Genomic DNA, 72,089 nt, shown 5'->3' on the forward strand with positions numbered 1-72,089 from the left:
GATAGCTAGCTAACAGAATGTCACAAAGTATTATCTAACTGGGGATAGCTAGCTAACAGAATGTCACAAAGCATTATCTAACTGGGGATAGCTAGCTAACAGAATGTCACAAAGTATTATCTAACTGGGGATAGCTAGCTAACAGAATGTCACAAAGCATTATCTAACTGGGGATAGCTAGCTAACAGAATGTCACAAAGCATTATCTAACTGGGGTTAGCTAGCTAACAGAATGTCACAAAGCATTATCTAATTGGGGATAGCTAGCTAACAGAATGTCACAAAGCATTATCTAACTGGGGATAGCTAGCTGACAGAATGTCACAAAGCATTATCTAACTGGGGATAGCTAGCTAACAGAATGTCACAAAGCATTATCTAACTGGGGATAGCTAGCTAACAGAATGTCACAAAGCATTATCTAACTGGGGATAGCTAGCTAACAGAATGTCACAAAGCATTATCTAACTGGGGATAGCTAGCTAACAGAATGTCACAAAGCATTATCTAACTGGGGTTAGCTAGCTAACAGAATGTCACAAAGCATTATCTAATTGGGGATAGCTAGCTAACAGAATGTCACAAAGCATTATCTAACTGGGGATAGCTAGCTGACAGAATGTCACAAAGCATTATCTAACTGGGGATAGCTAGCTAACAGAATGTCACAAAGCATTATCTAACTGGGGATAGCTAGCTAACAGAATGTCACAAAGCATTATCTAACTGGGGATAGCTAGCTAACAGAATGTCACAAAGCATTATCTAACTGGGGATAGCTAGCTAACAGAATGTCACAAAGCATTATCTAACTGGGGATAGCTAGCTAACAGAATGTCACAAAGCATTATCTAACTGGGGATAGCTAGCTAACAGAATGTCACAAAGCATTATCTAACTGGGGATAGCTAGCTAAAAGAATGTCAATTTAATTGCAATAGAAAGTTAGTCAAAATAGACAAGATCAACCATGGAGAGGTAAATATGTGTCTCTTTATGGATATTAAAGCATTATACTTAAATGCAGTGGTTCCCCAGTAGATTATTAAGAAAAGCGCATCCTGTGATAAAACAATTAATGTTTGCCTTCATCCAGATTGCAACCTCTTTAATTGAAAATAAAACCTTGTTCAAATTATCTCCCTTTCTGAATCAAGCGATACAAAGCTGGTTACAATTTCACTTTCAGGCTCCAGAAAAGACAGAACAAATATTACAACAAACATTATGAATAAACTCAAATATATGAATTGATCAAAATAAAAATAAAATGTATGGATATATATTTTTTAATTGCATTATTTTTTATTCATGATATTTGGAGTTATATCATACATGCAGCTATCGAAACTATATGGTTATGTTTGCTCAATACAACATTACAACCAATTGATTGCAGAATTACCACAGAATTGGAGAATATAAGTGGAAGGGGGAGAAGGTTTTTGTCTGTCCTATATTTAAAGATCAAAATTGGCATAAATAAAACACATGAACTGTTCCATTTCAGGACAGAAATGCTGACAGCTGCACCACACAGGTTACACAAAAGCAGGGAAGACGTCGTCGATGTTCTGATCTCATGGCACTTGGCTTATGAACTGATATGCAACAACAACTATACAAAATTCTTGCTACCAACAAAATGTTATATCAAATCACTGAATTATCTATTTTTGGTACTGCCCCCTTGTAGCTGGTTTCTGGTCACATGTTCAGGAGGGGCTAAAAAGTCATAACATTGGTTTAAAATGAACCCTACAAATAGCACCATAGGCAATGAATCAATAATATAATAATACTTTTAGCAAAAAATATTCATTTTTAAATAACAATCTGTTGATAATATGGATTTGAAAGGTTCACAATCTATGTAAGACATCACAGCAGTTGAAAAACATATGGAACAAGAACATGGAGAGATTGTGGCCTATGGAGATAGGGGGGATGGGCTGAGAGAAACTGAGCAGTGGAACAAGAACATGGAGAGATTGTGGCCTATGGAGATAGGGGGGATGGGCTGAGAGAAACTGAGCAGTGGATTTAATCTGTAATAGTTATTCACCTGTAGTAGATGTGATTGAAAATAATATATATATCACCAGACATGTGTGAATCCAAAATATTTCTCAATGTTTCTCAAAAGTACTGTTGCTTGCTAATTCATTTCATGCTTCGTGATACACATGTTTTTTTTATGCTGTTTTAGTCCACATGACATGTCGCCCTGTCACTGACAGTAGAACCTGATGAACAACATGGGGGGAAACAATATCATTAGCCATGCTTTTTGTCCTACCAGATCTGTCCTTCCACTCTTGTTTGAAGTAGTTGTTCGGTTTTTCAGGTCCCAGGCTCCCATGACTTTTATCAGGGGCGCAACTATAGTTTTAGAAGTGGAGGGGATATTTATTTTTATTTTACCTTTATTTAACCAGGCAAGTTAAACACCACTGCATAAAACGGAGATAAATGTATACATTTTCCTGTTTCATAAATATATTGTTCAAAACAAGCCATTCAGTTACTTACTACTCTGCCCCTCAGTGATTGCCTCCAGCAGCAGCTCCGCCTCTATGGGCATATAGGTCATGCAAATATTGCTTAAGTACTTAAGTAAAAAATACTTTAAAGTACTACTTAAGTCGTTTTTAGGGGTATCTATACTTCACTTTACTATTTATATTTTTGACAACTTTTGTTTTTACTTCACTACATTTCTAAGGATAATAATATACCTTTTACTCCATACATTTCCCTGACACCCAAAAATACTGCTTAGCAGGACAGGAAAATGGTTGCTCACTAAACACCAATGCTTTTTTTGTAAATGTTATTAATATCTGCTTTCCTTAATATAAGGAGTTTGAAATGATTTATACTTTTACTTTGATACTTAAGTATATTTTAGCAATTACATTTACTTTTAATACTTAACCTCTTGAAGCTAGGGGGCACTATTTTTATGTTTGGAAAAATAACATTCCCAAAGTAAACGGCCTATGTCTCAGAACCAGATGCCAGAACCAGATGCTAGAATATGCATATAATTGACAGATTAGGATAGAAAACACTCTAAAGTTTCCAAAACTGTCAAAATATTGTCTGTGAGTATAACAGAACTGATATTGCAGGCGAAACCCTGAGAAAAATCAAACCAGGAAGTGGCTTCTATTTTGAAAACTCCATGTTCCATAGCCTCCCATTGCTCTATTTAAAGGGATATCAACCAGATTCCTTTTCCTATCGCTTCCTCAAGGTGTCAACAGTCTTCAGACATAGTTTCAGGAGTGAAACTTAGAGTGAATTGTGTGCAAAAGAGAAAGGCGGCCATTGTTACTCCCGGTCCTAGTGAAAAGCCACCTGTCCCGGTTGATATATTATCGAATAGATATTTGAAAAACACCCTGAGGATTGATTATAAAAAACATCTGACATGTTTCTGTCGACATTATGGATATAATTTTGAATTTTTGTCTGCTTTGTCGTGACCGCTCTTTCCGGTGGATTCCTGGGCATAACGCACCAAACTAACGGAGGTATTTGGATATAAAAATATCTTTATGGAACAAAAGGAACATTTGTTGTGCAACTGGGAGTCTCGTGAGTGAAAACATCCGAAGATCATCAAAGGTAAACGATTAATTTGATTGCTTTTCTGATTTTCGTGACCAAGTTACCTGATGCTAAGTGTACTTATTGTTTTGTCGAGCGATCGATAAACTTACACAAACGCTTGTATTGCTTTCGCTGTAAAGCATAATTTCAAAATCTGAGACGACAGGTGGATTAACAAAAGGCTAAACTGTGTTTTGCAATATTGCACTTGTGATTCCATGAATATGAATATTGTCTAGTAATATTATTTGATTGTTGCGCTATGCTATTCAACGTTGCTGATGACAATTATCCCGTATCCGGTATGGGTGGGTATATTTTAAATACTTTTAGACTTTTACTCAATTAGTATTTTACTGGGTCATTTTCACTTTTAATTGAGTCATTTTCTATTTTGAGTCATTTTCTATCTAAAATGCTACATATCAAAACTTCTAGTAAGAATGGTACTTTTGACTCCCACAAGATTATTATTATTATTTTTTTGCTTGGCTCAAGGTTTTTTTCATAAAAGTAGCATGTCGAACAAAGTTGTTTTTATACGTAAATTGTGAGACTTTTTCCAGTATTGTATTTGTTTGTTTTTACCCCCCTAACACATTACACACACAAAAAAACATAGCTAATTTGTTATTTTCCTCCTGAATCATTACCACCTTGACTCCATATCTATTTACACAAATCAAGCTGTAAAATGTTGCCCTTCCTGGGTCATACAATACACTGTCCCGACTTAAACTCACAATGGTCATTGAGAGAAATGTCTTACAAAGACTAGAACAAGTACTACAAACACACATACTTATAGAGACACATTTTAGTCCACAAAAGCTCTACGCGTTTAACATTCAAACAGTGTTAGACAAGCCGGATCTTAGTGTTGCGCGTAAACAAGCAAATGTGCCATTTAAGATTCGGTAACCCCTAGGTCCTCCGGCAAGTGTTTAGAGCATGGTAGTAATGAGGGAGAAAGAAAGTAAATAAGCAGTGATACCCATACAAACACGGGAGGGGAAAGTATTCAGACTAGGTGCTGATTACTGCTGAGCTCGACCAACAGACCTTAATTCTGCCCTTAGTAATGTGAGATGCACCATAAACAGTGTGGGGAAAGACAGTGTCAAACACAGCAGGATCAGGCACACCTGGCCTGTCTATTGATATGCTCCTCAGCCTGTCACTTAGTACCTGGCTAACACACTCCGAGAGCTAAATGTCAATTAACTCATTCAGAAAATGATTTTGAGTGTCATAAGACTTCAGTTATTGTACGGTAGGAAAATTATATTACATTTAGTTTGTGTGCAAAGATAGCAGTCGTTTTCCAGATTTTTAAAACATTTTCATTGTTGGATATAAAAGACTGTAAAAACACCGTAAAAATCAGTTTCAAGTGATTTTAATATTTGTAAATCTGTTCCCAAGTATTCCCACGCATAAAAGAGAGACACGCGTGCTCATATACAAATGTAAGCAAGGTTTGAAATGATTATGTTTAAGTCTACAAATGATTTGTAATTATGTTCCAGCCCCTACCATCTGCTTGGCCCTCGGATGAATGTAGTTGATGATCCTTGAACTAGTAGATATCATGAAGTATCTCATACCGATTTTCTGGAATACATTTTTCCCAGGTCAAAAAGCTGAATTTAATCTTCGAGTTAAAATCTAAATCAAAACAGCACTGCTGTTTTTTTTGCACACAATAGCATTCTCAGTATGTTCTCACAAAACATCTGAAATTGTAGCGAGACGTACAGTAAATCTGGTGTTTGATAAACAACCACTGTGTGAACCAGAGACACATACAACAGTCACAGACATGTTTGATCTGGGAGTTATAGAGGTTAAACGAACAACGCCTCGGGATGCAGACCTAGAGCTCTCTATTCCCACGGGTGTGTCGAAAACCCACTCGGATCAGCATTTTTGGATGCAGTCTGACGCACGCAAGCACGCACACACACACACACACACACACTGCAAAGAAAAGTCCCACGCAGCTGTGGAAGGCCCACTACTACAGGCGGCTGGAGGAACTGGCTGATAGATCGGCATCAGGCGGGGGGCTATTCTTCACCACTGGTGTGTGCTGCCAACTGCAAGCAGAGGCCTTTGAGCGCGGTAGAGTGTGAAGTGCTTGTCACTGAGCCCTGAGAGTGCTTCCTCTGTTGATAACAACACCTCAGGTGTTACTCTCTGCGGGGGGGATTTTTACCAACACCTTCCTCCTCAGTCAAAACCTTTATTTACTTTTTTGGACTTTCTTTCTTTCTTCCTTTTTTGTGTTTTTCAGTGGGTGAGATTATGGGCGTGTGGCACTCCCATGATCAAAGTATTTTCAAATGCGTAGATTAAAGTGGGAGAACTATCCACTTATTCGAAACAATCACATTAATTATGTATTCGTTAAGCATATATATATATATATATATATATATATATATATATACTGTATATACGGTGCCTTGAGAAAGTATTTGGCCCCCTTGAACTTTGCGACCTTTTGCCACATTTCAGGCTTCAAACATAAAGATATAAAACTGTATTTTTTTGTGAAGAATCAACAACAAGTGGGACACAATCATGAAGTAGAACGACATTTATTGGATATTTCAAACTTTTTTAACAAATCAAAAACTGAAAAATTGGGCGTGCAAAATTATTCAGCCCCTTTACTTTCAGTGCAGCAAACTCTCTCCAGAAGTTCAGTGAGGATCTCTGACTGATCCAATGTTGACCTAAATGACTAATGATGATAAATACAATCCACCTGTATGTAATCAAGTCTCCGTATAAATGCACCTGCACTGTGATAGTCTCAGAGGTCCGTTAAAAGCGCAGAGAGCATCATGAAGAACAAGGAACACACCAGGCAGGTCCGAGATACTGTTGTGAAGAAGTTTAAAGCCGGATTTGGATACAAAAAGATTTCCCAAGCTTTAAACATCCCAAGGAGCACTGTGCAAGTGATAATATTGAAATGGAAGGAGTATCAGACCACTGCAAATCTACCAAGACCTGGCCGTCCCTCTAAACTTTCAGCTCATACAAGGAGAAGACTGATCAGAGATGCAGCCAAGAGGCCCATGATCACTCTGGATGAACTGCAGAGATCTACAGCTGAGGTGGGAGACTCTGTCCATAGGACAACAATCAGTCGTATATTGCACAAATCTGGCCTTTATGGAAGAGTGGCAAGAAGAAAGCCATTTCTTAAAGATATCCATAAAAAGTGTTGTTTAAAGTTTGCCACAAGCCACCTGGGAGACACACCAAACATGTGGAAGAAGGTGCTCTGGTCAGATGAAACCAAAATGGAACTTTTTGGCAACAATGCAAAACGTTATGTTTGGCATAAAAGCAACACTGCTCATCACCCTGAAATGTCAAACATGGTGGTGGCAGCATCATGGTTTGGGCCTGCTTTTCTTCAGCAGGGACAGGGAAGATGGTTAAAATTGATGGGAAGATGGATGGAGCCAAATACAGGACCATTCTGGAAGAAAACCTGATGGTGTCTGCAAAAGACCTGAGACTGGGACGGAGATTTGTCTTCCAACAAGACAATGATCCAAAACATAAAGCAAAATCTACAATGGAATGGTTCAAAAATAAACATATCCAGGTGTTAGAATGGCCAAGTCAAAGTCCAGACCTGAATCCAATCGAGAATCTGTGGAAAGAACTGAAAACTGCTGTTCACAAATGCTCTCCATCCAACCTCACTGAGCTCGAGCTGTTTTGCAAGGAGGAATGGGAAAAAATGTCAGTCTCTCGATGTGCAAAACTGATAGAGACATACCCCAAGCGACTTACAGCTGTAATCGCAGTAAAAGGTGGCGCTACAAAGTATTAACTTAAGGGGGCTGAATAATTTTGCACGCCCAATTTTTCAGTTTTTGATTTGTTAAAAAAGTTTGAAATATCCAATAAATGTCGTTCCACTTCATGATTTTGTCCCACTTGTTGTTGATTCTACACAAAAAAATACAGTTTTATATCTTTATGTTTGAAGCCTGAAATGTGGCAAAAGGTCGCAAAGTTCAAGGGGGGCGAATAATTTCGCAAGGCACTGTATATATATATATATATATATATATATACACAGTGTACATATGTTTTTTTCAATGGCAGAGTTTCAAGACCAACCTTGGGGAAAGTCTCTTTTGGGAGACATTTGTTATTTGTTGAATATGATCTTTGTCTCGCTGGTTATCTATCCATCATCTCTGTGAATAACCTATGTTTCTGGGGTACTGCAAGTCAAATACTTCTTATGGAATATGCTATTGGCCTATAGGCCGTAAAATGCAGACACCTTCTCACTGCATGGCTTTTGTTGGGGAAACAAACATGGTCCATTCCACACTTGAAGATGTTGAATTATTATGAACCAAACACCAAACACTGTTTGGTGCTGTGCCTTGGCTTGAAAGTCAGGTCAGTGATCACCTTGCCCCGCTGGCTTTGTAGTGCTGTCGGGATCGTTCTATCTATATCCTCTCCACTGCAAGTGCAAAAATCACCTCTGTCAACACATCATTACTCTTACCGTGACAGTAAATAAATACTCCAACACATTTCATCTAGTCTCAATTATTTATGGTAATGCATGTTGTATTTTTATATTCTGAAACATAAGATGTAGGCCTAACCAATGAGATTCATCCAAAGGAATTACTTTGGATTACAATTGCAGACAGAAACAGACTCAAATTAGCAATATATATTTTTTGTCTGTTGTGAACCTATATGTAAGTTCATCTGATCCTTTGAGCATTTGAACAAAAGGTGGAGCTGAAAGTTGCTGAGGTTAACTTGTGTGTGTGGCCCTTAAAACCCCAGTCTCATGGAGGTGCCCAGGAAAAGTATGCCCCTATGAAACCCAATCCTCACATCTGCAGGATACCCCCCCCCCCACACACACACACACACCCCTTGACTGTAATGGTTAATGAATTCCAACGCAAAATCATATGATGTTGAACATTTCCTCGATTGAGGGATTACTCCTGTATCGAAAACAAAAGCAGATGAAATAAAATCAAATCAAATGTATTTATATAGCCCTTCGTACATCAGCTGATATCTCAAAGTGCTGTACAGAAACCCAGCCTAAAACCCCAAACAGCAAGCAATGCAGGTGTAGAAGCACGGTGGCTAGGAAAAACTCCCTAGAAAGGCCAAAACCTAGGAAGAAACCTAGAGAGGAACCAGGCTATGTGGGGTGGCCAGTCCTCTTCTGGCTGTGCCAGGTGGAGATTATAACAGAACATGGCCAAGATGTTCAAATGTTCATAAATGACCAGCATGGTCGTATAATAATAAGGCAGAACAGTTGAAACTGGAGCAGCAGCACGGTCAGGTGGACTGGGGACAGCAAGGAGTCATCATGTCAGGTAGTCCTGGGGCATGGTCCTAGGGCTCAGGTCCTCTGAGAGCTGAGAGAGAGAAAGAAAGAGAGAATTAGAGAGAGCATATGTGGGGTGGCCAGTCCTCTTCTGGCTGTGCCGGGTGGAGATTATAACAGAACATGGCCAAGATGTTCAAATGTTCATAAATGACCAGCATGGTCGAATAATAATAAGGCAGAACAGTTGAAACTGGAGCAGCAGCACGGCCAGCTGGACTGGGGACAGCAAGGAGTCATCATGTCAGGTAGTCCTGGGGCATGGTCCTAGGGCTCAGGTCAGTTGAAACTGGAGCAGCAGCACGGCCAGGTGGACTGGGGACAGCAAGGAGTCATCATGTCAGGTAGTCCTGGGGCATGGTCCTAGGGCTCAGGTCCTCCGAGAGAGAGAAAGAGAGAATTAGAGAACGCACACTTAGATTCACACAGGACACCGAATAGGACAGGAGAGGTACTCCAGATATAACAAACTGACCCTAGCCCCCCGACACATAAACTACTGCAGCATAAATACTGGAGGCTGAGACAGGAGGGGTCAGGAGACACTGTGGCCCCATCCGAGGACACCCCCGGACAGGGCCAAGTATGACCTTCAGGAGCCTGTCTTTAACACCGAACCTCATTAAATCAACATTAAATGCACCTCATGAAGTGTCTGTCCGTGACATATTACAAACTCAGAGCCACTGAGGCGTTTCCAATGGGGAGATACGCCAACTCTTCCAATATAGAAGGGAGACTTTATGTCCACTGCACCCGAGCTCAGAGTCTTATAATAAAGGAAGATACTACATCTACAACTAGTCAAATAAAGGATGGTACTTCAATCAGTGGAGTACTGGTAGTCAGCTGGTGCTTCCATTTTGACTGGTCTGTCTGAAGTGCCTTATATCTAGGTTTGATTTCCTGTGTTACTTTGGACACTAAGTGCCTCTCAGCCTGAGTTGCTTGCTAGCACTGTCTTAGCCTTGCTACTCTGTTATACTCTGAAGCATCTCCTGAATGGGATATATTATTATTATTATTATTATCGTTTAAAGAAACTCAATGGGAATTGTGGGGAAATTCTTTTCTATTTACATTTTGGGAATTATTACAGGCGGGTCAGCGCTTGCTTTGTTCATTACCACATTTTGTAACTGACTTTATTGTGTTAAATGTGGCTCCTGGATTGGAACATTTGACTGTGAATGTGTGTATCACAGAGCCCCCTTGTGGATGAAGAAACAAACAACTGGTATACATTTTCTCAGTAGAGGGAGATGAGGGAACAAAGTAACACTTATAGGCTTTTGCTTGTTATGAAAATATTATTTGAGTTGGATTAATCATATTTTTATACAAACAACACACATATCTCAGCTACCATTACACACTGTAATTAAGTTTCTAGGACATACCAGTTGTTTACAATTCAACCGAAAGCGGCTAGAGTGACATTTTCTTGGTACAATCCTAGATCTATGACCAGAGGCAACTCCATTCCGGCTAAGGGGGTTCAGAGGTGGTGAAACGGGACAGTTTGGGCAGGAGAGCATCTGGTGTGCCTCATGGCGCTCAGTAAACAATCCTCCTCGGTTCTGATTTGTCAGCTTTTTTCACACCTAGGACAAGAAAAATAAAGAATAGAATGAGTAAAAAGACAGGTGACAAGGGACATATCAAGCTGGTGTGGTGTGTGTGTGTGTGTGTGTGTGTGTGTGTGTGTGTGTGTGTGTGTGTGTGTGTGTGTGTGTGTGTGTGTGTATGTGTGTGTGTGTGTGTGTGTGTGTGTGTGTGTGTGTGTGTGTGTGTGTGTGTGTGTGTGTGTGTGTGTGGGGGGGGGGGGGGGGGGGGTACATGCATGCGTGTGTCTAATTACCTCACTGGAGGTCTTCATTCAAACTCAGTGTGCTCTTGGAAGAATGGGACAATGTAGGGGTTGAGAACAGCTGGCTTCCTATGGGTCACCTTGTCATGCACTTTGTCAGATATTCAGGGTTCATCATCTTGGGTTGATTGGAACCTACAGAATATATGCAATATAGTTATTAAATCAATGGAGGCATTGTACTTCAACCCTATCTAACTAATACAACACTGTTATGTGCTACACAATACATCAGATTATTTTAACAGACTCCCAATATTTTCCTTTCGTTCTGTGCCACCAAATGTTTGTAAAGTGATCAGGTTTAGCTAAAACACTAACATGGTTAGCGGGGAAAGGCTGTTGGCCGTGCCATCAGGGATCCTTGGAAAGTCTGTACCCAATTGAAGTTGACATTTTAAATGCTTAAGGTTAGGCAAGGGTTCTGGTTAAGGTTAGGGTATGTGATCATGATCTGATGAGGGGGAACGTAGGGGGTGTAATAATAGGTTATTTAAAATAATTTTGATTAGGTACCTAGCCGTGCAAAGTAGTTAATTACCTTATTTAGGAAGCTCATTGGATCCCATCCAGGTTGAGGTCAAAGTGACAATTTTTTTTCTCATAGACTCTATGCACAAATTTGTTTTATCCCTGTTAGTGAGCATTTCTCTTTTGCCAAGATAATCTATCCACCTGACAGGTGTGGCATATCAACAAGCTGATTAAACAGCATGATCATTACACAGGTAAAAGGCCTCTCTAAAATGCTCTGTTTGGTCACACAACACAATGCCTAAGATGTCTCAAGATTTGAGGGAGCGTGCAGTTGACATTCTGACTACAGAAATGTCAAACCAGAATTGCCACCTCCAACATCCTTTGAGAGAATTTGACAGTACGTCCAACCGGCCTCACAACTGCAGACCACGTGTATGGCGTTCTGTGGGCAAGTGGTTTGCTGATGTCAACGTTCTGAACAGAGTGCCCCATGGTGGCGGTGGGGTTATGGTATGGGTAGGAATAACCTACGGACAACAAACACAATTGCATTTTAATCAATGGCAATTTAAATGCAGATACGGTGACGAGATCCTGAGGCCCATTGTCGTGTCATTCATCTGCCGCCATCACCTCATGTTTCAGCATGATAATGCACGGCCCCATGACGCAAGGATCTGTACACAATTCCTGGAAGCTGAAAATGTTCCAGTTCTTCTATGGCCTACATACTCAGCAGACTTGTCACCCATTGAGCATGTTTGGGTTGCTCTGGATCAACGTGTATGACAGTGTGTTCCAGTTCCCGCCAATATCCAGCAACTTCTCACAGCCATTTTTATTTATTTTACCTTTATTTATCCAGCTAGGCAAGTTGAGAACAAGTTCTCATTTACAATTGCGACCTGGCCAAGATAAAGCAAAGCAGTTCGACAGATACAACGACACAGAGTTACACATGGAGTAAAACAAACATACAGTCAATAATACAGTATAAACAAGTCTATATACAATGTGCGCAAATGAGGTGAGAAGGGAGGTAAAGGCAAAAAAGGCCATGGTGGCAAAGTAAATACAATATAGCAAGTAAAACACTGGAATGGTAGTTTTGCAATGGAAGAATGTGCAAAGTAGAAATAAAAATAATGGGGTGCAAAGGAGCAAAATAAATAAATAAATAAAATACAGTAGGGAAAGAGGCAGTTGTTTGGGCTAAATTATAGGTGGGCTATGTACAGGTGCAGTAATCTGTGAGCTGCTCTGACAGTTGGTGCTTAAAGCTAGTGAGGGAGATAAGTGTTTCCAGTTTCAGAGATTTTTGTAGTTCGTTCCAGTCATTGGCAGCAGAGATAATATTAATAATAATAATAGGCTAGCTAGTAGCTACTAGCTTTGTTAAGTTTTGTCAGGTGCGAGCTGGATATTCAAAAATGGCTGGGCACTCCCAAGTGAAAAAAAATGGACCACAATGTCAAGTACAATGATGAGCTTACAGAGCAGCCTGATCACCAAGGTTCAGCATGTTACATCGAAGAAACGTCCAGCTTGTCCAGCTGAGAGGGACCTGAAGTACATTTCACCAGGAAGAAAATGGAATCAGAAACTTCTCATGAGGTTCAACACAGCATGGAGGAAGCTGCAACTCATCTAAATGGTAAGCTACAACATATATGACCCTGGCAGCCTTGCCAGAATGATGAATTAATTGGTTCTCTCTCATGTAAGCCTACTGGTTGTTTGGCAGATTTTTAAATGTAATGTATAGTTCAGGCCTTTACTTCAATACATATTTTAGATGTAATGTCATTGCTTTTTTTGCGGGTCTAATTGCCATTGATAGACATACAGCTGTGCGTTATTTGATGGGTATACAGTATAATGACCAATGTAGCCTATAGCTTGTGCTCTGAGGTGATGCTGAAAATGGCTGTGCATTTAACGTTACCCTTTCAAATCAAATACATTTTTATTTGTCACCAAATACAACAGGTATTACTGGAAATAGCTTTACTTACAAGCCCTTAAACAACAATGCAGTTAAGAAAATATAGTTAAGAAAATATTTACTAAATAAACTAAAGTAAAATCAAAAATAAATAAACAAATAAGTGACACAATAAAATAACAATAATGAGGCTATATGGGTAAATTGACTATGCATAGATAATAAACAGAGAGTAACAGCAATGTAAAAACAAAGGGGGGTGGGGGGGGATCATTGCAAATAGTCCAAGTGGCCATTTGGTTAATTATTCAACAGACTTATGGCTTGGGGGTAGAAGCTGTCAAGGAGCCTTTTGGACCTAGACTTGGCACTCTGTTACCGCTTGCCATGCGGTAGCAGAAAGAACAGTCTATGACTAGGGTGGCTGGAGTCTTCCTCTGACACCGCCTATTATATAGGTCCTGGATGTTAGGAATCTTGGCACCAGTGATGTAGTATGCCGAACTCACTACCCTCCGTAGCGCCTTGCAGTCGGAGGCCGAGCAGTTGCCTTACCAGGCGGTGATGCAACCGGTCAGGATGCTTTCGATTGTGCAGCTGTAGAACGTTTTGAGGATCTGGGGACCCATGCCAAATATTTTCAGTCTCCTGAGGGGGATAAGCCGTTGTTGTGCCCTCTACATGACTTTCTTGGTGTTTTTGTTGGTGATGTGGACACCAAGGAACTTGAAACTCTTGATCAATCAATAATCAATCACTCAAATATATTTACATCAGCCGATGTCACAAAGTGCTGTACAGAAAGCCAGCCTAAAACCCCAAACAGCAAGCAATGCAGATGTAGAAGCACGGTGTCTAGGAAAAACTCCCTAGAAAGGCCAGAACCTAGGAAGAAACCTAGAGAGGAACCAGGATCTGACTCATTCCACAAGATCACCGTAGATGTTCAACCCCTCTTTTTCTTGTGGTCCACAATTATCTCTTTTGTCTTGCTCAGTTTAGGGAGAGGTTGTTGTCCTGGCACCACACTGCCAGGTCTCCTATCTCCTCCCTATAGGCTGTCTCATCATTGTCGGTGATCAGGCCTACAACCGTTGTGTCGTCTGTAAACTTAATGATGGTGTTGGGGTTGTGCTTGACCACACAGGGAGTACAGAAAGGGACTAAGCACGGACCCCTAAAGGGCCCCCATGTTGAGAATCAGCATGGCAGATGTGTTGTTATCTACCCTTACCAGCTGGGTGCGGCCCGTCAGGATGTCCATGATCGAGTTGCAGAGGGAGGTGTTTATTTCCAGGGTCCTTACCTTAGTAATGAGTTTTGTGGGACACGGTGTTGAATGCTGAGCTGTTGTCAATTAACAGCATTCTCACATAGGTGTTAATTTTGTCGAGGTGGGAAAGGGCAGTGTGTAGTGCGATTGAGATTGCGTCATCTGTGGATTAGTTGAGGCGGTATGCAAATTGGAGTGGGCCTAGGGTTTCCAGGATGATCGTGTTGATATGAGCCATGACCAGCCTTTCAAAGCACTTAATGGCTACCGACATGAGTGCTATGAGCGGTAGGCATTTAGGCAGGTTACTTTCACTTTCTCGGGCACAGGGACTATGGAGGTCTGCTTGAAACATGTAGGTGTTACAGACTCAGAGGGAGAGAGAGAGAGAGAGAGAGAGAGAGGTTGCAAATGTCAGTGAAGTCCACGCATGCACTGGGTACACATCCAGGTAATCCGTCTGGCCCCGCCGCCTTGTAAATGTTGACCTGTTTAAAGGTCTTGCTCACATCGGCTACGGAGAGCGAGATCCCACAGTTGTCCGGAACAGCTGGTGCTCTAATGCATGCTTTAGTGTCGCTTGCCTCGAAGCAAGCATAAAAGGCATTTAGCACGTCTGGTAAGCTCGCGTCACTGGGCAGCTCGCGGCTGGGTTTCCCTTTGTAATCCGTAATGCAAGTTCTGCCACATCCAACGAGCATTAGAGCTGGTGTAGTAGGATTTAATCTTAGTCCTGCGTAAAAGCTTTGCCCGTTTGATGGTTCGTCTGAGGGCATAGCAGGATTTCTTATAAGCATCCAGATTAGTGTCCTGCTCCTTGAAAGAGGCAGCTCTAGACTTAGCTCAGCACAGATGTTGCCTGTAATCCATGGCTTCTGGTTGGGAAATGTACATAAGGTTATTGTGGGGACGACATCGCCGATGCACTTATTGGTGAAGCAGGTGACTGAGGTGATATACTTATCAATGCCATTGGATGAATCCTGGAACATATTTCACTCTGTGCTAGCAAAACAGTCCTGTAGCATAGCATCCGCGTCACCTGACCATTTTTGTATTGAGCGAGTTACTGGTACTTCCTGCTTTAGGTTTTGGTTGTAAGCAGGAATCAGGAGGATAGAATTATGGTCAGATTTGCCAATTGGAGGGTGAGGGAATACTTTGTATGCGTCTCCGTGTGTGGAGTAATGGTGGTCTAGACTTTTTTCCTCTGGTTGCACATGTGACAGGCTGGTAGAAATGAGTTAAAACATATTTAAGTATGCCTGCATTAAAGTCCCCGGCCACTAGGAGTGCTGCATCTGGATGAGCATTTTCGTGTTTGCTTATGTTCTTATACAGCTCGTTGAGTGTGGTCTTAGTGCCAGCATCGGTTTGTGGTGGTAAATAGACAGCTACGAAAAATATAGATGAAAACTCTCTTGGTAGATAGTGTGGTCTACAGCTTATCATGTGGTACTCTACCTGAGGAACAGCAATACCTCGAGACTACCGTAACAGCACCAGCTGTTATTGACAAATAGACACACACCCCACCCCTCATCTTACTGGATCTAACTGTTCTGTCCTGCCGATGCACAGAAAACCCATCCAAATGTATAATATCTGTGTTGTCGTTCAGCCACAATTCAGTGAAACATAAGATACTACAGTTTTGAGAGTCCCGTTGGTAGGATAGTTTAGAACGGAGCTCATCCAGTTTATTCTCCATAGATTGCACGTTAGCCAATAGAATGGATGGTAGAGGCGGGTTACCTATTTGCCGACAAACTCTCACAAGGCACCCTGATCTTTGCCCCCTGTATTTCCTTATTTTCTTCATGGGAATGACAAGGATTTGGGCCTGGTCTGGGAGCAGCATTATATCCTTCGCATCAGACTCATTAAAGAAAAAATCTTCACCAAGTTTGAGGTGAGTAATCACTGTTCTGAAGTCCAGAATCTCTTTTCGGTTATAAGAGACTACAGCATCAACATTGTCTACAAAATAAGTTACAAACAATGCGAAAAAATAGCACAGTTGGTTAGGAGCCCATAAAACTGCAGCCATTCCCTTTGGCGCCATTCTTTCATTTCGCTGACTGGGGCTATCCTTCTGTCCATTTTCCAGAATCGATGGTTCTGGTGTGTGATGTTTTAAAAACACATCTTGGGCTACTAGTCTTTGTGTCTCTTCAACATCACGTGTTTTCTTGTGTGCAAAATTACAGTTGTGTATATGGCTGCATTTCAGATTTTTTTTTACGAGAGTGCAAGGACAGAGTCAATTGTTGCTTATGTGATCTAAAAAATATAACGAAAGACTGAGTTTCAACAACTTAAGGAGTCACTGAAACGTGACAGAAGTGTGTGTGGAATCACAAATGACCAAGTGCGAAGCAGATTACTCTGAGAACCAGATCTCCTGCTAGCTAGAGCAATAGACATTTTCTGTGCTAGTGAAGTGCGCCAGAGCCAACTGAACATGCTTCATTATGAAGTCGAGGTACCCAATTCACAAGGTGCATAAGCAAAGGAAAACACAAAACTAGACAACGACCGTGCACAGCTAGTAAAAGAGAGGTTGCAGGTAGAATGGTCACGTTGTGGGTAAAAACATGAACCAAAAAAGTGTCCAGCGTACAGTGAGATATGCAAAGTATGAAACAGAAAAAAACAGAGAATTCACTGCATTGACAGGGAGATGACAGCAGGAAATGAGGACATGTTCATTGGGACAATTTAAGTGAAACACAATGTGTATCTCAGCTAGTGAACATCAATGAGAAAAAACATGAGAAAGAGCAATGGACAGAAACACTGAAAATAAACAACCACAAACTTACTGCTAATCTGGATACAGGAGCTGAGTGTAACATCTTGTCCTTGAGAGAATTGAAAACGCTGAAAGGAAAAGTTAGTGGCAGATTCCATGCAAAAATTCACCTGCAAGCTAGTGACATATTCCGGCCACCAGATAGAGCCAAAAGACAAGAAAACACTCCAATTTCAGTACAAAGAGAAAGTGTTTTAACAGGAATTTCAAGTGATTGAATAAGATGCACCTGCAATGCTTGGAAGATCAGCTTATCTATAAATGGTCTTAATACAGAGAATATTCAAGCTTGAACAAAGGACAGAGACTGACATTTACGGTGAATATAAAGATGTATACACAGGACCTGGATGTGTTCCTGGAGTTCATCACATACAAATAGACCCAGAAGTCACACCACTGGTTCACACATGCAGTACCTGTAGCACTAAAAGGAAAAACTGGGAATGGAACTGAACCCCGTGGAAAACATGGATGTTGTCGTCAAGGCAACCTGAGTTTACTGAATGAGTAAACAGCTTGGAGATTTTTTTATTTTTATTTTACCTTTATTTAACTAGGCAAGTCAGTTAAGAACAAATTCTTATTTTCAATGACGGCCTAGGAACAGTGGGTTAACTGCCTGTTCAGGGGCAGAACGACAGATGTGTACCTTGTCAGCTCGGGGGTTTGAACTTGCAACCTTCCGGTTACAAGTCCAATGGGGGGGGGGGGGGGGGGGTCTGATAGCGCTTCGTTGCAAAGCGATAGACATGGTGACGGTGAAAGGACTTCGCAGTGTTGTATTGCCAGGGAGAGAGGCATTGAAGGATACCCGGAGGAGGCGTTATATTGTACTAGAGTGCCAGTTATAACAGCTTATAGCATATACCCATTTCCTTGCCAAGTCATGTTTTTAAGAGTGGGAAACTGCAGGTGGCTTGTTCATTAGGCAACAAAATGGAAGTAAATGGACTGAAACAGGGAGGGACTATAAGAAATGCTTACTCGTTTTCTGTTGCAAAACATTAACAAAAAAACTGTTGCATTGCCTTACTAACACAACCCAGATTAATTAGAAGTTTCATATACAGACAATTCTATGAATTCTTCATTTGCAGAAACAAGTTCATCCCTGAGTCAGTGATCAGAAACATACATTTTCAGATATTACAAAGCCAATAATTTATTCATGAACATGGTAGGTCTCCCATAAGAACCACTTGACTCTCTCCTGTGACAACACCAAGGAAAACTGGAGTAACAGGAGGTCATTACCATTACCATCACTGGCACTCCCATCATTCATAGTTGGCTATTGTCTGTAAACACTGACAAATATTTAGGCTTTTTGTGAATTATCATATGTGGCACAACCTCATATGGTGCATTTTAAAGGGATGGTTCACTCCATTGTCTTGCGATTTAAAGGGATGGATGGTTGGTTCAAAGTTAATTTTCCTCAAAAGTGGTCTAAAGTCCTTATTCTATACTTGTTGTGTGTAGATTCCCACCAACAGCCCCTCCACCAGGCCCCCCAACAGCCCCTCGAGTCGATCCCCCCCAACAGACCCCCCCAGTAGATCCCACCAAAAGCCCCTCCACCATGCGCCCCAACAGCCCCTCGAATCGATCCCCCCCAACAGCCCCTCCAGTAGATCCCCCCCAAAAGCCCCTCCACCATGAGCCCCAACAGCCCCTCCAGTAGACCCACCAACAGTAAGTTATATGACAATTGTAACATAACACAGTATCCCTCACAAATCTAACTCAAAGAGACATGTGTATCTATTTGGATTCGGACATGACTGGACTCTTGACCTATGAAATGTCCCATTCTGTGAGCTTGTGTGGCCCAACACTTTGCGGCTGAACCGTTGTTGCTTCTGGACGTTTCCACTTCACAATAACAGCACTTATAGTTGACCGGGGCATATCAAGCAGGGCATAAACTTGACAAACTGACTTATTGGAAAGGTGATATCCTATAACGGCGCCACATAGAAAGTCTGTCTATGGATTTTATACACCTTTCCCCAGAGCTGTGCCTCGACACAATCCTGTCTCTGAGCTCTACGGACAATTCCTTCGACCTCATGGCTTGGTTTTTGCTCTGACATGCACTGTCAACTTTGGGACCATATATAGAAAGGTGTGTGCCTTTCCAAATCATGTCCAATCAATTGAATTTACCACAGGTGGACTCCAAACAAGTTGTACAAGCATCAAGGATGATCAATGGAAACAGGATGCACCTGAGCTAAATTTCGAGTCTCATAGTAAAGTGTCTGAATACTTACGTAAATAAGGTATTTACAGTGCCTTGCGAAAGTATTCGGCCCCCTTGAACTTTGCGACCTTTTGCCACATTTCAGGCTTCAAACATAAAGATATAAAACTGTATTTTTTTGTGAAGAATCAACAACAAGTGGGACACAATCATGAAGTGGAACGACATTTATTGGATATTTCAAGCTTTTTTAACAAATCAAAAACTGAAAAATTGGGCGTGCAAAATTATTCAGCCCCTTTACTTTCAGTGCAGCAAACTCTCTCCAGAAGTTCAGTGAGGATCTCTGAATGATCCAATGTTGACCTAAATGACTAATGATGATAAATACAATCCACCTGTGTGTAATCAAGTCTCCGTATAAATGCACCTGCACTGTGATAGTCTCAGAGGTCCGTTAAAAGCGCAGAGAGCATCATGAAGAACAAGGAACACACCAGGCAGGTCCGAGATATTGTTGTGAAGAAGTTTAAAACCAGATTTGGATACAAAAATATTTCCCAAGCTTTAAACATCCCAAGGAGCACTGTGCAAGCGATAATATTGAAATGGAAGGAGTATCAGACCACTGCAAATCTACCAAGACCTGGCCGTCCCTCTAAACTTTCTGCTCATACAAGGAGAAGACTGATCAGAGATGCAGCCAAGAGGTCCATGATCACTCTGGATGAACTGCAGAGATCTACAGCTGAGGTGGGAGACTCTGTCCATAGGACAACAATCAGTCGTATATTGCACAAATCTGGCCTTTATGGAAGAGTGGCAAGAAGAAAGCCATTTCTTAAAGATATCCATAAAAAGTGTTGTTTAAAGTTTGCCACAAGCCACCTGGGAGACACACCAAACATGTGGAAGAAGGTGCTCTGGTCAGATGAAACCAAAATGGAACTTTTTGGCAACAATGCAAAACGATATGTTTGGCGTAAAAGCAACACAGCTCATCACCCTGAACACACCATCCCCACTGTCAAACATGGTGGTGGCAGCATCATGGTTTGGGCCTGCTTTTCTTCAGCAGGGACAGGGAAGATGGTTCAAATTGATGGGAAGATGGATGGAGCCAAATACAGGACCATTCTGGAAGAAAACCTGATGGAGTCTGCAAAAGACCTGAGACTGGGACGGAGATTTGTCTTCCAACAAGACAATGATCCAAAACATAAAGCAAAATCTACAATGGAATGGTTCAAAAATAAACATATCCAGGTGTTAGAATGGCCAAGTCAAAGGTCCAGACCTGAATCCAATCGAGAATCTGTGGAAAGAACTGAAAACTGCTGTTCACAAATGCTCTCCATCCAACCTCACTGAGCTCGAGCTCTTTTGCAAGGAGGAATGGGAAACAATTTCAGTCTCTCGATGTGCAAAACTGAGAGACATACCCCAAGCGACTTACAGCTGTAATCGCAGAAAAAGGTGGCGCTACAAAGTATTAACTTAAGGGGGCTGAATCATTTTGCACGCCCAATTTTTCAGTTTTTGATTTGTTAAAAAAGTTTGAAATATCCAATAAATGTCGTTCCACTTCATGATTGTGTCCCACTTGTTGTTGATTCTTCACAAAAAAATACAGTTTTATATCTTTATGTTTGAAGCCTGAAATGTGGCAAAAGGTCGCAAAGTTCAAGGGGGCCGAATACTTTCGCAAGGCACTGAATGTTTTTGACTTTTAATGCATTAGCAAAAATGTGCTTTGTCATTATGGGGTAGTGTGTAAATTGAGGGATTAAAGACATAATTTAAATACATTTTAGAATAAGGCTGTAACGTAATAAAATGTGGAAAAAGTTCAGGGGTCTGAATACTTTCCGAATGCACTGTACATTAACATTCCTCTACATGACATTAAAGAGAGCCATTTTGATTGATGAAAGTGAGTGGATGTTCTGCCATGGATGTCTGTCTCAGTTACTTTGAGGCTGGAAAGAACACACTAGGGGCAAATTTCCCAGGATACTGATTAAGTCTAGTCCTGGACCAAAAAGCACTTGCAACAGAAATTCCCCAATGTGCATGTTTTTTAGTCCTGGACTAGAAAATTGTCCCTATAGAAGGGGTCCTGTAACTATGGTATAGTACATTCAGCACATGGATCGCTCAGATCTCTTTTTATTTTCAGATTATGATGGAAGGCAGACAGGCCCCAAATGAAAAGGACAGAGCTACTCAGCTCTGTGGAAAACATCTAACAACCAGACTAGAGGTCCACTTGCACAGCCAGTCCATGGTAGGGTAGACTTGGCACCCAAGTACGGAAGGGAAATCGCTAGTGCACCAAGAGAAGCTATAAACCCAACCTGCAGGTTTAGCCACAGTCTGATATGCACTAAGAAGGAAACTGTTTTGTAGCTCTGAACTTCACTGCCCTCCGTGCATGTACTTCTGAAAGGCCTCCAATGTATTATTCCAACAAAGTAACATGTACAGGGATGTCCAAGGAGAGACATTTCTGTACATGTTTTTATACTGGCATCATTTGGGTGATGTATATGAACAAGACATATGCCAGGAGGACAGATCCCTCTAACTTCACCAGAAGAGTACCGGGACCATCTATTGTAATTGCTGATTGACAGGCTGATGCGTTTGCTCTAAAACAGGGGTTCTTAAAAAAATTTTTTTAAATGTTTTTCAGCTCAAGACCCAAGAAATTGTCAATCCTCCCATGACTCAAATCATCCTCCAACGATCCAAATTAAGAAGAAATAAATGTGTAATTATAGATGTATTCTCATCATTTTACGACCCACCTCTCACATGCCCGGGGCCCATTTTGGGTCCGACCAATAATTGAAGAAACACTGCTGTAAAGTATCCCTCATAGACAATCACGTCCTGAAACCCATTGGATGCCAACATCTGGCATGCCTCATGCAATTAGTTTATGATAATATTAGATTTTTTTGTGAATTTTGTATTCTAGATTTTTATAATGTAATTGTTTCTATTATGTTTAAATTACTAAACTCAAAAGGACATTTTATTAGGAAATTCATCCTAAAACTGTAAATTGTAAAGGTTTATCGCTCATATATCCCGAGTAGTAATTTACTGAATCAGTGGCTAAAGCAGCATTGACTTCAGTTATATTATGTACGATGGCAGTCTACTTATATAAAAAGGTAAATAAACAAACACTGGCCATCTTATAAACCTTATACGCAACTTCACGGTTCATTTATCTCTTGTAACGTAATGACAAATCTGCATTACAATATGAACAAAAACACATGACAGTCCTTGTTATTTCATAAATCAGTGTTCAATTATACATTTTTCCAAAATAACATTCACATATCTGACTGATATTCTTGGTGAACGATATAAGACCGTAGAAAAGCACGAGAGGATAGTGATTTTGACATCTGTGTCTGTGAACGTCTTCTTCATTTCAGTGCATTATGACTCCTGGGGCTTCGCCAGCAGCATTCCAACACCCAGCTTCCCCACCATAAGTAGACTACACAAGGTAGAGACAAAAATAACATGTTAAGTAATCTCATACTGCATCATCCTCATACCCATTTCCTAGTCCTGAAACAACAACAAAAAAAGAAGGGAGTTGATTGGCTACCTTGCTGCTGCCATCATTCCAGCAGGCATCATCTTCCTGGAACCATAGAATCTCTTTCCCATCACACCTGCCAGGGCTCCTGATGTGACTGTGTGATACAGGGGGAATTGACTCAATGCAGTAGGTCCTACTGTAAAACTAATCATCATGAGTAGCTAGAAGTCAGTTAGTAGTGATCAAGAGAGGTCTGGGCGAGGAGACATATGTATACATACTTGGTCTAAATGTGACAGAAACTGTACTTTTAACAGAGAGATACATTCACAAAACAGTGAGGGACAACACCAAAGGTTTACTAACCTAGAGACACCCAAATATTTGTAGGATCTTGCGATATCTGGTAGGCACCAACCCCAGCTAAGCTGCCGAAGAGAAGACCTGCCGCCAAGGAGGGGACACTGCCTGGAGACACCAAAAGATGTACAGGGGAGAGTGGAAACCATGTTACCAGTTCATTGTCACAAGACTGGACATATGATGCAATGCATTAGACTCAAAAACAATTTACTCTATTCAATTGAGTTAACATGACGGCACAACAATAAACGTACGTGCTTTGACATAGCCCATCACTCCTCCGGATGCAATGAGTGCTGCATACCCATATCCAACCCAATCAGTCATTCTAGAACATGTAACGAAGGAAAGAGGGAGAATGTTAGGCTACTAATTGCCATTTGCCACACCCACTGCAAGAACAATTGGCAGTGGGCATGTGGCGACGATACACATGTAGCAAGTCATTAATTAACTCAAGATGTGCCTGTTAAATATGTTAGATAGCCATGTTTGTCGTTTTGCAAAAATGTAGCTCACTGCTAAACTGAGGTGTATTGATTACGCCGATTCTGTTGCAAGACGTTACCTCGCATTAGTGGAAACCCAGACTGTTCTCAGGGCAGACCTGGTTGTGGCTAGATACCATACATTACCAAAAGTATGTGGACACCTGCTTGTCGATAATCTCATGCCAAAATTAGATTAATATGTAGTTAGTCCCCCCTTTGCTGCTATAACAGCCTCCACCCCTTTGGGAAAGTTTTCCACTAGATTTTGGAACATTGCTGCGGGGACTTCCTTCCATTCAGCCACAAGAGCAGTAGCAAGGTCGGGCACTGATGTTGGGAGATTAGGCCTGGCTCGCAGTCGGCGTTCCAATTAATCTCGAATTCATCCCAAAATGCAAGATGGTGAAGCATGATTCATTACTCCAGAGTCCAATGGAGTTCACTCCAGCTGATGCTTGGTATTGCACATGGCGATCTTGTGTGCGGCTGCTCAGCTATGGAAACCCATTTCATGAAGTTCCTGACAAACAGTTATTGTGCTGACATTGCTTACAGAGGCAGTTTGGAACTCGTGGTGAGGACAGACGATTTTAACGTGCTACGCACTTCAGCACTCTGCTGTCCCGTACTGTGAGCTTGTTTGGTCTACCACTTCGCAGCTGAGCCGTTGTTTCTCCTTAACATTTCTACTACTTCACAATAAGAGTACTTACAATTGACCGGGGCAGCTCTAGTTGGGCAGAAAATTTACGAACTGACTTGATGGAAAGGTGGCATCCTATGACGGTGCCACATTGAAAGTCACTGAGCTCTTCAGTAAAGCCATTCTACTGACAGTGTTTGTCTATGAAGATTGCATGTGTAACAGTATAGCTTCCATCCCTTTCCTTGCCTCGAACCAGGGACCCTCTGCACACATCAACTGACACCCACGAAGCATCGTTACCCATCGCACCACAAAAGCCGCGGCCCTTGCAGAGCAAGGGGAACAACTACTTCAAGGTCTCAGAGCTGTCTGCAACGGTTGTGGCTGAAATACTCTAATCCACTAATTTGAAGTGGCGTCCACATACACTAAATATACAAAAGTATGTTTGAGTCGCGTCAGGGACAATTTTAGCTTATCCTAACCTTAACCTAATTATCTTACCCTTCATTCACCTAACCTGTTAGGAAAAGTAACTTCTGTTAGGCAGAACCAGCAGACCTGCCCCGAGAACAGTCTTGGTTTCCACTAATCCAGAAAATGTTTTGAAACAAAAACAAGAGCTTCTATTGGACAAATTCAGGTAGGTTTCCTCCCCATTTCGTTTGCTTCAGTTTGGTTCTTAAACGGTCAACGGTTTCCCTTGCAAGACATAATGGATACACCCCTGTTCACTTAGATACAATGTAGCTTGCCGTAAGACACCACCCTACCGTTATGCTTGTTTACCCTGAGCTGCACTGTGAACGGAACGCAATCATGGTTACATTAAGACACATTGGAGCTGGCACGAGAAATGCGTCAGAAAACGTTCCTCAATGCAGGGATGGGATATACCACTGTACTCAATTTGACCTTTATCCACAATGTTCCATCGAGATGATTGAAAAACGGAAAACGTCCCTTTTTGTCCTCATGCTTGCTAGCAGTAGCCACCTCCGCCGTTTTGTAATGGCAGTGTCAGCCAATCAGCTCCTTTGCTGTTCAACACCATGTTCCATAACTGCGGTGGCTAATGCTAGCTAACATGAGGACAAAGTGCAGTTTTCTTGGAAAACTTGGAAGTATTTAAAATGTCTATATGCAGCAGTGTGGATAAAATTACATTTTTGGAGTACAGTGGCATATCCCATCCGTACATTGAAGTACATTTTCCAACTCCTATCTCATGCAGGCTCCACGGTGTCTTAATGTAACCATGATTGCGTCCATGACCCCAGTACAGCTCAGGGTAAAAAGGCGTGACGGTAGGGTCACTATCTTCTGGTAACAGTGTAGCCTGTCCCAGCTAAATTCATCAGTGGAACACTGTAGTTAATTGCCCCAACGTTGCTACAATGTTTCCCTTTTTAAAATATATATTATATTTGATTTTCTTCAGTACATTGTAATGTATCGGTTGGGAAACATTTTAGACAGTAAATCAATCCCACAAAATTGCAAGTCAGAGCGCAACATAGCATACCTAGCAGTTTAAGACAACAGTGCCCATTGAGTCAATGGAGTTGCCCATGTGTGCGATCGGCATTAATTTATAAGGCAGATGGCTACATTGTCAAGTTTAGGAAACCTTTGGATGAATAGTAAAACACAAGCTTGTGTACAACCTTGCTCCTTTTGGCGTATCCTTCACGCTGCTTCGTAGTGCGTATCGTAGCAATGACGCGCTGCCAAAGACCCCACGGGAAGTGAAGTTTTTCTCCACATGGCAGACAGCATAAACTAATTTGTCTGGAACACTCTGGACCTCATATCCCATGTACCCCCAATTATAATGTTTTATGAAGTGACACTATCAAAATAATTGACAAAAGCTCTGTTCAAGTGTCTACAATAAATGTATAAAAACATCCAATTAAAGCACATATACAAGGGGAAACCTAATATTTTAAAGGCCTGTAATTAATCGATGAAATACAGTACATCGCGTATCCTATTTATTTAATTGTAATGAATTACTTTTCAGAATATTGGCCTAATGTAGACAGTCATATCCGCAGAAAATTATGCACTTAATAATGAGTTGAATTTGAGTGTTTGTGAGGTGTTTTAGACATATGTTCAGAATGGATCACTATGGTAACCACAAGGCCTACTGACAAAACAGAATATGACTAATATGGCCTACCTAAGTAAGTGGAATATTTAATAAATGCCCAGTTTCTCGTTTCCCAGTTGCGATGTAACTAAAGCATAACGTTGATCGTACCAGATGCATCATTATTTACCAGACAAATTTGTGAGTGTTTCTGAAACCAACAGGTAGAGAAAACCGTGTGCAGGTAGAGTAAATATTGTATTGGCACTGACCCTGGAACTGATCCTGTATATTACTTTGTTTTTGTTCTACATTACTTTTAAAAAATGGTAATACTGATATTGATTACTGTATTGTTTGGGGGCCAAAGTAGAAATACAAATACTGGGGTGCAAAGGAGCTAAATAAATACAGTAGGGGAAGAGGTAGTTGTTTGGGTTAAATTATAGATGGGCTATGTATCTGTGAGCTGGTGCTTAAAGCTAGTGAGGGAGATAAGTGTTTCCAGTTTCAGAGATTTTTGTAGTTCGTTCCAGTCATTGGGCTTTGGTGACAAAACGGATGGCACCGTGATAGACTGCATCCAATTTGTTGAGTAGGGTATTGGAGGCTATTTTGTAAATGACATTGCCGAAGTCGAGGATCGGAAGGATGGTCAGTTTTATGAGGGTATGTTTGGCTGCATGAGTGAAAGATGCTTTGTTGCAAAATAGGAAGCCAATTCTAGATTTAACTTTGGATTGGAGATGTTTGATGTGAGTCTAGAAGGAGAGTTTACAGTCTAACCAGACACCTAGGTATTTGTAGTTATCCACATATTCTAAGTCAGAACCGTCCAGAGTAGTGATGCTGGACAGGCGGGCAGGTGCAGGCAGAGATCGGTTGAATTTAGTTCTACTTGTATTTAAGAGCAGTTGGAGGCCACGGAAGGAGAGTTGTATGGCATTGAAGCTCGTCTGGAGGGTTGTTAACAGTGTCCAAAGAAGGGCCAGAAGTATACAGAATGGTGTCGTCTGCGTAGAGGTGGATCAGAGACTCACCAGCAGCAAGAGCGACATCATTGATGTATACAGAGAAGAGAGTCAGCCCAAGAATTGAGCCCTGTGGCACCCCCATGGAGACTGCCAGAGGCCCATACAACAGGCCCTCCGATTTGAGACACTGAACTCCATCAGAGAAGTAGTTGGTGAACCAGGCAAGGCAATCATTGTTATAAAATTAAGCTTGACAAAATGTTACCAATACATATTTCAAATATCAGCCTACATTTCATCCTATTCATTACCCAAATGAAACATGTATCATCTATTGATAATGCCCATTAACACAAAACACTTATACATTGTTTTATAATGATATCTTGTGAGGTAAGGCAGGAAAGAAGCCTATAACGATGCACTGTTCACTGATGTGGGAAGGTTTTTAAAAGCTCTGGGAAACACTCCGACTACTAAAGATGCATCATAAGATGGCTCTAACGTTGATCTTAACGCTACCAAGGGTCTGGGAAACGGCGCCTTGGTGAATCGACTACAGTAGGCCCTACAGCCAAGTGGAAAATCGTTTTTGTTTTCATTGTACAGTAAATAGAATGCTTTTATATTGTATAATTTCTGCCAAAAGATGGCGCAAGAAGATCAATTAATGTATATACCTGCCGATGTCTGTGTTCAGATTGTATCTGTCTGGGATTCATAAATAGGAATACTAGGCCAAATCTGAGATTATTATCATTATGAAGGGTTTTAGGATGAGACGAAATGGTGCATAAAAAAATATATGTTTAAGTCGAGTATAGGGAATAATTAAAGCGTATTCTTGATATAAAGGTAATTTTGTTTTATAGTCTATTTCATTAAACTAAATGATCATTGCACTGAGCTGGTAGGCTTTGAGCGTATTGTTTCTTACTGGAATGCCCTTTGCACACAATACATTTGGTTTCAAATACCGTTGAATTGGAAACTCTGGCTTTCTGTAGTGCTCTTCTTTCTCTTAGCGCTTGATGGCGCAAGACCACAATTTATTAGTGTGGAGATCGTCATTTGAGAATAACGATTGTTTCATCACTCGAAACACATAGGGTAAGTACAAAATCTATAACTCCAGAGGATCATAACATTATGTGAGAGGACTCTTCATAGATTTTCTTGGTTACATTTGAAGCACATGAGGGAAGGAATATAACATTGGCTAATTTTGTGGAAATTGTTTTACACCTTATTTATAGTGCTTCAAACCATTTTGTTCTTATTTACGTAGCTATAAGGCATAGTTTCATCACGCCTTACTTGTACGATAATGAATAAAGTTATGCGCCAAGGTTTGGGTATATAAGAATTAAGCACGAAATATGAGTTAACCACATTCTATGACATGTCATGTTGTGAAGTAGATTATTTCTTTAGCATTGGACTGTTCATTACGTAAACATATGAAATACATCTAAATATCTGAAATGCAACAGCTACTGATGATGATAATGATAATACAGTTGTGTTGTTATTGGCAAGACGCATTACATGCGCATTACCCTTACTAAATGGTGAGATATATCAATGCCCCTAAAAGTGCAACCAGTCGTTTCAGTATCGTTGCCTATTAAGCATCTTGCACGGTTTTATGGTGCTTAACGGAAATTGTGCCGGGGGCTCGTGGTAGGGGTGCTAGCGGTTGAAACTAAGCCTTAGACAAACAGGTTGGATATTAACATGGAAACGTATCCTGTCCAGAACTCACACCACACACTTGCAGCGTTCCTGTGCACGTATTCTAGTCCACCTTGCTGCTCTGAAATATATTGTACATTGTTCTATTTAATCTGTACCTGTACTTCTATTCTTCTCAAATCGATTGTCTTTTAAGTAAAACTTTAATATTCCCTCAAACATGTATAGAATACAAGGTTGAAGACAGTTGCCAATGACAGACTATAACACAACAGTCAAATGAAGTGTGCAAGTTCAATAAAAAAAAAAATGTAATCTAAAATATTTGAGTGTTTGCGTTAAAAATTGTGTGACTGTCTATTTCAAACTGAGCTCGGTTTTCTTAAGGAAAAGTATGCTCAAAAGTAAAGGCCTGTTGTTTATGCTATATGCAGTATATGCTATACTGTTGTCACTGTTGAATTTGACATAGCACAATTGTTATTATTGTTTATTTATCATATGTATATCAACTAAATAACATACCATTGCTCAAGCCATATATCTTTCCATTCTGCAATTGACAGCCATATATCCTTCCATTCTGCAATTGACAGTGCAACACCGAGCACGCGTCGACTATACCCATGTTGCGGTCAACAACATAGAGTCGACACGTGCTCGGTTAGAAATGACAAGAAAATACGTTTATCACCTCAGCGCGCGCACGTGTTGTTATTTTTGTTGTTGTTTGTGTGCTTGATGAAGATGAGTTCCTCCCGAGGAGTTTACACAAGTAGGAAATAAACAGATGATAAATAAACCGTGACCCCAATGCACGTAAGGGAATCCGGTAGACTGTGTGTAAGTAATGATGTTACCGTAACCATCAGATTTTCATCCTGATACAGTTTCATTTTGAATGTGAATATATATTTTACAACCAACTGACAGAGTAAACTTATTGACATGTTGTCAATCAATAAGATTTACATTTAGTTTACTATTTATACATGTAAAAATTGTAAAACTCTAGCAAAGTTATAATGTTGACCTCGCTGAGTAGGCCTATCCACAACAGTTAGCCCATAAAAAAGTTGCTGTTGTACCCTTTTCTCTCATATGTTCAATGCAGTGAGACCCAAATGCAAATTCACATGAGACCATTACCTCTACTTCAGGTAGGATTACACACCCGGTCCATTGCGCGTGCGCCACCAGGTGGCCCACACGGTTTTTATGGCCAGGTGAGGTACTCTCGTTCAGCACAGGTAAAAACTCAAATTGTTTTAGGGACCGAAGGCTCAATGAGATTACACGACATGCAAGCTACCATATCAGGACAGATTGAAGAAAAAATCATGTCGATAATTGGCAAAATGGGAGATTGGCAGGTATGTGTTGTTTATTTAATAACAAAGGTGTTATTGAACGTGTGCATACTACAGGAGTTTAATTTGTCGAATTTATGGACACAATTGGGGAAATGCATTGGCCATAAGCGATTGCCTTGTAGAATTAGTAGCACTATCTTTAGCCTAAATATAAAAAAAGTTATATTCTATAGGTTTAAATTATTTTCACTTGTACAGTGTTAGTTTCCCTCAAACGTTAATAATGTTCCCATTTACCCCTGATTAACAATACCGTATTGGCTGTTGTGCTAACTTTGGGAAAGTCTGTTTAACATGATGCATAGTAAGTAGGCTATACCGCTCAAGCAGTTTAAGAAGATAGAAAACCGTTCCTTATAAAGAAGCAAAGAATGCCTATATGGAATGTGTGAACAGTAAACATATATTTGAAAGAACCGTGCTCAGACATTTTGTTTTGCTTTGCTTCGTTTTTTAAATTTTAAGTGTGAATACAAAATCAATTAAAATAGCACAGTCATACATAATATACTGCAACTTTTCATTTTATATGTTGATTCGTCTCTGCGATGGTAAATAACCAACACTTGAAATAACATATACTAAAATTATAGGTCGCCTAGGACTTGTGGTTCTTGTCATCTCAAAGTTCGAAACAAATCTATCCGATCTATGTATTACTGTGTATGTTGCATGTTGTCCTGGTGAAAGGGTTTTTAAATAATAATTCAATGTAGATTTTAAAACAGAACGTTCTAACGCGGTGAAAATGAGGTCGGTAACACAAGCCATGGTGAGATTTAGGTTTCACTCTCCGAAAGAACACCACCTCTAAAATCAACACCGCAGCACACATCCCACAATTTCTAAGGCACTTTTACCTAGACCATAGTTGTCATTGTGAGCTCGTTTCATGGGTCCTGTCTCTAATAACAACTGGTTATAAAGGTACCCCACCAAAAAATGGCAATCTAGAGTTGGCGACCTGGTTCTTGACCCGAAACCCCTGGTGCTCAACTTCGCCGACGACTGGACTGAGATCAAATACTTTAGACCCTCATTCACATTAAACAAGCTGTTTTGTTGTGTTAATTATTTACATTCCAAAAACGGCGCTCTTCCATGTCGTCAATGGAGTTGTATAGCTACTTTAGAGTGGTCCCCCTTTTACATGAAAGTGACAGAATAGCTTCTCATTGTCTAAATACATCTAAAACAACAGGTTACGAAAATCAGGTATTAAGAGAATAGTAGAGAGAGTATTTGGCATAGTGTGGCACGCTCTTCAGTGCAAGTTGAAGATACAGAGACCGATTATACCATAGGTTAGGCCATGTGTGTGTGAGCTGATGTAAGTTGTTTTCATGAAGTTGTTTCATACAAAATATTCTCATCAAACAACATCTGCTAAAACGGAATATACAAGAAAAGTAAAGCAAATGAATATAAGATATAACACGTATTATCCAATTATTAGTTTGATCATATCCGTCATAATGATGAACGTTCACACTTCTGCCTAGGTGCAGGTTTTGTTCTTGTCCTTTTGTCATATTTAATGCTTACGCTCAGTTCGTGCTGTATATTGTCATTGGATGTGGGAGAAGTAAATACATGTGTAGTCTCTCTCCAGTTTTACCTGTGTTGTCCATTGGTGTAGGGCAGATGGAATCAAGCGGCTGTTGATATGCTAATGAGGGAATGCGAATGTTAGTACAGTGGTGCGCGAGCCTTTTACTTCCACCATTAGAGGGAGATCTCAGAGCGCAGACAGCCAAGTTCACCTAAAATAGTTTCAGCTAGAGCACAATTCACTGTGTAGAACAAGGAGAGGCGCTCTCAGGACCCACCACAACCCATGAAAATGCTTTGGAAATTAACTGACAATATAAAATATGAAGATTACGAGGTAAGAGGCTCATATTTGATTTATTGACGTTTTCATGTCATTTAATGGCGTGCAGTTTTATTTTGTATTTCGTCAAAATCTGGAATTGTTTTGACATTTGTCAGGAAACATATTTAATTCAACTGAACGATATACAAATGCATACTGGTTTATTTCATATGTTCGATATGTTTCTATTTTGATATAGACACATTACAGTTTTTATTGTGTAAAAATATACATTTTGCAGTTTCAATATTTATAACGCAAATATTGTAATAAATATCATCATCATCATCATAATCATACATTTTCAAAGCAAGGAAGTAGATTAATACTTGTCAAACCTGATGCACAGGCAATAACAGAGACAAAAAGGTTTATATCATTTTTTACGAAATTGCGTTTAATAGGATTTATCAAAAATCATTGCTGAACAATGAGTAAAATGTAGGCCTATACATTTAATGTAAGATAATGTACTTAGGGAGACATACTCAACATGCATTTTCTAACTATCATCGAAAAAAGTTTGTTTATAATAATGTGTTTAAATATAGAATAAATTATGGGATGCCTATCCCTAATATTCTTATGAAAGAAGTCGGTGCATTTCAAGCCCTTAGCTCGTGCACAGGCTGAGTGGTTGTTATTATAGCACACACAGAAAGTTTACCAGTCATATCAGGCAGTTGTTTAGGAGCGGTGAATCCAGTTGAACATGTTTTTGCCCGGGTCTGGAGAAGGAACATAGTCTCGTCTAGAGCAGGGAAGAAACGCTGGGCTTGAATTTGTGATTATCTCAAATCCAGTTTAATTTACGAGTAACATACCTGTTTCTGTTAATAGAAATCAGTGTTAACTACACGGTGTTTTCATAAAGGGGACTCTTTCGCTGTTTTGTCGGTCGCGTGCAAATAGGTTAGTAGGGGAAAGTACATTTCATAAGCTTGTGAGGTGCGTATCCGTTTGAGAACTTTGTAATATATTTGTTCCAAGTTAAAGTTAGCTTGGAGGGCGTAGTTTGAAGTCGAATAACCGAGGATTCATTCATTTGAGATATTCGGGAAGGGCCATGGAACGCGAGGCGTCAGAATCTGAATTGGAAAACAAAGGCGAGCAGACAACCGCCCTCTGAACAGTACAAATGTGCCAGCCGAGATGCCCTCAGCGTTTGCTGGATTTTCACACGAATCGGAGGTGCACATTGTTTCTTTCCATGGGTCTTCCTCGCTCTCTCTCTGGTCACCCCTTCATTCTGTCTTTCTTTCACTTTTGTTTGCCCTCGAACCTTTTAAACCCCTCCCCTCCTCTCTCTGATTCGTCAGACGCAAGAGAATCTCCCTCTTTTTGTCTCCCGCTCTCTCTCCCCTCCTCACTCACTCCCTCTTTCTTTCCTCATCTCTGATTAGATATACTGATTCCTCATTCAATGGACGTCATTTAGTGCAGACTCTGCCTTGAGTTGGTTCCTTGCTTCACGCTCGATTTCCGACCATTCTACCCTTATTAAGAATTCGTGTAGCCTAATATTAATAGTCATGAATATCTGCTATTAGGAGTCCAAGGGAAGAAGCAGCTCTTTGCTAATAGAGCTCAAGCGAAGGAACAGCAGTGATAGAGCCAGACGGCGGAACAGGGATACTTTAAACATAAATCCGCAAGACAAAACACTGCATTTTAGAATCGAATGAAGGATAGTGGGAATTTAATCAAATTCTGATGGATTATCGTTATTCGCTGATGCTTATCTGAACATTGGGCTACGTGATCTTTCAATAGTGTTGTTGCTGGCTTTATTTTGTTTGCTCGTAAATTTTCGTTGATTTGTCAACGTTTTTATTCAGAAAAATACATTTTGAATCGCTCGAAAATCTTCGCAGATGTTAGTGCACAGCTTTTCCGCGATGGTAAGTTGGACTCCTTGGCAAAGACTGAGATAGGCCTATACTTCATGCTGCATTCAGACTCCGATTGTTGCATTTATTTAATAAAATTGTTTTGCTAAGATAGCATCCAGACAATTTAAGCCAAACAAATATCTCACATTTTACATCAGTATCGAAATATTACAACTGTAGGCCTATTCATTTATTTATTTTCCGAAAACGATCCAATACGAATGTATTATTGGCCTACAGTAATTATCACTGTTATTATTGGTATAATTAGTATTACTAGCCTTATTATTAGGATATTATTCATCCGTTCAACAGGGATCTGATTTAATTCAATATTGCCCATAGTTTATTTAATGTCAACCAACACATTTGGATACACACGCAATAGGCCTGATGGTAGGTAACAGTCCATAAAAGTCCCTGTGAAAACGGGTAAAATGGAGGGTTGGTGTATAGGTTTAATTTCTACGATTCCTTTTTCCTGCAGGATCGTCACGACGGTACCAGCAATGGGACAGCCAGACTACCTCAGCTGGGAGGCGTGGGCCAGTCTCCGTATAGTGCTCCTCCGCTCTCCCATACCCCAAACTCCGACTTCCAGCCACCGTACTTCCCCCCACCCTACCAGCCCATCTACTCCCAGTCTCAGGACCCCTACTCGCACGTCAACGACCCCTACTCTCTCAACTCCCTGCATGCTCAGCCGCAGCCACAGCACCCTGGCTGGCCGGGCCAGAGGCAGAGTCAGGAGAGCACTTTGCTGCACCAGCACCGCGGCCTGCCCCATCAGCTCTGTAGAGAGTACCGGAGAGAAGTGCTCCTGCCGTCGGGCCACGGACTCGATACGGGACTCTCAGATTCTATCCCAATCCATGGAATACATCACTCTTTAGAAGATGTTCAGGTAATTCAGCATTATTTGGTAATTATATTATTATTACTATTACATTATTACTTTCACATTATTGATATTATAATCATAATAATTGTTGTACGATTTATACATTATTATTACACGCGTAGTCTTCTATTAAAGTTTGCTGCTGTAAATTGGCAGCTCTGTATTAAATGTTAAGGCCTACATTTTATGACTCAATTTTATAAATGCAGAAATAGCAAAAGATTATGCCCTTAATTGAATTTAATTGACAGAGGACTTTTTATACGAATGTATTTGATTTTACAAACGCCTCTTCGAGTCAAACATGTTATACAGGCCTGGATTATTCAGTCTATATTTTCTAGCTGTGTTTGCACGTTATTAGCCTTATTAGAGATAATTTGTTTACCCCCCCCCCCCCCTCTATATATATATAGTGTTATAAATAACACTTACCCTAAACTAAACAGATCTAAACTGCAGCTCTGAGGACTATAATTTGATCTCAAACCATTCTCACAAAATGGATGGTATACCACGATTGTTGATTCATATACCCTGTCATTTTTTTGACGTGATTCTGGATATCCTCGCTTCATATTTAATTTAATTGTGCTCATTGAAAAGACTCGTTCAAGTCCGGATACGAGTGGGTGTCTGTGAGCTATAATAATACAATAGTCCACTCGGGAGTTTTACACATTAACTGAGCTTGTTTTAGATGAAGTTCCATCGCTCAGCGGGTAATACGAAGAAATGGAATAAGTAAAGGGTCTATCTATAGTGAGGAATCGTTTTGTTTTATTGAAAACAATGGCCTAATCACTAATTAGCGTGCACGGCTTGTAATAATACCGTTATTCCTAATATAATTAATATTTATTCGTAAGTAGCCAATCTGTGGATGGAATCAGGTCACGATTATTGAGGCGTTATTTAAGTCTGGTGTGCACGACGCACCCTGCCCAACAGCTATAGACAATAACCCTCCCCCTTTATTGAAAATAATAACAGGTAACCTATAGCCCCCCCCCCATATTGTCTGATTGTGGGCTACACGCCAGCCTTTTGCAAACAGCATGACATGTAAGATTCATTCCATTGTATTCTTTATTAAATAGTGTTTGTGCATCTGTGTGTTGCAGCATATTGAGGATCAAGGAATTCACATCCCAGACCAGACTGTAATTAAAAAAGGTAAGCAGTTTCCTTCGAGATGCCATGCCTGTTTGCACAAGCTGAACACCACACCAGTCCACCACTCTGCTCGGGAGCTCGGTGCGGTAGCTAAGGCTTCAACTGAACCAAATGGATTAATGCGCAGTGTTTTTAATGCGTGAGCTCGAGTGCATCAAACTAACTGCACATGTTTAATCAATGAAGGCCAATGTCAGCATTTCAAAGTAGTCAGATGCGAATATGCCCTATATAGGTTATGCTGTATCCTATAGGTTTTAATGTGTTGCATCCTTTTCGCTCGATGTCATATATAGGCCTATAGGCTACCCACTGTCCACGTCATTTCAACCCAAAAAATCTATGCGATGATGTCAACGTGGAAAATTGATATTATTTGAAAAAAGTAATCAACAGAAGATGTAATCAACATAATATATATATATGATACATATTATATATATTTTAAATATTACATATATTAAATATATGACATGTGTATTTTTTTTTTACCCAACTTTGAACCGAAATCCAATGACTTTTTAAAATGTTGATTTCACGTTGAATTCACGTTAGATGACAACGCAGCCAAATGTAAATCAAAACTAGAGGTTGAAGCGACGTCTGTGTCCAGTGAGTAGTTATCTTTGCACCGCAGGAGCAAATCTAACATGGCAGTTGTTAATGCTGTATGTATTCAGTATCAAGATGATACCAGATCCTGCATCAAGGTGGAACAAATCTCAGCCTGCAAAAATAGGCAAGGTCTCTAAACCATTTATAGAGTCCAATTCCATCAATGTTTTACATAGCTGCGGTTGTTTGTGGAATAATGCGTTCAGGGTTGCAATATATAGATGGGCCTAGCATAATTGCGTGTGGATTGAAATGTTTTCTCCTATACTATAAGACCATTTCGGGCGTCTGAGACCTACTTCATGGTCAGGTTGAATGTTACTCCTCTCGCCATGTAGAGTCTTTTGTCAAGTCAAATTAGTTGCGCTGAGGATGAATCTTGAGAGATGCTCTTTCCGCGTCAGCATGATAATTGGCTCTTATATTAGTAATCTCAAGAGTTCGTTTAGCTTCTATTGTCTCTATTAGCCTCCCCTGAGCTCTTAATGTCACAAGTGATCTATCCAAAAGGCTAGTCCCTTTGTCTCCGGTTCCTGCACACAAAACGGTAAACCCTGCAAAGAGAAATCACACGCACGAATGTATTTTTGAGGGGGACCATGGATATTTGAAAATCAGCTTCTCTCAGCGTGATGTGTGTGTGATGTGTGTGTATTGTACATTTGCAACATAGAGAGTGCGCGTGTGTCTGCAGAAATGTGCAATGTTTCAGAGGTCAAACGTAATATATAGCCCATCCTAAACAAATATAGGGTTTATAGGCCTATAACAAAGCCTTAAAATACGAAAAAATAGTTTTTAGCAATGGTTAGCCCTTTGTGCAGATGCCTAATAACACCACCAAGAAAACAATACATATATTATTATTAATATTATTATTAGAGCTGTTTATATAATGTGTTATGATTCGTGTTAATATTATCATTATGATTTGGCCTGTCATAGCCTACCCTATGCCCATTGTTTGAATTTTGTGTAGACCTCTGCTCACACACTGCGTTTGATATTGATCTGATATGGTTAAGGGTCTACATTGAATGAGATTCACTGAACTTGGTCTTTGTGTTCCCTAGGTCCAGTTTCTTTATCAAAGAACAACAATGTCTCCACCATTGGGATAAATAAGGACGGTCTTTTTGGCGGTGTGGTAAACCCCAACGAAGTGTTCTGCTCTGTTCCGGGTCGATTGTCTCTGCTTAGCTCCACATCAAAGTACAAGGTCACAGTGGCGGAAGTGCAGAGACGCCTCTCGCCGCCTGAGTGCCTCAACGCGTCACTGCTGGGCGGGGTGCTGAGAAGGTGAGCCGGACTTTAATGTCTCTTCAAATTTTTTATTCCACGAATAATTTAAATCGACCAAGCGTGACACCTCCTGCTTTTAAACAGCCTTAACCGCAGACTGTTAAATTCCATATTAACTTTACGCACACACTGCATTTGTTTTCTCGCAATGTAGCCCACAAATGAATGTAGGCCTGTTGGCCTTACCCTCAACCCTCTAACACATGTTTAAGCACATCACATAGGCCTACACCAAAAGTAAACTACTGTAATGTTCGGTCTATTGATTCTAAGCTAGACGCAAAACCAGTATTTTGGCTGTATATTGTGTATTTACTCAAATAAATCCGTTTCTGTGAGTTGACAATGCATAGCCTATATTGACACGCAAACAGGCCTATAGACACCGATATATAGTTACAGAAGCACATGAAAGAAATGCGATGCCAAATAGATAGTTATCTCTTTGATTAAATAATATTAATTAAACTCTTTTTGGATCAGATAGTGTGTCCAATTGAGTGTTGAAAAAATATTTTATAAATTAGCCTATTCATACAAGCTATTTTTACTTTCTTGTTACAGAGCCAAGTCTAAGAATGGCGGAAGGTCCCTCAGAGAGAAATTGGATAAAATTGGATTAAATCTACCTGCAGGTAGACGCAAGGCTGCAAACGTTACCCTGCTGACGTCACTAGTTGAAGGTAAATTGCATGGTAAATTATCTGAATTCCGGTTCCGGCGATAGCAGATGCCGGCCTTGCAAATCAATAATGCATGAGGATATCTGTGTATTTTTGAGTGAGATGATGATGATGATGGTAATTATTCTAGAGGCTTTACGCAATATTGGCCTGTGTATTTAGCCTACCTGTGTGCAATCCTCTCTTTGTAAAAGTGCATGGGCCTAAGGCTAGGCTACTACATTGGAGGTAGGAGTCGGTTAGCCTTGCTGGCCTAGTTTGTGCCAGATGAATTAGGCTCGCTGTTGAAGTCGGCTTATGGGCATTTGCTTATTTATTGTCTAGTGGGAGTGTGGAGCTGTTTCACCTCTGGCAGAAGTGGATCGATTGATTTATTATATTGATTTATTTTAGTGGCTTGTTATCATGATCAGTGTTATACGGCGTTTATTATTATTAAGCTAGTACTAGTAGGCTAGTAGTAAGAATTCTAGTAGGCCAAGGCTACTACTAGGCTACAGCTACTGGTCACCTATTATTTACACTGGGCTCGTTCTTTCTCTGTGATGGAAGTGGAACTGACCTATGGCGGAACTATATGTTGTGAGCATATTCAATAATATAAATGAGTCATTTACGGTGTACTGTGATCATGGCATTGGCTATTGAATAAAGAAATGTTGCTTGCAAAGTTGAGCCGTTATTATTCATCGCGGTGGTATTTGGTGAGCTGTGGGTTTTAAAGGTGAAAGCATAGGATGGTTCATTGGTTCCTCTTAATCATTACAGCCGGAGAGTGAATGCAATATTCATTGTGCTTCATTGAAATGTGGTGCTGTATGGTAATGAGGCTGAACAAATGTATGATTCTTTGCGATAAGGGGGAGTGGGGGGTATGAAGGCTCTCGGTTATTTAGTGAAAAGACTATGCTTTTTTCTGTAGTGCTGTTATTGTTTATGATCCGCTCCATTTTATGGAAACGACAAAAAGGAGTTTACTGGACTTGAGCTTTGACGATAATTGGCGCGCATGCGTTCTTCTGGAGTTGAGATTTATGTCTGGAAGCCCCGCAGTAAAAACCCAACTGTTTCAGGAAATGAAAACCAAAATCAACAAAAAAGGCAGACCTCAATGGAATGAACCTATAATTCTCAAAGCTAAAATATGTCGGAGCGAGATTTACGTATATAGCCTTTTAAAATTGCTTTCCTATGTTGCATTATCGTATGGACTTTCCATAATGTTTAGGGATGTCTAATCGATGTCATGGTGTTGTGCAATGACGCTATTTATAACATTGTTGTAGTGTTTCCCTGGTAGTGAACTCTTCTCTCAAATGGACGTATGGTGCCTGACTTGTATTAATAACATTGAATTTTGTTCCATAATGTGAAAGAAGGAATGCTACAGGTGCTATATAGCCTACTGCTTTGGACATGGATACGATAATAATGCCTTCTCTTTGGCCGAAGACGTTCATTAGATTCATCATCTGTTAAGTGGAAGTGTTAATTGGTCTATATTTGATGTCACCAATTCAGAGCAATATATTATACACTCAATCCATTATTTCCTTCTTAGGCGAAGCAGTGCATCTTGCCAGAGATTTTGGTTATGTATGCGAGACTGAGTTTCCAGCCAAGGCAGTAGCGGAATATACAAACCGCCAGCATTCCGACCCAAACGAACACGTCCAAAGAAAAAACATGTTATTGGCAACGAAGTAAGTGTTATGTTATCACATTTCGTATGTCCCAAAAAATGTTTTCAAGTCATTCTCATGTTTACATCGACAGTGTTTGCAAACACAAACTCAAATGGATGGTCGTTTGTTGAAGGCTTTTTGTAGGTTTCACATGGATTTCTAGTGTTACATTTTTGGCATTGATATTTGGGTTACATTGTAGTATTTTTTTCCACTAATTAATTGCATTCTGAATGAATGTGACACATTACAACTGACCAACAAAAATAATTGGATACAAATTAATCGACTAATGTCAAAATATTTGAGCTTCTAATGCGCGGGATAAGTCATCACGTGATGTTATGCACGCGACAAAATGCTCAAATGAACAAACACTTTTGGAATTTCACCCTGTCAACTAACTGAATTTAAAATCCCAACTCTCTTTTTCATTTGATTCATGCCAAACATGTTTATTATGGTGCGTAAGCATGAAATAAACACGTGGACGAATCGGCCTGTATTAGCCTATCCAAACTGGAGTGTACTGTCATTGGTCGGTCTATTGAGCAGGCCTCATTCACACGCAACCATTTTGTTTGCTGTGATTGCGTTTGCATTGACACATAGCTGGTTCTACGCCAACATAACCTTTCCCCACTGCATTAAAACATTTCGACACTACAGTAGGCCTATCACACGTAGCCTATAGCCTACGTCACTTTGAGCAAATATGTTGTGCTAACAACTATATAAAATCTATCAAATTAATAGGATTTTTGGACAACTCTTGTATACTGAATTTATATTAGGGGCAGACTGGCATTATGATTGTAATTAACACATATATTGTCTCCCCTTTTAGGCAAATATGCAAAGAGTTCACAGACCTGCTTTCCCAGGACCGTACTCCCTTGGGGAATTCTCGACCACAACCTATACTTGAGCCAGGGATTCAGAGTTGCTTGACCCATTTCAGTCTCATTTCTCACGGATTCGGGACCCCGGCCATGTGCGCAGCCCTCACCGCTCTCCAGAACTATCTGACGGAGGCGATTAAAGCCATGGACAAAATGTACCTGAACAACAATAGTCACTCAGACAGCGGCACTAAAGGCGGAGACAAAGACGAGAAACACAGAAAGTGATTCTCACCTGAATGCCCAATATAAATATTATAAATACATATAGATACTATTGATCAAGTAAACGGGCCACTTCCTGATCTCGCAATGATTTTACATGTTTGTTTTTACTATCATTCAACTTTGGATTTTCGGAAAGCGACGTGCAAGATGCCCACCATAATTCACAGCTCCAGAGAGAGAAAGGTCTTTGCCACATGGAGGACTTTTTATGTAGGCCTGCTCCCTCCTTTTATGAGCTGCAACGGATTGAAATCCAGCGACCATTATATCTCAATTTACGATTGTAGCCGTATGACAAAAAAAAGAGGCTAAAAGAGGATGAATTATTATCAGTATTGTGAATAATAAACTCCACATTTACATGTCATGACTTCAGTTGCAGACTCTCACTCCAAATGACCAACTTGAACTTTCAACACGATTCACGGTTATATAAGGGAATCTGTGTTCATGTATGTATATATTTATTTATCTGTAATTTAATGGGAATTGTAAATATGGTGCGTCTGTTGAAACTTATTTTTTATTTATCTGTTGCCTCCTGTTTTAGTGGGTTTAAATATTCGGTTAGTTCTTCATGTGGTTTTATGGTTCTTAGAAAACAGAAGTTTGGGGTATTTTTTTTCTCTGGGATATTTCAATTCAGCCCTCTTGTAGCATGTTGAGGCGACATTGAAGCAAGTGAACAAATGTAATAGAAATAAACCTCCATTTCTCTCTATCATCCTTATTCTATTCCGGTTTTATTTTTTGTTGAAAAGAGCATACGCGATATCCTGATAAGAACTCTTTTGTGTTTCTACTTTCTTGTTTTAATACAAGATGTTATGTGTTGTGCCAATCAGAATACGTCTCACCTCTTGTTTTTCCCTTGAAGCACCATAAAAGCAATAAATTGATATTGTCTTTAGATTTTTTTTTTTCATGTTCAAAGAAATTCAAAACATTTGGGACCACCTGATATCTTGTATGTCCAAATTGGAGGCGGTTTTAGCTGTATTGTATAGACCTCTGCTGGCGATAGTTCCCATGCCTGTCAATGTATTATAGTCCTTTGTTGCCCAGAAAAAAATAAATATTTGATACGCTTCATGTCGATTTGTATTCATATCTTTTAATGATTTTATTCCGTGGTTGATATACGCCCGGGTGTATTTTCGTTCTTGGCATTTTTTTTTATTCAGCCCGGTTACAGTAATTGCGTTTAACTGTCCCCTGACAATTGTTCCTTGCAATAAGCAGCTGAACCCATTGTTTCCCTCAAGTAGGCTATAGTAAAAATAAAAAAGCACATATACTTTCAACTCATAGTTCATAGCACAGGATCATTCAAACCCGCAGCGGAGCTTTTTACCCTGCCAAATGACACAGAAAACAATGAATACATTGGTGTTTGATGCGTGTGTGAAGCGCCAGCCCTCAAGCGAAACCGTTGTTTAAAATCAGTGAGATGTACACGGCTGTGTTGAAGGTTATTACACTTGCCATTCCCTACCACTCTGTTTTTTTGTTTGTTTTAAGATATGCATCAAATATATATTTTTTACTACTAGGCTGTCTGTAATTATTGGTGTTGTTTGACAGCGTCCAGTTGGAATATAACTTATTTCAACTGCATTAAGTTAATTGATATGGCAAATAAGTCGGAATGTGGATATCTGTTATAATTGGTCACATCTCTACCTTATAGCCCATAGGCTTCGTATAAGTCATATCCATGCAAATGATAACGTGTGCTACTGCTAATACACCAGATGTAGCCTTGTTTTACGTGCAAAAAGGCCATGGGAACATTGCATTACATAACCTAATTCAAATAGAGTTTGGATTGTATATTGATGGCATGCACCTCGAAATCAATATACTGATGCATGGAGCAGAGTCTGTGGATGTATATGAATATGCTATGTCTGTGCTCTAGATCTCCTTTTCACTGTCACGTTCTAGTCTAGAGCGTTCTAGCTTCGTCTTCTCTTTCTCTAACCCAGACAGTCTGTTTTCAAATAAGGTGAATGAAGCCTAACTGTACACGTCCTTGGCATAATTGCGATGCAGTGCTGTGGCAGGTGAAGCGAGCCATGGTCTGTCAGGGCTGTTTTTGTTGGCTGCATCTCAGATTGTGTGTGGGATCCTAACCCCAGGCACAATAGCTCACTCATAAAGAGGAATACCCGGCTGCTCCATCCGTAGAAAAATAGTCACAAGGAAAACAATCGTATGCTTATTTATGCATTTGTATTAGGAAGCCCCTTACGTGTGTCATTAATGCTAATGTTATTTAATAAATGAAAACAGTTTTTGAGAGCGAAACGAACGCATTATAGCCTAAATATCTATCACAATGGCTGCTGTCGAAAGCTATAGGCCATAGGCCTGTCTATCAAGACATGATACAGGAAATACCATTACCCCCATTTCTTTAAAAAAGTGTTGTTAAAAATAATATGTATATATTTATTTCGTTTGTTAACGTTGATACAAACATGTCATTTACATAGGCCTATACGTTTTAACACACATGTTGCCATAATTTGATCATAAACAGGTAGAACTAGTTTGACATGATGTCTTAGAGCTAACGTGATTTACAACAACGAAGCCTGCACATTTTACAGGCAGTCAGCAATACCCAACTGAATTTGTCTAATTCAATCCGTAACCCCTGGTTTCAGCTACATCAATTACACTTGATTCCACTATAATAATTAATACGTGTGTCTGCTGTGTACTGTTCCCGAGTTGTTATTAAATAGCCTTTTCTTAAATGGTAAAATATATATACATATATTGATCAGATATTCCCATGCACTCTTGATTGCATAGGCTATACACGAATATGCAGAAATACAACAACGCACGCATGTATGCTTGCTCTCAGGCACGCATAAACTACACTCCACAGGCACGTTTATCGGACAGTATTCGGAAACTATTTTGTTGAGATGATGTTGGGAGTTATTGCTGAGCTAACACTAGTGTCTTCTGTTTTTTCATCAATCACAAGACCACAGTAGACTCCAACATCTCTCATGGCAGGAGAATACTTTGCGATGGCAGATTTTGCAATAGACTAAAGACTGTTATTAGTGACTATAGCTATTGTTTGATTTTCGGTGCTGAGTCCATTCCTTTTCGATTCCAGTTTTAATGCATGAAATAACATAATGTATTTAATCGACCATTTAAATGTAACTGGCCCCAAATACAAATTCAATGGTTAAAAACCTAAACAATTAAGAAATAATAGTGGCCTAAAATAATGAAAATTGCATTTGAATGTATTTGCGCCAGATCAACAAACGTAATGTATCAAGTGCAACTATGTCTTTGAACCAGTTTCCATACCGATGATACGCTGTACTGCTTTGCCATGTGTTGTATAGCCTACACAAGGAGCCTCGATGGTCGTCATATTGACCTCTGAACTGAAAACCTGTTGTGTCAAGCGTGCACACAGTATAACATTCCATCTGCAACATGCAAACAATGTATATACAATATTTGGAGAGTTTACCATGTACAAATGTGTTTATATATTTTAATTTACTATAGTTCCTGTATGGACACATCTATTTCATCAAATTGCCAATTTCTTTATATCTTGTTAACGACGAAACTGCAGGTCACTCGACAAGTAGCCTAGCCTATAGGCTAGATACAAATGTGTTGTATGCATATAGGGTTCACTCAAATTACTTATGAAACGGGGACCGGTGCAATCGAATTATGTGACTCTATGTTTGCAATGAAGCGCAAAATGGCTAATTGTCGTCAAATCTGACATCAAACCTCATTTCGGTCTCAACACCCCTCTCCACTTACCTCACTCCACTGTGCGAGCCGGGCCTCAAAAGCCACGAAAGGTCATGGACTCCAACAAATCGTTCTTGATTACTTGAGACATCAGCTAATCGATTAGAAAACATTAACTGACTTTGAATAAACAAAATGCCTTCTGAGTAAGTGGAAAAGATGATATTTCCAACGCAATATGGGTCATTCAGAAATTAGGATAGGTGTTTGATGATTATTGAGGCGACAACTTTGGGACCACACACATGCACACACAGCCACGCACGCACGCACGCACATACAAACAAAGCCTAGAGATATAGGTCCAATGTCTCAAAAGTTTCCTTTTACTTTAGGCCTATTGGTATGTGCACAGGCCACGCCACATATGTATTACTTAATGTAAATGAAAAAAATCTCTGCATTTACCCATAGTTCGAGTTTCCAATTAATTTATGTTCACAAAATTGTCAGTGAGAAAACGAATTTAACATCAAAAGACAATATTCCAACTAGATGGCAGTATCTTGGCTTATAAACATTAACATCGTTGTTTTCAGACTAATAATAGCCTAGTATGTGGCTAGGCCTAAATTATATTTGATTATGGTTCGGTAAAGTTAACATAATATCATGTTTATGTGGTGTCATTTTTAGAGAGAAGGATAGCATCTGGGCATGTGTTTACTTCGTATCTTAATGTTAGTGGTGTGATGACTGCTCATGCTCATTACAATTCATAGGCAGCACGGTTGTTCTACTATCGTTGCCTTCACCTGTCAAAAGCGGAGGTCGACTAATTTCATGGGCTTGTGTCTCCCAAATATACAAAAATAGGGGATTGAAATTGTGTTAATGTTTCCCCTCTCGGTTAATGTAGTTTATATTCTAGTTTTCAGTCTCTCTGCCCCTCTCTCTCCCTGCATTCTCTGAAAGCAGCCGGGGGGACAGTCGCCCCGGGCCAAACATATGCTTCTTTCCATTGCACTAATCCAAATTCAGCGTGGAGGAATAATTGCTCGAGTGGCCATGGCTTCGCGGGGCTTTGTCCCTCGCTGGCTCCCGTCAACTCAACACACGCCATTTCAATCAACCGCCTTTTGAGGGCTGTCTCTTTTTTTTTTTATCAAACCTTAGACCTTGCAAATGATGCGAACATTTAACCAAAAGGCTTCACGCTCCATAAATACCCCAAAACGACTTTATTTATTCGTTTGTTTATTAATGTATGTATCCATGTATTTATTTATTCATTGGTCTCATGCAGTCTGTTCACTTTAGTTATTGTGTCATTATGTTGTCCATTCGATCACATGACGTTCGTTACAGATTTCTGGGGACCCGTAGAACTACTTGTCTGTATAGGTCGCTTAGATGATGAACTTGGCAAAGGTGGGGAAGAATGATGTCTATTTTTTTGCGTATCTAATTGATGCTTTACAAATAGAAACAATTTAATCGTATCCCACTCAATGAAATGAGATAACTGTTTTTTACACATGAACGAAATTATATCAATTGCCTCATATAAAGTTCTGGCTTTATGAGCCTCAGCTATTGGGTTACAATATTGTCATAACATAAGAAACAGCTAAGAATGATTTGTATTGAGAAACTGTTTTTTCCAAACGAACATTTGCACCAAGTACAATCTGAAGACATAATACTTTTGTAAAGTACCAAACCATCAAGCTATGCTGATCCCGTAACATGCTTTGAGGTTCTTGCTGGCTACACCATGTTAACACGCCCTAAGACCAGAGCAAGTAACAATCTTTCTCATACTCAAAACTGCTTGCTAAAATGATCTGATCGAAGTTGGTGTCATTAGTGTAATAATAACAGCCTACTACCATTACTACTACTATGCTATTGGACCAGATCTCTCTTGGAAAAGAGATGTTATCTCAATGAGAAAAACCTGTACAAATAAACACTGCTGCTGCTACTACTACTACTACAACTACTACTACTACTGTTACTACTACTACTGTTACTACTACAACTACTACTACTACTGTTACTACTACAACTACTACTACTACTGCTACTACTACTACTGTTACTACTACAACTACTACTACTACTGTTACTACTACAACTACTACTACTGCTACTACTACTACTGTTACTACTGTTACTACTACAACTACTGCTACTACTACTACCGCTGCTGCTACTACTGCTACTACTACTACTGTTACTACTACAACTACTGCTACTACTACTACTAATACTGTTACTTCTACAACTACTACTACTACTGCTACTACTACTACCGCTGCTGCTACTACTGCTACTACTACTACTACTGCTACTGCTACTACTACTACTGCTACTACTACTACCGCTGCTGCTACTACTGCTACTACTAGTACTACTGCTACTACTACTACTGTTACTACTACAATTCCTACTACTACTGCTACTACTACTACCGCTGCTGCTACTACTGCTACTACTACTACTGTTACTACTACAACTACTACTACTACTACCGCTGCTGCTTCTACTGCTGCTACTACTACTACTGCTACTGCTACTACTACTACCGCTGCTGCTACTACTGCTACTGCTGCTACTACTACTGTTACTACAACAACTACTACTACTACTACCGCTGCTGCTACTACTACTACTACTACTACTACTGCTACTGCTACTACTGTTACTACTACAACTGCTACTACTACTACTACTACTACTACAACTACTGCTACTACAACTGCTACTACTACTACTACAACTACTACTACAACTACTACTACAACTACTACAACTACTAATACAACTACTAATACAACTACTAATACAACTACTAATACAACTACTAATACAACTACTAATACAACTACTAATACAACTACAAGGCAATAGATAGACAACTACTACTACTACTACTTCTAGTACTACTTCTAGTACTACTAATGCAACTACTACATAACTTTAGACCGTCCCCTCGCCCATACCCGGGCGCGAACCAGGAACCCTCTGCACACATCAACAACAGTCACCCACGAAGCATCGTTACCCATCGTTCCACAAATGCCGCGGCCCTTGCAGAACCGATTGAAACCCTATTTAGCGCGAACACCGCTAACTAGCTAGCCATTTCACATCCGTTACACTGCTACTACTACTAATAATAACAATATCAGGCCAAATTATCTAATAGTAATATTATAATAAATTAGGCCTGTCTACATCAAAGGAATAGCCTAAATCAAATTTAATCCAGAAACAACCCTTTTTCAGACTATAATATTTCCATTGACATAATGACAGGATTAACAAAGTATGTCAACGCCAAAATAACTATTAATTCTTTATAAACATGACCTCTTGTTTGTTGATCATATTGAGAATTGACAGCAGCAACCTTAGCCTACATTAATCTACCCATTGACATGAATTCACAAGAGAACTAGGTTATTCGGAAAACTCGCTCTATTGTCTATCTATTGCCTATTTCTCTAGAATGAATATATGGCATGTAAACGATTCCAGAAAATTCGAAAAGATAACGACAAAACGTGTCATATGTTTTGTTACAGTTTTAGTTCGGCTGCACTGTGCTATGAACGAAGCTCCATCTTTTAAAGCCCCCCCCCAGGTTTATTTTCTACGAATCAACGATGAGAAATGACTCTAGTAAAATGGACCATTTGTAAGGAAATCGTATATTTTTCACGGATAAGGAATATAATAAGAGAGGGAAATGGAGAGAGGTAGAGACACTGATGTCGGACTAAATTAATAGACAGGATAATTTAAAACCAAAGAGGAACACTGTTTCATCTAAACTGATATCGGTTCCATCACAAAGGGTCACCGCGCAGCTGTGGCATACCCAGCGTTATTATCAAGTTTGATGATAGTATCCCGTTTGCTGTCCTCGCACCTTGCTCGAGGCAAGCAATAGCTCCAGGCAACGCCAGTGCCGCACGGTGATAAAGGACTTACTCTGCGCAGAGAAAGAGAGCAGCTTTCACTTGAGACGTAATCAACTCAACGGCTTGGCCTATACTGCTTTTCGTTTTTTCTCCCCACAATCCTTTTTTTTCTTCATAATACATCTCTAACTTTTGGCTTATTGCACATTTCCTGAATAATTACTTATTTCTTCTGCTAAATAACTAGGCGGATTTGAAGGATGTAGATACGCTGTTAGAATGAATCCATGCCCACGGATTTGAAGGATGTAGATACGCTGTTAGAATGAATCCATGCCCACGGATTTGAAGGATGTAGATACGCTGTTAGAATGAATCCATGCCCACGGATTTTTATTATCCACAAAGATAGTTTAAAAATACATGTATCTGGAAATACAATAATGCAATTGCTCAGTTGTTTAGCAAGTTACATGATAAATGTGATCAGAGAAGACACACATGCAGACTTTCCCCCCCAAGCAGTCAGAAGGACCTGTCAGACAAAATGCTTAGCAACCATTCTGTCTGAAGCTCATTTTAACGTCTGCCTTTAAGGTTGATGATTAAAACTTCCTCCAGTAAGATAGGCCTGTAACACCTTTACACAGTCATTTCCACTCTAAAGACTAGGGATCCTCCTTTCCCTTTTAAACGCCGAATGGGAAGAGTATATTGATGTATTCCACTGATGTTTTCCACAATTGTCTTTTTCCAAGTTGCCAATTACTTTTATTTCCTGTTGTTTGGACAGTCTGTATAAATATTTGTGTTTCAGTGATTGAGCCCAAGACGAATTCCCACTTGAATCTGAATGAACACTAAAGCTGCGAATTACATTACACTGACGCTCCAAGACACTCTCTACCTGGGCTGTCTGAAGCTGTGGAGTGGACTCTAAGCCCCAAAACCCCTCTCCCGTGTATGTTGTGAAGGCTTCTCTATGCTGTAGATTAGAACCTGTTCACATTAGCACTGGTGAGGCCTCGCCACTTGACTAGGTTACCTCTTTGTCCTCTTCATCGTCACCATCATCATCATCATCGTCGTCTTCATCCTCATCGCCTTCATACTTCTCTTGGCCATCTTCATAATTTCTCCTGTCTGTGCAGATAAAGATGATCCTCTAGTTCCCTGTAGGAAAGACATGAGCAGAATGAGTTTAGCGCCATAATGAATACCTTATGCTTGTCTAACAGTGCAAAAGGAGGCCAGAGTGAATGACTTGGCTAGTGACTTTTGATCATCTACTCCTAAAAAGACCTCATAAAGCACGTACTTATAACAAATTGTAATTGTTTATAACTTGATATATACTGAACAAAAATCTAAACACAACATGTAAAATGTTGGTCCCATGTTTCTTGAAATAAAAGATCCCAGAAATGTTCCAAAAGCACAAAAAGCTTATTTTTCTCAAATTTTGTGAACAAATTTTGTTGATATCCCTGTGAGTGAGCATTTCTCCTTTGTCAAGATAATACATCCACCTGACAGGTGAGGCATATCAAGAAGCTGATTAAACAGCATGATCATTACACAGGTGCACTTTGTGCTGGGGACAATAAAATGCCACTCTAAAATATGCAGTTTTGTCACACAACACAATGCCACATATGTCTCAAGTTTTGAGGAAGCGAGCAATTGGCATGCTGAATGCAGGAATGTCCAACAGAGCTGTTGCCAGATAATTTAATGTACATTTTTCTACCATAAGCCGCCTCCAATGTTGTTTTAGAGAATTTGGCAGTACGTCCAACCGGCCTCACAACCACAGACCAGGTGTAACCACGCCAGCCCAGGACCTCCACATCCGGCTTATTCACCTGAGGGATCGTCTGAGACCAGCCACCCAGACAGCTGATGAATATTTCTGGTCTGTAATAAAGCCCTTTTGTGGGGATAAATGTATTCTGATTGGCAGGGCCTGGCTCCCAGGTGGGTGGGCCTTGCATGTTGTGTTTATATTTCAAATTTCATTATCATTTTCAGTATCTGGGAAAGAGGTTGATAATGTGTAATAACTGTTTATGACGAATTTCAAAATGATTATCTTACTAGAGGAAACTTATACAGGAGGGGGAGGAGGAGTAGCTTCCACCTCTTGAGTGTAAGAAGAAACAGTTAGATCTAACCACAGGCTAAACAGTTCCAAGAGGACTTGACATTGCAGAACAATTTCCAACAATTACCTTTTGACATGCATATTGACACAAATGTGCAAAACTGTAATTTTCTCTCTGAATTTGTTAGCTTGAGGGGCTGGCTTTCATGCCAGTGAATTGTCAGAAGTATTTCTTCCTTCCTCCTGCTAGTCTGACTGACTGTGGGACAGTCAGAGTTCCCTGACAACCAATTAGAAAGTGAGAGGCCCATTTTAAAAATGGCGGATACTTTTTTTGGGGGTCAAAACACAGAACTTTGATTTTCCCATTCTTTAGATGGAGGAACAGCATGTCAATGATATTTGGTGTGAAACATTGAAAATTACTTGAACGGTAGCCTAATGATGTTACTATGAAAGATTTTACCATCCAAACAAAAAGGGTCATCACAATTAATAATCAAATTGGATGTGTGAAAATTGTGATTTATCATTGTGTGTTATTTTCTGTGTCCTGTTTGAAGGTTTCCTGCTCTATGACTAAATCACACCTACCTAATAAACTTGACAAACGTCTCAGTCAATCTTGCACGATAAATCCAACCTAGCGTGCCCATTGACATTGAAATGCCATGGCCATCGAGACATCATCTTGTCTTTGACACAGCTAGGCAGTGAGAGGAGAAGGAGCTCTATAGCTGTGTCATCACACACGTGTCATCCCATTCCGACTGATTGGCATGTGCTAACCCAGATCACAACAGCGTTGAAGGAGGAGGGTTTCCCCGATTCCCTCGAACTCACCCAGGATCCTCATGACAGGATCCCCAGCAAAGTGGGTAAATTGGGCCTCGCCTGGCTCCGGGAGGCCCCCTGCCTTGTCACCAGCTGCATAACCAGCTTCAGCCCCATCCCCAGCCCATGCATCTCCAGCCCATTCAGCTCTGGCCCCAGCCCACACCTCCAGCATTGTGCCCTAAATGAGTGGCTGGATACGGCTCATTGCCGAGCCCGCATCGCTACACTGCTCAAAGTGTGAGGTGGGCTGTATGTGTGAAAGATCAGTCACAACAAGCTTTATCTACTGGGAGATATTGAGTGGTGAAAGGAGATGAGTGGGGATGATGGTGTGACGTTGGCTAGCTAAACCAGGAAGTACTGATGTTGTGAATGGGAATGGTGGACTAGTCTGTCAGTCAGTTAGTTAGCGAGGTTTCAAACTGTTGTTGGTACATGCAACTAGAGGTGAAAATGCATGTTTTGAACAGGATACAGAAGTTAAAATGCTTGACTCATTAGCCAAATATAAATTCAACACCACATAGGCAGTGTCTGACAGCATTCAAACTACTCCTGGAGTCTTGAGCTAAGCAATGACCCTAGATAAAGTCACAGTGACTAAACACTGACTGTCACTCCTTTCGTCACACGGCGGCCTGCGTATCTCACGCCACCACCACGGCCTTCAACCACTTTCAAAAGTCATGGTGTCGAAATGATCACCCAGATTATCATGGCATTCTCAACTGGTGGGGACAAACGCAAGCAGCTAGCGAGCGGCAGCACTGTGTTTAACACAAGTTCCATTAAAAGAGCCATTACTATTACTGAGAGGAAACAGTGCCCCGGGGTTCTCAAAGTGTTGCTAAAACCTCATTGATAATTAAGTGTTGGTTACCCTGGTATACATCGCTCCCGAACGTTGCTTACCAATCAGAGCACTCTTTCCTCCTTCTCTCTCTCCCTCTCCCTTCCCAGGTCTCTCTTTCCCATCACTCTCTCTCCTCTCTCCCCAGATCTCTCTCTCTCCCATCTCTCTCTCTCCCCCCTCTCTCTCCCCAGATCTCTCTCTCTCCCATCTCTCTCTCTCCCCCTCTCTCTCCCCAGATCTCTCTCTCTCTCCCATCTCTCTCTCTCCCCCTCTCTCTCCCCAGATCTCTCTCTCTCCCATCTCTCTCTCTCTCTCTCCCCCTCTCCCCCCAAGTCTCTCTCTCCCATCTCTCTCTCTCCCTCTACTTTGTGTTTGTCATGGAATCACACAGGCCCTCTAATAAGCATCAATTAGAGCAACGGGAGACCGGGGTTAATTATGCCTCAACACATTTTGATTGATCATCATTAGAATGTACAGTGTTGGGGAGGAACAGTGACAAGGTGTAACAGTAGATAATGTGTTCATCTTCATGTGTGTACACCGCTCACCTCCTCCTGCCCTTCCCGTCACATCGATAAATACTGAGACGTAAAAGCCCCCATGACACCACCACCCTACTTTCAAAACCACTGCTATTTATTGGATTAAGGACTGTGGTTTTGCACGTGGTATTCAGACTGAGTGCTTTGCATGCATCTAATGGCTGGTACCTTGGTGTAGTGTTGAAGCAGACTAGATAGCAGGAGAAACACAGTGGGAGGATGAACAAGCAGTTGCTATTAATCATTTGTGTTGTTGATCAAATTATTCACAAGTTACCAACCCAAATGCCCCCTAATGTGGAGGCTATTTCTCCATTTGCATCCAAATAAACAGAAAAATCATTGTCTTTGCAGAGATGTGCCTTCAAGTGAAACAGATTCCACCCTCAAAAATATAACAGAATGTGTGATAAACAGTTACAGATTCAAGGAAGGAATCACCATTCCACTGTAAACACTTGCAGTGAGAGAACCTTGAAAAGCTAATACAAAACGACACAATGAGCACCGGGTATCTTCACTGAGACCCATCAAATGGATAACGATCATTAGCCCAAATAAGAACGCTTCGTTTGAGCAATGGCGAAGCAAAGACATAAAAGTAACTTCAAAATTAAGCTCCTGACAGCCCGTTAATGGATCGCTGTAGGCCCATCTGCTTCATTGCAAATAGAAATGGGGTTTGATTTTGTGAACTGTTACCACTGTCACTGTAAACAATAATTGTCAAACATATTTACCCGCAATCGCTTTAGCAGATGTTCCGGGTTTTGTTTCGCTCAGCTTTTGTGTATCTCCCCTCTGCAGACGCGCCACATGCCCCCCCAACACCCAGCCCCCACCCCCCACCCCCACCCTCCCCCTATACCCTCTGTACTAGAATATTGAGCAGGTATTTGCTGAAGGTGCTTCAGGACATAGGTTGCGGTGGGGGGGGGGGGGAGATTATCTGGCCTCCTCATCAGCGGTGCTGAGCCCACTCCCCTCTGCCTACGGAGCCTCGGGGCCTGGGGGGCCTGGGGGGGGGGGACTTGCCTCGCAGCCATGCAACCTCTTTATCACCCTGATCTGTTAATTGTAGGCTCTCAGTTGGCACATGGTGTCTTTTTATTAGAGCCTCCCTACATGAACTAAACAGAGAATACAGACACGCCTCCCTACATGAACTAAACAGAGAATACAGACACGCCTCCCTACATGAACTAAACAGAGAATACAGACACGCCTCCCAACATGAACTAAACAGAGAATACAGACACGCCTCCATACATGAACTAAACAGAGAATACAGACACGCCTCCCTACATGAACTAAACAGAGAATACAGACACGCCTCCATACATGAACTAAGCAGAGAATACAGACACGCCTCCCTACATGAACTAAACAGAGAATACAGACAAGCCTCCCTACATGAACTAAACAGAGAATACAGACAAGCCGGTGTGTCCCTCTGTTACTAAACAGAGAATACAGACAAGCCGGTGTGGCCCTCTGTTACTAAACAGAGAATACAGACAAGCCAGTGTGGCCCTCTGTTACTAAACAGAGAATACAGACAAGCTGGTGTGTCCCTCTGTTACTAAACAGAGAATACAGACAAGCCAGTGTGGCCCTCTGTTACAAAACAGAGAATACAGACAAGCCAGTGTGTCCCTCTGTTACTAAACAGAGAATACAGACAAGCCAGTGTGTCCCTCTGTTACTAAACAGAGAATACAGACAAGCCAGCGTGTCCCTCTGTTACTAAACAGAGAATACAGACAAGCCAGTGTGTCCCTCTGTTACTAAACAGAGAATACAGACAAGCCAGTGTGGCCCTCTGTTACTAAACAGAGAATACAGACAAGCCAGTGTGTCCCTCTGTTACTAAACAGAGAATACAGACAAGCCAGTGTGGCATTCTTGTTTCTTCTCCTCTGTCTTTTTTTAACCCCTTGATCTTGGGTCTCATAATGGAGCCTGGGCCCTTTCAGGAGCTACAGAGACACCCATCACTGTAGCCAACTGATCTGATCTCAGGTGCTCTCCATGCTCTATCCTCCTCTTCCTCCTCCTCTCATTTCTTCTCCCCCCCTGTCTTTGTGGAGCTTTTTACAGTCAACCAAGCCCCTTGTCTAAAAGGCTACATTGGCAACGCTCTCCTCCTGCTCCGTTCATGCTTGTTTGTGGACTGCTCTGCTCTCTCTCTCTTTGTCAGGCCAGGTCCCCAACAATATCTCACATTTTTATGGTTAAGTTTAGGCATTCCTTCTGATTGGTTAAGGTAATTGTTAAGGTTTGGAATAAGGTTGAAACAGAACAAATAAAAATGAGTGCCTAGCGCTGGGATTGAACCCGTGAAGACTTCTCCTGTCATCCTGGGGACCTAGAGAAACGTTGAAAACTGAAGTCGATCTAGTGTAACCTGGCTGCCCCACGTTCTATTACATTATTCACTCAAGATGTGCACACACACACCTACACACACACACACACACACACACGCGCGCACGCACACGCACACGCACAGGCACCCGCACACGCACACACAAACACAACCAGTTGCTTTCTCTGGGCTTTCCTGGCCAAAACAGCCCGTGTTTGTTGTCAAAAGAGTTATGAAGAAAAATAACCCCTGCCTGCTTGGAGAGGCAATTAGAAAGTCAACAGAAGTTAAACTCTGATAAAAAAAAGCATGAATTAATCACACTATCAAAATCCATCAAAAAGCGGTCTTTTGAAAGGGTGCAGTTAAGGAGTCAAACTGTAAGCGCCATAGAGTGCAGGCAGGGCCCACGTTTGTAATTCAGAGCAGTGAAATATTTGAATACACTCTTTCAACTGAGAACCAAATTAGAGAATTTGTGCAAGAGGGAAATTCAAATGAGCTTTTGGTTAATCAGCTCCACAATTATTTCAACACGCTCAAATATCAGTTAGATGTTACTGCATGGTGATCCTGGCGGATGCAAAGTGTCTTGGTGTCCTTGGGGAAAACAGAAGCAACATATTTAACTGACGTGTGGAGAGAGAAAAGTAGGCTACTGTTTCCAGGTGCTTTACAAATCAGTCCCCGAAGGGAAAAAACCAAAACAAATGCTGACAGTTGGTGAGTACATCTGAAATAGTTAGTAGTTGGTGAGTACATCTGAAATAGTTAGTAGTTGGTGAGTACATCTGAAATAGTCAGTAGTTGGTGAGTACATCTGAAATAGTCAGTAGTTGGTGCGTACGTCTGAAATAGTCAGTAGTTGGTGAGTACATCTGAAATAGTCAGTAGTTGGTGCGTACGTCTGAAATAGTCAGTAGTTGGTGAGTACATCTGAAATAGTCAGTAGTTGGTGAGTACATCTGAAATAGTCAGTAGTTGGTGAGTACATCTGAAATAGTCAGTAGTTGGTGAGTACATCTGAAATAGTCAGTAGTTGGTGAGTACATCTGAAATAGTCAGTAGTTGGTGCGTACATCTGAAATAGTCAGTAGTTGGTGCGTACATCTGAAATAGTCAGTAGTTGGTGCGTACATCTGAAATAGTCAGTAGTTGGTGCGTACATCTGAAATAGCCAGTAGTCAGAAAAATAGAAGGCCTGTATCTTTTTTTTCAGTAATTGTTTTTTTGACCAATCAGATCAGGGCCTTGTTTCCCAGTTTCAAGGAAACTTAACCACTGAGATGATTCTACCAGATGCATCGTTATTTATGAGCGAAGTAAAAAAAAAAAAACTGCCGAACAAACACGTAGAGAGAACATTCGTTAAGTGCTTCGTTAGACCATGTGTTGATACATACAGTACCAGTCAAAACACCTACTCCTTCAATGGGTTTTTCTTTATTTGTACTATATTCTACGTTGTAGAATAATAGTGAAGACATGAAAACTATGAAATAACACATATGGAATCGTGGAGTAACCAATAAAGTGTCAAACAAATCAAAACATATTTTAGATTTTAGATTCTTAAAAGTAGCCACGCTTTGCCTTGATGACAGCTTGGCATTCTCTCAATCAGCTTAATGAGGAAGCCACCTGGAATGCTATTCCAACAGTTTTGAAGGAGTTCCCACATATGCTGAGAACTTGGTGGCTGCTTTTCCTTCACTCTGCCATCCAACTCATCACAGACCATCTCAATTGGGTTGAGGTCGGGTGATTGTCAAGGCCAGGTCATCTGATGCAGCACTCCATCACTCTCCTTCTTGATCAAATAGCCCTTACACAGCCTGGAGGTGTGTTGGATCATTGTCCTGTAGAAAAAGAAATGATAGTCCCACTAAGCGCAAACCAGATGGGATGGCGTATCGCTGCAGAATGCTGTGGTAACAATGCTGGTTAAGTGTGCTTTGAATTCTAAATAAATCACAGACATTCTCATGAGCAAAGCACCCCCACACCATCACACCTCCTCCTCCATGCTTCACTGTGGGAACCACACATGCCGAGATCATCCGTTAATCTACTCTGCGTCTCACAAAGACACGGCGGTTGGAACCAAAAATCTCAAATTTGGAGTCATCAGAGCAAAGGATAGATTTCCACAGGTCTAATGTCCATTGCTCATGTTTCCTGGACCAAGCAAGTCTCTTCTTCTTATTGATGTCCTTTAGTAGTGGTTTCTTTGCTGAAATTCGACCATGAAGGCCTGATTCACACAGTCTCCTCTCAACATTTGATATTGATATGTGTCTGTTACTTGTTACTTGAACTCTGTGAAGCATTTATTTGGGCAGCAATTTCTGAGTCTGGTAACTCAAATGAACTTATCCTCTGCAAATCAAATCAAATCACATTTTATAAGTCACGTGCCGGATACAACAGGTGTAGACTTTACAGTGAAAGGCTTATTTACGAGCCCCTCACCAACAATGAAGTAAAAAAAAAAAACAGAATAAGAGATAAAAGTAACAAGTAATTTAAGAGCAGCAGTGAAATAACAATAGCGGGACTATATACAGGGGGGTACCAATACAGAGTCAATGTGAGCGGACACCGGTTATTTGAGGTAGTTTGTACACGCAGGTAGATTTATTTAAGTGACTATGCATAAATGACAACAGAGTAGCAGTGGTGTAAAGAGGGGGAGGGTGGCTGGAGTCTTTGACAAAGTTTAGGGCCTTCCTCTGACACCGCCTAATATAGAGGTCCTGGATGACAGGAAGCTTGGCCCCAGTGATGTACTGGGCCGTTCGCACTACCCTCTGTAGTGCCTTGCGGTCGGAGGCCGAGTAGTTGCCATACCAGGCAGTGATGCAACCAGTCAGGATGCTCTCGATGGTGCAGCTGTAGAACCTTTTGAGGATCTGAGGACCCGTGCCAAATCATTTCAGTCTCCTGAGGGGGAATATGTCCTTTCCTGTGGCGGTCCTCACGACAGCCAGTTTCATCATAGCGCTTGATCATTTGAGACTGCACTTGAAGAAACGTTCAAAGTTCTTGAAATGTTCTGCATTGACTGACCTTCATGTCTTAAAGTAATGATGGACTGTCATTTCCCTTTGCTTATTTGAGCTGTTCTTGCCATAATATGGACTTGATCTTTTACCAAATAGGGCTATCTTCTATTTACCACCCCTACCTTGTCACAACACAACTGATTGGCTCAAACGCATTAAGAAGGTAAGAAATTCCGCAAATAAATGTTTAACAATGCATTCCATGTGACTACCTCATGAAGCTGGTTGAGAGAATGCCAAGAGTGTGCAGAGCTGTCATCAAGGCAAGGTGGCTACTTTGAAGAATCTCAAATCTAAAATATACTTGGATTTGTTTTACACTTTTTTGGTTACGACGTGATTCCATATGTGTTATTTCATAGTTTAGATTTTTCCCTATTATTGTGTAGAAAATAGTAAAACACACATGCTTTGTTTGTAAATTATGTCTGAGTGTTGGAGTGTGCCCCTGGCTATCCGTTGCTTATAAGGAATTTGAAATTATTTATACTTTTACTTTTGATACTTAATTTCATGTAAGCAATTACATTTACTTTGATACTTAAGTATATTTAAAATCAAATACATTTGGACTTTTACTCAAGTAGTATTTTACTGGGTGACTTTCACTTTAACTTGGGCCATTTTATATTCAGGTATTTTTACTTTTACTCAAGTATGACAATTGAGTACATTTCCCACCACTGCTAATTACATCCAGAGCCACAGACCTCGGGAACAGACGCTAGACTTACATCAATAAATGCTTATACAGTAAGTCACTTATTTAGGAACTACCTGACTGGGCTGGCTTAAGTAGTGGTGGCCTGACTGGGCTACCTTATTTATTAACTACCTGACTGGGCTGCCTTATTTAGGGGTGGCCTGACTGGGCTACCTTATGTAGGGGTGGCCTGACTGGGCTACCTTATGTAGTGGTGGCCTGACTGGGCTACCTTATGTAGGAAATACCTGACTGGGCTACCTTATGTAGGAACTACCTGACTGGGCTGCCTTATGTAGGGGTGGCCTGACTGGGCTACCTTATGTAGGGGTGGCCTGACTGGGCTGCCTTATGTAGAAACTACCTGACTGGGCTGCCTTATTTAGGGGTGGCCTGACTGAGCTGCCTTATTTAGGGGTGGCCTGACTGAGCAGCCTTATTTAGGGGTGGCCTGACTGAGCAGCCTTACTGAACTGCCTTATTTAGGGGCGGCCTGACTGAACTGCCTTATTTAGGGGTGGCCTGACTGAGCAGCCTTATTTAGGGGTGGCCTGACTGAGCAGCCTTATTTAGTGGTGGCCTGACTGAGCAGCCTTATTTAGGGGTGGCCTGACTGAGCAGCCTTATTTAGGGGTGGCCGGACTGAACTGCCTTATTTAGGGGCGGCCTGACTGAACTGCCTTATTTAGGGGTGGCCTGACTGAGCAGCCTTATTTAGGGGTGGCCTGACTGAGCAGCCTTATTTAGGGGTGGCCTGACTGAGCAGCCTTATTTAGGGGTGGTCTGACTGAGCAGCCTTATTTAGGGGTGGCCTGACTGAGCAGCCTTATTTAGGGGTGGCCTGACTGAGCAGCCTTATTTAGGGGTGGCCTGACTGAGCAGCCTTATTTAGGGGTGGCCTGACTGGCTGCTGTGAAGGGAATGACATGACTGGCAGCACTGGCCCCCGGGGCCCTTTCTCTTTCTCTCTCGCCATTCTCTTGCCCAAACTCTTTGTCTTGTCATTCTACATATCTCTCTCTCTGTGTGTGTGTGTGTGTGTTACATCTATTAACTGCTTCAAAACAGGCAGGCAGACACAACAGGGCCTGATAAAAGAAAACAATATTTTATATTACAATAATACTACAATAATACAATTGTATCAATAATGCAATACAACAATATTACAATACTATACAAATACAATATTACAATACAACAATACAACACTACCACAATACTACAATGTTACTACTACAATATCATAATATGACAATACTACAATACTACAATATTACAATAATACAATGTTACAATACTGCCCTACTGCAATATTACAATACTACAATGTTACACTATTACAATAATACACCACTACACTGCTACAGTACTGGAGTACTGCAATACTATACTACAATTCTACAATTACTACAATATTACAATACCACAATCTTACAATACTAAACTATTACAATAGTACATACTACTGCATTATTACAATAATAAGACAGTACTATACCACAATAATACTATAATACAATGCAATACTACAATAGTACACTTCTAATATATTACACTACTACAATATTAAAATATTACACTACTACTACACTACAATATAACAAGATTACACTACTACTACACAACAATATTACAATACTACACTAATACAAATTACAATACTACAATATTACTATACTACACTATTACAATATTACACTACTACAACATTACACAACTACAGTATTACAATACTACACTACTACAATACTACAATATTACAATGTCACTATAATAAAATACCTCAATATTATATACTACATCATTTAAAAATCAACATTAAAATACTACACTACCTCAGTATAGTAAACGGACTATACCACAATACTACAATATTACAACACTACAATTTTACACCACTACAATATTAAAATACTACACCAATACAATATTACACTACTACAATATGACAATGCTACTATGTTACACTGCTACAATACAACAATGCTTCAATATTAAAATACTACATTACTACAATATGACAATGCTTCTGTACTACACAACTACAATATTACTATACTACACTACTACACTATTATAATACTACAATGCTACACAACTACAATATTACAATACTACACTACTAAAATATGACCCTACCACAATACAACAATGTTACCCTACTACAATACACCATTACTGCAATACTAGACTACTACACCATTACACAATATACAATACACTATTACAATATACCAACATTACTACAATACTACTGTATAACAACACTACAATATTATAATACCACACTAAAATATTACAAATCTACACTACTACAATAGTACGCTACTACAATAGTGCAATACTACACTACTACAGCATGCCCCTACTGAATTCTACAATACTACAATATAACCATACTACAATACTACACTACTACACTATTATAATATTACAATGCTACACTACTAGACTATTATAATACTACACTACTTACAATACTAAACTATTACAATAGTACATACTACTGCATTATTACAATAATAAGACAGTACTATACCACAATAATACTATAATACAATGCAATACTACAATAGTACACTTCTAATATATTACACTACTACAATATTAAAATATTACACTACTACTACACTACAATATAACAAGATTACACTACTACTACACAACAATATTACAATACTACACTAATACAAATTACAATACTACAATATTACTATACTACACTATTACAATATTACACTACTACTACACAACAATATTACAATACTACACTATTATAATATTACAATGCTACACTACTAGACTATTATAATACTACACTACTACACTACTACACTATTATAATATTACAATGCTACACTACTACACTATTGTAATATTGCTATACTACACTACTACACTGTTATATTGCAATACTACACTACTAGACTATTATAATACTACAATGCTACACTACTACACTATTGTAATATTGCTATACTACACTACTAGACTATTATAATACTACAATGCTACACTACTACACTATTGTAATATTGCTATACTACACTACTAGACTATTATAATACTACAATGCTACACTACTACACTATTGTAATATTGCTATACTACACTACTACACTGTTATAATACTACAATGCTACACTACTACACTATTGTAATATTGCTATACTATACTACTAGACTATTATAATACTACAATGCTACACTACTACACTATTGTAATATTGCTATACTACACTACTAGACTATTATAATACTACAATGCTACACTACTACACTATTGTAATATTGCTATACTACACTACTACACTACTACACTGTTATATTACTATACTACACTACTAGACTATTATAATATTACAATGCTACACTACTACACTATTATAATATTACTATACTACACTACTACACTATTATATTATGTGCTACGTGTGTTAGTTCTACAGTTTCTCTCAATGTCAAATTGGTTGTTGTCTCCTCTGGCTTGATAATTGTTAAAGCGGTAGTCTTTTAGAGAGGAGTCTTTTGTTTTTAATGGCAGGATCACGATTTTCAGTTTTTAAATGTGTTCAGATGACCATGTGTTGACTTGAGCTATTGGTACTTCATTCTTGACAGAAAAGACTGGGAAATATTATATCCGTTTAAGCTGCTGTCTTGAAGTAGCGGAGGCATCAACGTGTTATTGAAGTATACAGAGATGTGCATAATGTTCCTGTAGTATTTGGAGAAGTTCACAGACGACACATGGGATTCTCTGTACCGTCCATTGTTGGTGACCATTTATAGTGTCGTTCTAATGATGTTGATTGACTGACTGTCTGACAACAGCCCACTACTGTCCTCTGCCTATCTCTAAGCATGGAATCAAGTACGTGCCATTCCAGAGGTACAGTGTCTGTCATAGTTGAAGTGTACCTATGATGAAAATTACAGGCCTCTCTCATCTTTTTAAGTGGGAGAACTTGCACAATTGGTGGCTGAATTAAATACTTTTTTGCCCCACTGTAGATCAATACACCAAAACACCTCTATTACACCATGCCCATGCCAGTCATCCATATAGTTATATGTATGTATTCTTATTCCTCCCTTTACATTTGTGTGTATAAGGTAGTTGTTGGGGAATTGTTAGATTACTTGTTAGACCATACTGCACTGTCAGAAATAGAAGCGTAAGCATTTCGCTACACTCGCATTAACATGTGCTAACCATGTGTATGTGACCAATAAAATGTGATTTGATTTGAGATTTGGTGATCCTGCTAATCAGATTTTTATCATTACAGAAGATATTTAATATATAATGAATTACTATATCACGTTCAGTAGACGGTTTTATCCAAAGCAACTCATGTGTGTATGCATGTATCGTACGGGTGGAAGCCACTATCCTGGCACTGCAAGCGCTATCGACTTCTAACTGAGCTACAGAGGACCACATTTGATATGCAGGGCTCGTTTTATATGAACAGCTACTGAAGTAACTAAACTAAGCATACAATCTCACTTATATCAATTACATATCACAATCTTTTTTTAAAACTGCCTAAATAAATAAATCCATACAGTGCCTTGCAAAGTCATTCACACCCCTTGGATTTTGTTGTGTTCCAAAGTGAGATAAAAATGTATTTATTTGACTTTTTTAAAAATCAACAATCTACACAAAATACTCCAATGGCAAAGTAGAAGAACAATTACAAACAAAAAAATGAAGATTGATAAAAATAGTATAACTCAAATATAGTCATTGCATAAGTATTCATCTCCCTGAGTCAACGCATGTTAGAAACACCATTGGCAGCGATTACAGCTGTGATTATTTTTGGTAAGTCTCTAAGAGCTTTGCCCACCTGAATTGTGCAATATTTGCCCATTATTCTTTTCAAAATTCTTCAAGCTCTGTCAATATGTTGGGGCTCATGGCTAGACAGCAATTTTGCTACACTCGCATTAACATCTGCTAACCATGTGTATGTGACCAATAAAATGTGATTTGATTTAATTTTCAAGTCTTGCCATAGATTTTCAAGAAGATTTAAGTCAAAACTGTAACTTGGCCACTCAAGGAACATTCACTACAGTGTAGATTTGGCCTTGTGTTATTGTCCTGCTGAAAGTTGAATTCCTCTCCAAGTCTCTGGTGTAAAGCGGACTGAAGTAGGTTTGCCTGTGTTTAGCTCCATCATGGTTTTTTTTTCATCCTGAAAAACTCCCCAGTACTTGCCGATGTCAGGAATTCCAATACCATGATGCAGCCACCACCATGCTTGTAAATAAGGAGGCAGTTATTCAGTGGTGTTGTAACAGATTTGCCCCAAAGAAAAGGCTTTAGGTCAAAAACTGTATTCCTTTGCTGTTGTTTTGCAGTATTACTTTAGTGCCTTGTTGCACATATTCATACAATATGTATGTTTTGGAATATTCTGTATATTTATATTGTTCTTTTCACTCTGTCATTTAGGTTAGTATTGTGGAGTCACTACAATGTTGTTGATCCATCCTCAGTTTTCTCCTATCACAGCCATTGAACTTTGTAGCTGTTTTAAAATCACCAATAGCCTCATGGTAACATCCCTGAGAAGTTTCATTCCTGTCCTGCAGCTCAGTTGAGAAGGACGACTGTGTCTGATTTGTCTGGGTGGTTTAATACATCATCCACAGCATAATTATTAACTTGACCATGCTTAAAGTGATATTCAATGTCTGATTTGTTATTGTTACCCATCTACCAATCACCACCCTTCTTTTTGAGGCACTGAAAAAGCTTCCTGGTCGTGGGAGTTGAATATGTGCTTGAAATTCAATACTTGACTCAAGGACCTTACATATGTTTTATGTATGGGAACAGAGGAGGAGTTAGTCATTCAAAAATCATGTCAACCCCTACTACCCTTAGTATGTCCATGTAAATTATTATGTGATTTGTTGAGCCATATTGTAACACAATAAAATGTGAAGAAATCCAGGAAGTAAGTTCACTGTAAGTCAGCCATCTTTCGTGTCGTTATGTTACCTGCTCTTATCATGCTCTAGATCTGCCCTGGTTGCCTAGTCTCATGCTCCCATGCCTCATTCCATGCCTGGATGCAAATGTGTGTGTGCGTGCGTGTGTGTGTGTGTGTGCATGTGTGTGTGCGCACATACAGTATGCCTGTGCACGCCCCCCCCCCCCCCCCCCCATCACTGGTCCTCTCTCTCAGAGCTACCTGCAGTTGAACATCTTGGTAAATCAACTGTCTTTGGTATTAGAACTCAACATTCCACAGATTTGCGTATAGAGAGAGAGGTCTGTGCTCATTATCGCCTCGGTAACATGATGAAAGAGGACGAAAGTCACAGGAAATTCTGGTTGGTTGAGATGCATAGCCGACAACAGCGTAAAACACTGCACACTGCAGCCTCCCAACCGAGTTTATGCTAACACAGAACGCTAATTTCACAGCTATATTTTGACTGCGAGAAGATGTTTTGCAATTGATTATTTTCCAGAATAATTAGTGAGCGGTATGTTTTTTTCATGAGTTCTAAAGCACAGATTTCTAATATCCATTTTGTAACTTCATATTGCATATATTCCATGGCCTATTAACATATTTTAAATATGTATGATCTTTAAGGAATGTGCCAGATGTGTTTTGACCAAACACTGCTCCCCGAGTTCATTCATGTGGATTAGAATAAATTACCTAGTTGGTGCTATGATTTAATAGTTTATGCGTCAAAAATATGTTTGAAAATTAGAATTTTCCACATGTACTTGTCTGGTCCTATTGGATAAAATGTAACGTGCACTCTGAAGTATTCATAACCATCCGTGGTGCCCATGTAGGCACTCCCCTCCAAAAATTGCACAAACACACACACACACACACACGCTCACATGCACACACACACTCCTGCACACTCCTTCACACTCCTGCACACTCACACACACACACACACACACACACACACACACACACACACACACACACACACACACACACACACACACACACACACACACACACACACACACACACACACACACACACACACACACACACACGCACACACACGCTCACATGCACACACACACACACGCTCACATGCACACACACACAAACACATACACACGCAAGCACGCACGCAAGCACACACACAGAGTTCGGCTCAAAGTGCTGTGTTAAGAGTACTGTTAGACTACTCTCTTTAAAATGTGAGCCTGATTAACTTATATCAGGAGTGAAACACATGGAAATTCTTAGAGTGGTGGAAAGGAAGGGGGGGTGGCGTATGTGTGTGTAGTCAGTGGAAACGGAAGATGTGGGAACGGCCATCCATCGCCCCCACGTGGCCCAACGAGGTGGAAGAGAGGGGCGGATGTCGGTGAGCGGCAACTTTTCCATGACATCACTCGTCAGGCATTAACCCCATTAACATGTCTGTTCTCTCTCTCTCTCCTCTTCCTCTTTCCTCTCTCCACATCCTCTCTCTCCTCTTCCTCTTTCCTCTCTCCACATCCTCTCTCTCCTCTTCCTCTTTCCCTCTCCTCTCCTCATCCTCTCTCCTCTCTCTCTTTTCCTCTTCTCTCCTCATCTTTTCTCTCCTCTTCCTCTTTCCCTCTCCTCTCCTCATCCTCTCTCTCCTCTCCCTCTTTCCCTCTTCTCTCCTCTCTCCCCCCCGCTTCTCTCCTCATCCGCTCTCTCCTCTCTATCTTTCCCTCTTCTCTTCTCTCCTCTCCCTCTCTCTCTCTCTCTCTCTCTCTCTCTCTCTCTTCATCCTCTCCCTCCTCTCCCTCTCTCCCTCTTCTCTCCTCATCCTCTCTCTCCTCTCCATCTTACCCTCTTCTCTTCTCATCCTCCCTCTCCTCTCCCTCTCTCCTCTCCTTCTCTCCTCTCCCTCTCTCTCTCTCTCTCTCTCTCTCTCTCTCTCTCTCTCTCTCTCTCTCTCTCTCTCTCTCTCTCTTCATCCTCTCTCTCCTCTCCCTCTCTCCCTCTTCTCTCCTCATCCTCTCTCTCCTCTCCATCTTTCCCTCTTCTCTTCTCATCCTCCCTCTCCTCTCCTTCTCTCCTCTCCATCTCTCCTCTCCCTCTTTCCCTTCTCTCTCCTCATCCTCTCTCTCCTCTCCATCTTTCCCTCTTCTCTTCTCATCCTCCCTCTCTCTCTCTCTCTCTCTCTTCATCCTCTCTCTCCTCTCCCTCTCTCCCTCTTCTCTCTTCATCCTCTCTCTCCTCTCCCTCTCTCCCTCTTCTCTCCTCATCCTCTCTCTCCTCTCCATCTTTCCCTCTTCTCTTCTCATCCTCCCTCTCCTCTCCTTCTCTCCTCTCCATCTCTCCTCTCCCTCTTTCCCTTCTCTCTCCTCATCCTCTCTCTCCTCTCCATCTTTCCCTCTTCTCTTCTCATCCTCCCTCTCCTCTCCCTCTCTCCTCTCCATCTCTCCTCTCCCTCTTTCCCTCTTCTCTCCTCATCCTCTCTCTCCTCTCCATCTCTCCCTCTTCTCTCCTCATCCTCTCTCTCCTCTCCATCTTTCCCTCTTCTCTTCTCATCCTCCCTCTCCTTTCCCTCTCTCCTCTCCATCTCTCCTCTCCCTCTTTCCCTCTCCTCTCCTCATCCCCTCTCTCCTCTCCCTCTTGCCCTCCTCTCTCCTCTCCTTCTCTCCTTCTCTCCTCTCCATCTCTCCTCTTACTCTCTACTCTCTCCTCTCCCTCTCTCCATCTCCCTCTCTCCTCTCCCTTTTCCCCCTCCCTCTCCCTCTCTTCTCAGTCTGTCCTCACCCTCTCTCCTGTGCCAAGGTGATGTGGGAGAGAGAGAACGCGTTGCAGATTTTATTGGGGTTTAATGTGGCGTCATGCCAGAGACTCAGCGTCAGACTAATGTGTTACTTCATTGTTTACTCATTTGCCTATCCTCTTATTCTCCAGGGTGTGGAGCATTGGCCTCTGTGATAGTTTTCAGAGGAGTGTGCTAGTGGGGTAGTGTGGTAATGTAGTAGTGTGGTAGTGTAGTAGTGTGGTAGTGTAGTAGTGTAGTAGTGTGGTAGTGTGACAGTGTAGTAGTATAGTAGTGTGGTAGTGTGATAGTGTGATAGTGTGATATTGTGGTAGAGTGGTAGTGTGGTAGTGTAGTAGTGTATTAGTGTGGTAGTGTAGTAGTGTGGTAGTGTAGTAGTGTGATAGTGTGGTAGTGTGGTAGTGCAGTAGTGTGTTAGTGTAGTGTGGTAGTAAAGTAGTGTGGTAGTGTAGTAGTGTAGTAGTGTGGTAGTGTGACAGTGTAGTAGTATAGTAGTGTGGTAGTGTGATAGTGTGATAGTGTAGTATTGTGGTAGAGTAGTAGTGTAGCAGTGTAGTAGTGTGGTAGTGTGGTAGTGTAGTAGTGTAGTCGTGTGGTAGTGTAGTAGTGTAGTAGTGTGGTAGTGTAGTAGTGTGGTAGTGTAATAGTGTGGTAGTGTATTAGTGTGGTAGTGTAGTAGTGTAGTAGTGTAGTAGTGTGGGAGTGTTTTAGTGTGGTAGTGTGGTAGTGTAGTAGTGTGTTAGTGTAGTGTGGTAGTAAAGTAGTGTGGTAGTGTGGTAGTAAAGTAGTGTGGTTGTGTGGTAGTGTAGTAGTGTAGTGTAGTAGTGTGGTAGTGTGATAGTATGGTAGTGTAGTAGTGTAGTAGTGTGGTTGTGTTGTAGTGGAGTGGTGTGGTTGTGTAGTAGTGTAGTGTAGTAGTGTGGTAGTGTGATAGTGTGGTAGTGTAGTAGTGTAGTAGTGTGGTAGTGTAGTAGTGTGGTCATGTGATAGTGTAGTATTGTGGTAGTGGTAGTGTGATAGTGTAGTAGTGTAGTAGTGTGGTAGTGGTAGTGTAGTAGTGTGGTAGTGTAGTAGTGTGGTAGTGTGGTAGTGTAGTAGTGTGTTTGTGTTGTAGTGTAGTAGTGTAGTAGAGTGGTAGTGTAGTAGTGTGTTTGTGTTGTAGTGTAGTAGTGTAGTAGAGTGGTAGTGTAGTAGTGTGTTTGTGTTGTAGTGTAGTAGTGTGGTAGTGTAGTAGTATAGTAGTGTGGTAGTGTGATAGTGTGATAGTGTAGTATTGTGGTAGAGTAGTAGTGTAGTAGTGTGGTAGTGTGGTAGTGGTGTAGTGTGGTAGTGTAGTAGTGTAGCAGTGTAGTAGTGTGGTAGTGTGGTAGTGTAGTAGTGTAGTCGTGTGGTAGTGTAGTAGTGTAGTAGTGTGGTAGTGTAATAGTGTGGTAGTGTATTAGTGTGGTAGTGTAGTAGTGTGGTAGTGTAGTAGTGTAGTAGTGTAGTAGTGTGGTAGTGTTGTAGTGTGGTAGTGTGGTAGTGTAGTAGTGTGTTAGTGTAGTGTGGTAGTGTGGTAGTAAAGTAGTGTGGTTGTGTGGTAGTGTAGTAGTAGTGTGGTAGTGTGATAGTATGGTAGTGTAGTAGTGTAGTAGTGTGGTTTAGTTGTAGTGGAGTGGTGTGGTTGTGTAGTAGTGTAGTGTAGTAGTGTGGTAGTGTGATAGTGTGGTAGTGTAGTAGTGTAGTAGTGTGGTAGTGTAGTAGTGTGGTCATGTGATAGTGTAGTATTGTGGTAGTGGTAGTGTGATAGTGTAGTAGTGTAGTAGTGTCGTAGTGGTAGTGTAGTAGTGTGTTTGTGTTGTAGTGTAGTAGTGTAGTAGAGTGGTAGTGTAGTAGTGTGTTTGTGTTGTAGTGTAGTAGTGTGGTAGTGTAGTAGTGTGATAGTGTGGTAGTGTGGTGTGGTAGTGTGATAGTGTGCTAGTGTATTAGTGTGGTAGTGTGGTAGTGTGATAGTGTGGTAGTGTGATAGTGTGATAGTGTAGTGTTGTGGTCGTGTGGTAGTGTGATAGTGTAGTAGTGTAGTAGTGTGGTAGTGTGATAGTGTGGTAGTGTAGTATTGTAGTAGAGTGGTAGTGTGTTAGTGTAGTATTGTAGTAGTGTGGTAGTGTAGTGGTGTAGTGTAGTAGTGTGGTAGTGTGGTAGTGTAGTAGTGTAGTGTAGTAGTGTGATAGTGTGGTAGTGTAGTAGTGTAGTAGTGTTGTAGGGTAGTGGTGTGGTTGTGTAGTAGTGTAGTGTGGTAGTGTGGTAGTGTAGTAGTGTGGTCATGTGATAGTGTAGTATTGTGGTAGTGATAGTGTGATAGTGTAGTAGTGTAGTAGTGTGGTAGTGTAGTAGTGTGGTAGTGTAGTAGTGTAGTAGTTTGGTAGTGTGATAGTGTAGTATTGTGGTAGAGTGGTAGTGTGATAGTGTGATATTGTGGTAGAGTGGTAGTGTGATAGTGTAGTAGTGTAGTGTAGTAGTGTGGTAGTGTGATAGTGTGGTGTAGTGTAGTAGTGTAGTAGTGTGGTAGTGTGGTAGTGTGGTCATGTGATAGTGTAGTATTGTGGTAGTGGTAGTGAGGTATTGTGATAGTGTGATAGTGTAGTATTGTGGTAGAGTAGTAGTGTGATAGTTTGATATTGTGGTAGAGTGGTAGTGTGATAGTGTAGTAGTGTAGTAGTGTAGTAGTGTGGTAGTGTTGTAGTGTAGTAGTGTCATCATTTGATAGTGTAGTATTGTAGTAGTGTAGTAGTGTGGTAGTGTGGTCATGTGATAGTGTAGTATTGTGGTAGTGGTAGTGAGGTATTGTGATAGTGTGATAGTGTAGTATTGTGGTAGAGTAGTAGTGTGATAGTTTGATATTGTGGTAGAGTGGTAGTGTGATAGTGTAGTAGTGTAGTAGTGTAGTAGTGTGGTAGTGTTGTAGTGTAGTAGTGTCATCATTTGATAGTGTAGTATTGTGGTAGAGTGGTAGTGTGATAGTTTAGTAGTGTAGTAGTGTGGTAGTGTGGTAGTGTAGTAGTGTGATCGTGTGAT

At 40.6% G+C, this 72,089-nt stretch overlaps 2 protein-coding genes across 11 annotated transcripts; one reads left to right on the forward strand and one right to left on the reverse strand.

The window, feature by feature from the left end:
- Positions 1–22,832: 22,832 nt before the first annotated feature.
- LOC109909792 (transmembrane protein 14C) lies at positions 22,833–26,489 on the reverse strand. Of its 4 annotated transcripts, none has more exons than XM_020508815.2 (5): positions 26,359–26,489; positions 23,809–23,882; positions 23,558–23,659; positions 23,258–23,345; positions 22,833–23,143 (listed from the first exon to the last, which is right to left on the reverse strand). In XM_020508815.2, exons 2-5 carry the CDS (start codon positions 23,879–23,881, stop codon positions 23,083–23,085), a joined length of 324 nt encoding a protein of 107 aa, XP_020364404.1. In that variant the 5' UTR covers position 23,882; positions 26,359–26,489; the 3' UTR covers positions 22,833–23,082. The 4 variants fall into 4 exon arrangements, with proteins under 4 accessions (XP_020364404.1, XP_020364405.1, XP_020364406.1 ...); XM_020508816.2 differs by lacking the exon at positions 26,359–26,489 and adding an exon at positions 26,217–26,333; XM_020508817.2 differs by lacking the exon at positions 26,359–26,489 and adding an exon at positions 25,465–25,656.
- A 4,218-nt stretch (positions 26,490–30,707) lies between these two features.
- Positions 30,708–43,184, forward strand: LOC109909813 (transcription factor AP-2-alpha). 7 transcript variants are annotated; one of them, XM_020508845.2, is made up of 7 exons: positions 30,708–30,831; positions 35,087–35,503; positions 36,625–36,676; positions 38,365–38,590; positions 39,158–39,276; positions 40,838–40,979; positions 41,809–43,184. In XM_020508845.2, the coding sequence occupies exons 1-7, from the start codon at positions 30,745–30,747 to the stop codon at positions 42,089–42,091; spliced, it is 1,326 nt and encodes a 441-aa protein (XP_020364434.1). In that variant the 5' UTR covers positions 30,708–30,744; the 3' UTR covers positions 42,092–43,184. The 7 variants fall into 7 exon arrangements, with proteins under 7 accessions (XP_020364434.1, XP_020364433.1, XP_020364435.1 ...); XM_020508844.2 differs by having other exon boundaries at positions 30,722–30,831; positions 35,087–35,521; XM_020508846.2 differs by lacking the exon at positions 30,708–30,831 and adding an exon at positions 32,553–32,719 and having other exon boundaries at positions 35,087–35,521.
- Positions 43,185–72,089: the final 28,905 nt, after the last annotated feature.

Source organism: Oncorhynchus kisutch, linkage group LG18 (assembly GCF_002021735.2).
Source record: "Oncorhynchus kisutch isolate 150728-3 linkage group LG18, Okis_V2, whole genome shotgun sequence".
Taxonomy (NCBI): Eukaryota; Metazoa; Chordata; class Actinopteri; order Salmoniformes; family Salmonidae; genus Oncorhynchus; species Oncorhynchus kisutch.

Coding starts and splice junctions, on each gene's coding strand:
- LOC109909792 (XM_020508815.2), bottom strand. CDS start 23,881: ATGACTGATTGGGTTGGATATGGGTATGCAGCACTCATTGCATCCGGA. Junction 23,660..23,808: donor GATGGGCTATGTCAAAGCAC/GTACGTTTATTG, acceptor TGGTGTCTCCAG/GCAGTGTCCCCTCCTTGGCG. Junction 23,144..23,257: donor GGAATGATGGCAGCAGCAAG/GTAGCCAATCAA, acceptor TACCTTGTGTAG/TCTACTTATGGTGGGGAAGC.
- LOC109909813 (XM_020508844.2), top strand. CDS start 30,745: ATGAGATTACACGACATGCAAGCTACCATATCAGGACAGATTGAAGAA. Junction 30,832..35,086: donor GCAAAATGGGAGATTGGCAG/GTATGTGTTGTT, acceptor TTTTTCCTGCAG/GATCGTCACGACGGTACCAG. Junction 39,277..40,837: donor GCTGACGTCACTAGTTGAAG/GTAAATTGCATG, acceptor TTTCCTTCTTAG/GCGAAGCAGTGCATCTTGCC.